Source organism: Macrotis lagotis, chromosome X (genome assembly GCF_037893015.1).
Source record: "Macrotis lagotis isolate mMagLag1 chromosome X, bilby.v1.9.chrom.fasta, whole genome shotgun sequence".
Lineage (NCBI taxonomy): Eukaryota > Metazoa > Chordata > Mammalia > Peramelemorphia > Peramelidae > Macrotis > Macrotis lagotis.
In genome coordinates this window covers 645,475,618-645,547,523 of record NC_133666.1, presented here as the reverse complement: position 1 = coordinate 645,547,523, position 71,906 = coordinate 645,475,618, and the positions used below count along the sequence as shown (strand labels likewise).

The window sequence follows — 71,906 nt, the reverse complement described above, 5'->3', positions numbered from 1 at the left end:
ACTCTCTGCAGCGCCCCCCTCCAGGAAGACTCCCCCAATCTGTACTCCTTGTCAGGCCTGAAGGACATCGGTTACCCCCATCAGAGGTGCCCCTGTACTCCAGCCCTGTTCTCCCATAGCACCAACCACTCCCCACCCCTCCTCTCCCTGTCTCCCTCCCCCATCACATTTCCCTGGTCCTCCATCTCCATCTTCCTCCCCCACCATCCTCTAATCCTTCTGCCCCCATTCCCTTGGCGACCAATTCTCTCTCCCCTGCAGCTTGGCTCAGGCCTTGCCCTTCTCCTTACGTCTCCCCTTCCCCAGTCCCGCAGGGCAGGGGAAAAATCCAGCCCCACTCCCCCAGCCTCAAGCTCACACCCCGAGCCTTGGCAGTTCCTACCTCGTCCCCGAAAAAGGTGGAATGGAGGAAGGAGAGAAACCACAGCAGCCCCATGGAGACCGCATCCTCCGGTGCCTGCCGTGCCCACCCGCCTGCCCGGCCGCCCAGGCGCTCCGCCTCCCCCGCCGCCACTGCAGCCTCTTCCAGTGCAGCCGTGCCTACGCAGGGGCGCCAGAGGGCAGGAGAGAGAGAGAGCAACCAAGCCCCGGAGTGGGCAGGGCAGGGCCAAGCCCAGAAGAAGCCCTCTCTACCTGCCCCCCCCAGGCATCAGCCTGAGCCTGAGCCTGAGGACTGGGCTGCTGCTCTCCTGCTCTCACTCATCCTACCCCTCATCTGTTGGGTTGTCTGTCTCTGGCTGTTCTCAACCTGTCTTCCTCCACTATTCAACCGCCCTGTGCTACATCTTCCCAACCTTGCTTCTGTCTGTGTGTCTGTCTTCCCCTCACTGTCCTGCCCTGCTCCTCTGTGTTGTCTGTCTCTCCTATTCTCTCTTTGCTTTGTTCATCTTCCTCTCCCTCCCTTTCCATCTGACTGTTTTTCCATCCTGCTGCTTTTGCCGTGTCTTCTGATTGCCCCTCTCCTAGACCCTTCTTCCATTCATCTCCCTGGTCCACTCAGAAGCCTTCTGTCCATCCATTCATCAGCTCCCCCACCCCCAGTATCAATCTGTCCTTTTTCTCCCATGAATAATTCTCCTGTCTTCCCTATAGTAGAACTGAGCAAACCCAATTCAGGCTCATGGACTAAGAGATCATAAGTTAAGAAAACAAGGGTAAGACCCTTAATATCATGGCTACAAGGATCCAAAAGTACCTTGCGCCTCTTGGGCCTAGTCACTATCTGTTCTGTCCATTTGTGTTCTCCCTTTCTTCTGAGTGTGGGGAAACAGACACACTAGGAAGAAAGGAATAAGATCAGGCCATAGGCATCAAATAGGAAGAGACTCAGAGAAGCCTCTCCCCATCTAACACCTGCTCTGGATGGAGGCTCAGGCTCTGGATGGGAAGACAAGGGAATAAGGGAGACAGGTAAGCTTCCAAAATCTCCTGGCCCAATGTCTTCTCCAGTAGAGATAAGCCCAGAATCTCAGAGGTAGAAAGGGGTCATCTTGTCCACCGTGTCCTGGAGGAGAAATTCCCATTACTTGCTACCCCTACCCCCCCCACCATGCCCCCCTGCAGTGGTTACCCAGCCCGCACTTGACCAGGGAATAGGTAGCCGCTACATCCCAAGGCCATTTGTCCCGCTGGGGATGGCATTCTTGTAAGAAAGTTCTTAATACTGAGTCAGAATTGAACTTTTCCTACTTTCTTGGGTCAAGTAAAACACCCGCAAGGTCCCTCAGAAATACCGGAATACAGTATCATGACATCTCCTCCATCTCGCCTCTCTTCTCATCTCCAGGCCATATCAGCCTCCCACTCACTCAGTCTCCAAGTACTTATTATGGGAGATACTATGTGGGGTATTAGTGATACAAAGGCAAAAATGAAACAGTCCCTGCCCCCAAGGGGTGTCTATTTGAATTATCAGGGGACAGCATGCATATATGAAATAAGAATGATAATAGTTTGTATTATATAGGGTTTTAAAGTTTACAAATACATATGAGATAGTGGGTAGGAGGGTGAGGAAGCACCCACATACGGAGAGACGCATGTGAAAGATGATCCTTGAGCTGATGTTGGAGGAAACCAGGGAGGAAACTAGGGTAGCCAGGAGGTATGGTAGATAGGATGAAGTTACGAGACTTTGACCACTAGTGCATAGAGTGCTGGGCTTCGAGTCAGGCAGACTCATCATGAATTCAAATCTGGGCTCAGGTACCAGATGCGTGACCCTAGACAAGTCACTTCCATCCTTGCCTCAGTTTCCTCATCTGTCAAATGAGTTGGAGAAGGAAATGGCAAAACCACTCCAATATCTTTGCCTAGAAAACCCCAAATGGGATCAGGAAAAGTCAACTTTAAATGACTGAACAGCAAAATAAAGGAGGCAGAAATGAGAAAGGAGTACATTCCAGGCATAAGAACAGTCCAAATGTGTGGAGCTGGAGGATTGGCTGTGAGGAATATGAGGAAGACTAATTTTGCTAGACCACAGAATTTATGAAAGAGAACAATATATAGTAAGCTGAGGAAGCTTGGATGGAGTTAACTTGTGAAAGGCTTCAAATACCAGAGGGCTTTTGTTTTTGATACTAGAGGAAATAGGGAGCCACTGGAGTTTATTGAGCAGGAGACTGACATCATCAGACCTGTACTTAGGACAATAATTTTGACAACTCTGTGAAGACTGATGGGAGAGAAGAGATACTTTTGAGATAGGGAAAGCAATTAGGAGGCAAAAGTGATGAGGACTTAACTAGGGTGGCTTTGGGAGTGGAGTAAAAGGATGAACATGAAAATTGCAGGAATAGAACCAAAAAGACAACAAATGATTGGAATGGGAAAGGAGCTGGGGGACAATGAAAATGGATCATGGCTCAAAGATTGCAAACTGAGCCACAGGAAGGATAATAATACCCTGAATGGAAATAGGGAAGTTCAGAAGACAGATGGATTTGGACGTGGAGGGTACTGGGGAAGGGGAGAGATAAGTTCTATTTTGAACATGCTGAATTTGTGATCTTTATAGGATATCCAGTTTGAAATACCTAATAGTCAACCAGTGATATAGGACTAGTGTTCAGGAGAAAGACTAGGGCTGGACATATGGATCTGGGAATCATTTACTTAGCAATAACAACTTCCCTTTGTTGTCCTCTGTTACAGAGATCTGTCACCACAAAATGCACCCAAACCTGAAGTTTTCCAACTCTCAAACTGCCAAATGAATATATATATGAATATATATACACATATGCATAAATACTTATATATAAAACAGATTACAACTGTATATATTACCTAACTCTCTGTGTGTATATATGCATAGATATTTCCTTCTTGATACAGAAAGGAGTTTGCAAGTGACTACATTGTTATGAGATTGGAGGAAAGTCTCTTACCCTCTACAAGGCATGATTATGTTTAGAGAAGGAAGGTGGCAGGTGTGGAACCTCAGTTCCAAAATTAATGACTACCTCACCTCCAAGATAATCAGTTCTATTCAATAACCATTTATTAAGCATTTGCTAGGTTCTAGGGATACAAATACAGAAATGATACAGGGTATAGTCAAAAGAATTTCAAAAGGGAGAGACTGGCATTAATTAGGGGGAAGAAAGGTCTCCTTTGGAAGCTGAGACCTAAATTATGCTATGAAGAAAGCTGGGGATTCTATTAGTCAAGAGTAAGAGAGAGAATATTACAGGCTGGAGTACAGCCTGTGTAGACGATAATGCTATTTAATAAATTGAAGGAATCCTCTTTCTTGATAATAGTTACTCATATAACTGTATTAAATCCTCTCATCTGTTAGGATTAAATAAATATAAAATTTAATTCAATAGATTCAATAAAACATCTTTTAAGGACCTATGATGTTTGTCCTTCATTTCTCAAAGAAGACATGAGGGAGGTGAATTGGATTTGAGTGAGGGGGATGCTGTGCTAAGTCACCAGTCTCACTTTTTCCTACAGAGCCAACAATGTGTGGACAACTGGAGATGGTCCTGGATGCAAGGCAATAAGAGTTAAGTGACTTACCCAAGATCACACAGCCAGTAATATCAAATGTCTGAAGCCAGATTCGAATTCCCATCCTCCTGACTCCAAGGCCATTTCTCTATCCACTGGCACTGTGCTAAGTGATGAGGATACAAAAAGGAGGCAAAAGACTCTGTCTTCAGATAGCTTATAATCTAATCTAAAATAAATGAAAAAACAATTTATTAACAATCAATTCAATAATAATATTACTTATGATATTTTAGCTGAGAATGATTACAACTAAAACCACCTTAAACTCTCACTGCATTGGCAGATGACTCCATTTTTGAGAACTCAGTCCCACATCAATTACTCAAGTTACCAATCAAAGTCTCTTCTCCAGAATTATCTTCAAAATCTAAAGTTAACAGTAGCTCCCTCAAGAAAGGACTCTCCATTTTCTTCCTCTCTCTGTATCCTCCAGTTTCTCTTCAGTTAGACAGGAAAGGTGGGCTCATCTTCTCTCAGGCAATTATAGATGGGGAGCATCTTTAAGATAGTTAGGTGATTTGCTCAAGGTCATCCAGGAAGTAAACTCCTTCCTGTCCAAAGCTCCTCAAGGGCACAGCTATCTCACTTTTATACATGTATTCTCAGCATTTAACCAATCCATAGTAAACACTTAATAAAGTTATTTATTCATTTATCATTTATCATTCATTTATCACTGTATTGATATGTTGGTTAGTTTTGCTGAATTGACTTCCCCCCTTCTTTCTTTCTTTCTTTTATCTTTGTTACAGGAGATAGAGCTAGGAAAGTTAAAGGCATAAACCAAGAAGAAAAGATTCATTCCATATTATCTATTAGCAAAACTTCAAGAAAATCACCTATTTACCCCAAACTTTACTGGAATCCCTAAAAGAAATGAAGCAGTATTTTTTTAAAAAATTAATATTCATAACTTAATTGTAAATGGTTTAAATAATACAATAAAATGAAACAATGACAAAATTGTTTTTAAAAAAGATCCACATAATTTACTACTTACAAGAAAAATACTTTAAAAAGAACAGACATACACATAATAAAAATATAGGTCTGAAGCAAAATTTACTATTCATTTGATTACTCTAAAAGAACAGGAATAATCTTCTGATCAATAAAAGTAAAAACAAAATTTCACAACATAGAGAAAAAACAAACTACATGATGATGAAAGGATCCATAGATAATGAACCTCCTAATCTTGTGTTCTTAATGTTTTAGCATCTAACTTATAAAGGGAATATTAATTGAATTACAAGATGTAGACAGTAATACAATTATAAGAGGAAGCTTCAGTATCTCAGTTTAAAAAAAAATCTAACAGAAGCCTAAACAAAAGGGAAAATAAAGAATTGAACTATGGTGGAGAAAAAAGGAATAATTTTTTGGGGGAAAATGATCATCTAAATGAAATGAGTGGGACAGCTAGGTAGCGCAGCAGTCAACAAACAAGTCGCTTAACCTGAAATGAAATGAGAGCTCTAGAGTAAAGAATTGAAAGAAGAGAAAAGAAATTAACACTGGAGGTACAAAACCTTACTTATGACCTTAAGACCCCAGTAGGAATCCAAGACTTTTAGGAATGAATTACTCAGCTGCTCTAAACCCTGGCAGTAAGTTTCCCACATGTCTGCTCTTCTTGGTATTAGTGAAACAAGGATATAAAATACATTTCCCTGCAAAGGTTGGGTTCACAGCCTTTAAAAGGATCAATCATTGATCTGGGATTTGACTTCCCTTCTAATTCTGGTCTCAGGGACTTAGGAAAACCCCAGACCTAAACAGAAGTTCTTATGGTCCCCGGATTTTTGTAGGCTGCCCTTCTTATGTGCACCTGCAGCTTCTCTGTCCTTCCTGCTTGTCTCCAGAATCAGCTCTGGTCCCAAAACATCATAGTCTCAAAAAAGGAGACCTGAACCAGACCTTCTCTGTCTGTCATCTTGCCTGTTCCTTCCCTCTATGTCCTTATAACCCCTGTCTCTCCTTGGGTTTGAGCTCCCAAAGGCCAAGAACTGCAATATTCCTTCTCAGACTCTTCCAATTAGCATCTGATCTTAGCTACTCTTTTTTTTTTTAGTTTTTTTGCAAGGCAATGGGGTTAAGTGCCCTGCCCAAGGTTACACAGGTAATTATTAAGTGTCTGAGGCCGCATTTGAACTCAGGTACTCCTGATTCCAGGGCCAGTGTTCTATCCACTGTGCCACCTAGTCATCCCATGATCTTGGCTACTCTCTAACTTCATAAGGAAACCATTTGATGATCAACTATGATGGACTTTTTCATTTCCAGTAGCACAATAATCAAAGACAATTCTAAAAGACTTGTAATGGGGGCGGCTAGGTGGCTCAGTGGATAGAGCACTGGCCCTGGAGTCAGGAGTACCTGAGTTCAAATCCGGCCTCAGACAATAATCACCTATCTGTGTGGCCTTGGGCAGGCCACTTAACCCCATTGCCTTGCAAAAAAAACCAAAAAAACCTAAAAGACTTGTAATGGAAAATACCATCCATATCCAGAGAGGGAATTGTGAAGTTTAAATGCAGATCAAAGTCTACTATTCTCAATTTTTAAGAATTATCTTCTGTATTATTTTTTTCTCTAATGTTTTTCCCACTTCAATTTGATTCTTCTTTCACAACGTGATTAATATGTATTTATGTTTAACATGGTTATACTGTATAACCTAGGTTAGATTGCTTTTTGTCAGGGGAATTTGGGGTTATTCAAAAGTTCAATGGGCAGTCCTGGAAAGTGCTGAGTTCTCCATCACTAGAAGGCTTCAAGAAGAATATAAATGGATAGCTTCCCTTATTATATTGTAAAAGGGATTCCTGTTCAGGAAATGATTAGATTTTGGAGTCAATTCTTCCTCTAAGATGATGTGAGTCTTTCAAAATTTTTAAAAATGAATGTTAACAGGGTAGCAAGGTGGCACAGTGAATACAGCACAGGCTGATAACTGTGACCTCAGTTACTTACTAGTTTGTATGACCCTGGGTAAATCATTTAATTCTGATAGCCTCCCAAAAAATGAATGCAAAAAAATTTTTAAATGTAATTGGGAAATATGTAATGAAATAAACAAAGATATATTAACAAATAAAAATTATGTTAGTCCTTGATTCTATCATGGATTCCATATAGATCCATATACACCCAGGTTATGTGAACCCAGGTACTCCTGACTCCAAGGCCAGTGCTCTATCCACTGCACCACCTAGCCACCCAACACCCAGGTTATTTGACAGGAAGATCTGGAGTAGTACAGTCATGGTTATCAGACTCTCTGAACATCCCTATTATTGTAAAGGGCACTGCCATCCTTCAGTCTCATAGGCTTGCAACCTCAGGGCCAACCTCAGCTTTTCATTTTCATTCACCTCCCCCCATCCCATTGGTTGACAAATCCTGTTGATTCTACTTTTATGACATCCAATGCATCCTCTTCTCTCCTCTGACACTGCCACCACTTTGGGTCAGGTCCTCCTCACCTTACACCTGGATCATTAAAAAACCTGCTGGTGGGGCTGTCAACCTCAAGCTCTCGCCACTCTATTTCTACTCAGTTGTCAAGTGATCTACCAAAAAGATCTGATCATGTTACTCCTCTATTAAACTCCAGTGGTAAATATAAAATCACATTCTTAGTTTTTCAAGTTCTACTCAACCTGGTTCCTTCCTATCTTTCCAGTCTTTACTCTCATCCATATACTCTATGATCCATTGCCTTTCTTGCTGATCCTCATATATGAACTCATTGATTGTCCCCTATGACTGGAATTCTCTCCCTTTTCATCTTCTAATCTCCACATCTGAAAGATGTCTTCCCAGGTAGCTCCCTCCCCTGTGCCCATCCTCTTAAGATAATAAGGGCAGGGATTCATTTTTTGTTTTTTCTTTATTATCTCCAATATTTATCACAGTATATACAGCAGGCACTAAAAATAAATGTTATTGATGACATCTTAGGATCATCCAAGACAAGTGTGGAATGTCAGGTCACCTAGAGACTGACCACTTTTACTAATGAATTCCATGGCCCACCCTAGCATCTCATCAAACAAAGAAAAACATAAATTGGCCCTAGATGCTGGTTAGGACCCTTCCACTTTCCATGAGGCTGGCAGAGGCAGACCAGTAAAATCTGCACTGGAATCACAGAAGTTCAGATTCCAAAATCACCTCTGAAGTCATCTCCTGCCACTTGGATCAGGAAGGACATCACTGCTATAGCAGGCCAGATGAAAGGTCATCTAGGCACTGACTGAAGACCTCTGGGGAGAGGGAATTCACCCTCCTCCCCAACCAGCCCCTCATTTGTTCTCTTGGCCAGCTCTATGGGTAAGGAAAATTTGCTTTAGGAGGGAAAGGTGGGGCTGGGAAGAGTTCCCTCCATCCCACCCAACTCCAATGAGAAGAGAACAGACCAAAGGCCAAGGTCAGAGATAACCAGGACAGTACAGAAAGTTACAAGCTAAATTTGGTGAATATTTTAAAAGAAAAGCAAGCTAGACATAGCAGACCTTTCCATTTTTGTGCTGAATTCTATCCTAATGTTCTAGAGTATATATGGAAATGCTCTTCTTTGATGTTTGGGGAAATACATATTTAAATAAATAAAATAAAATAAATTTTATATATATATTTTATATATATATAAACCAGAAAGTTTCTGCCAATATCAGACCCAAATCCTCCACCATTACCACCCATTATTCATGATTTTGACCTTAGGAGTCAAATAGGCCAATTCTAATATGCCTTGCTGAGACAGCCTTTCCTTCATATATTTGAAGGCAGGTATGTTACCCAACTGAGTCTTCTCCAGTTCCCTCATAAGATTTTGATGGAATAAGAATGTGAGGCAGCCCCTGATGCAGTAGAGAAAGTGCCTAGAGGGAAGAGAATGGAAATGATCATTCCTTCCATGCTTTAAAAATAAATAAATAAGAAGTAGAAATGGAGGCAGCTAAATTTTGTAGAGGATAGAGAAGTGGACTTGGCATCAGGAAGACTTGAGTTCAAATGCTGCCTAAGATACTTACTAGACTGTGTGACCTTGAAAAAGTTGTTTAATCTCTGCTTACCTCAGTTTCTTCATCTGTAAAATGGGGATAATAACAGCTTCCTTTCCCCAGGCTTGTTATGAGGATCAAATGAGAGAATATTTGTGAAGCACTTTGCAAATCTAAAAATACTAAAGAAATGTGAACTGTGTGATTATCCTGGGCTTGAGGCCCTTTGGCGTCCTGCACATCCTTCTCTGGACACTCTCCAGCTTATCAGTGTACTTGCTAAACTGTGGCGCCCAAAGCTGAATGTAATACCCCAGGTGTGGCTTAACCAGGGCAGACAGAACACAATGGGACTATCACTCTTGAAAGTCCTGCTCCTCTTCAGACTGCCCAAGTTTGCCTTACCTATTTACCTATACCATAGTCATACTATTATAGACTTTTGGTGGGCTTGCAGCCCACTAAGACCCCAAATCTTTTTCAGATTAACTGCTCTTACTTGCCTCCCCCATCTTGTATTTATAAAGTCTATTTTTGAATGCAAATAATATCTTTGAAACTAAACTATCTTTTTTTTCTCCTAATGACCTCCAATTATTTGCGTATCCTGCTTTATCCTGCCTTGCCCAGGTTGATCTAACATAGCATTGGGTTTGATTCCCCAGAAATGGTTAGTCAAGTCTTAACCTTGACCAGGGAGATGATGATGATGGGAGTCTAGCCAAATGTCTTCCTTTGGGACTGTGAATAGATTAGTGCATTTGTACTGTGCTGGCTCATGCTTCTCACTGGATACAAACACACTCTGACATTCACCTCTCCCGTGAACCAGAGCCAATGGTCCTGGGCGGCTCCCTGAAATTTCCTGGGTGTTGATGTCCTCCGTACAAGGGCCCAGGGGGGCCCCTTCAGTACAAATGAAACACGTGGTTTTGAATGTACCTGTAGCCTAATATCCTACTGCAGGCGATGAGGGGTGAACCAGGCAGGTGAAGAACATATTGCCCTAGCCAAGGGAAGATATAAAAAAATAGAATAAAAAGAGCTAGCATGTCTGCAGTGCTTTAAGATGCGCAAAGAACTTCCCAATATTATCTCATTTAATCCTATAACAACCCTCAGAATTAGGTGCAGCTAGGTAGCCCGGTGGACAGCGTATCAGGGCTAGAGTCAGGAAGACTCATCTCCCTGAGTTTAAATCTGGCTTCAAACACTTACTACTGGAGAAGGAAATGACAAACTGCTCCAGTATCTCTGCCAAGAAAACCCCATAAACTGGTGTGCTCTGGTCCACAGAGTCAGAAAAAGTTGGACACAAATGAACAACAAATCTGCTGGGCATTGTCCTAAGCACTAGGAATAAGAATGCATGCAAATAGGACTGCTGGGTGGCATAGTGAATAGAGCACCAGCCCTGGAGTCAGGAGGATCTGAGTTCAAATTTAGTCTCAGACACTTAATAATTCCCTAGCTGTGTGACTTTGGGCAAGCCACTTAACCCTATTGCCTTGCCAAAAGAAAAAGAGAATGCATGCAAAGAAGATAAAACTAATGATGGGGTATGGGGAAACTACATAGAAAGAAAGATGGAAAGGGGGAGGTACCCCTAGAGGGTCATGATGGGGAGACTGTAGGCTGCAGTGTGAGTAGTTCTAAACCTGAAGCCTTCATCTCTAGAGACTTCTCTCCCTCCCAGGGTTCACCTGCATCTTAATGGACCAGACACCAGACTTGGGTATGGGAGAGGGAGCCTTACTTATCTCCAGGCAGCCTTAGAGGTCCCTGCATGATGGATTCCTCCATCAGTCTCCAGACTGATGTCTGGATGGCATACCTCTTAGCTCTAATGTGGCTGCCACCTCGGTCCCTTATATATCAAGGCCTTTAAGTCATTGGTTTTCACAGTAGCTCTTTCCTCCGATGGCATCCTGTAAGGGCTATTCTATCGACTCAGGCTGCTGTCAATCTAGAGGAGAATGAGGCTAGAGGAGAGATGGAGGGCGGTGGGTAGAAAGAGGCTGAGAGTCCAAAGCAGGGGTGGGGTATTCCATGTAGTCCCAGTGCGGACCCAACCCTATACATATCCTTAGGCCGAGAATTTTTCCTGAATGGGTGGGTTTGAGCTAGGTGGGACAATTCCCCTCTCTGGGAATATACTCTTGGCGCTGGAAAGGCTGAGGACAAAGGTGTTATACAGAGAAAAGAGCCCAGGATCCAAGGAAGAAGAGAAATCTGAATTCAAGGCTTGGTTGTGCTCTGGAAAAGCTTCTTAGGACTCTGGGCAACAACAGGACTGAACCAAATGATTTCTGAGGTCCCTTCTAGCTGACAGTCATGATCCCGAAGGACAATTGACAATCCCTGGGATCCAGCCAGGGACTGGCAGGCATGGATGTACAGTGCCATCTGCTGGTCAGAGTGACCCCTACTCCCTATCTCACGCCTCAGTTGGACTTTTTAATACTTTCAAAGCTCCTTTCACCCATCTTTATCTCCCCATTATAAGTATGGGAGAAACTGAAGCCTGAAAAGAGGAAATGACTTTTCCAAGATCATGCAGCAGGTGTGGGACAGGCCCCGGATTCACTGACTCTCAGAATCATTGGGCATTACTCATTTCCTAGAAACACCCTATCCTGAAGAGTGGAATGAAAGAATAGATCACTAAGGTGGGAAAGGACCTTAGGTCAAAGAATATAAAATGTCAGCGTTGAGGTCGAGGGGAGCCTACAATGCAAACTATTTTTAAAATATGTTTTTATTTTATTCAATATTTTCCAATTATAGGTTCAAAAATATTAATTTTTTTTAATTTTGCATTCCAAATTCATTCCCTTCCCACCTTTTGAGAAGGCAAGCAATTTGATATTGATTATACATAACAAGTCATGTGAAACATATTTCCATATTGGTCCTTAAATCTAGGCCATTAGACCTGGCCAGGGCCTTAGGACACAAGATGTTAGCTGGAAAGGAACCTTCATAGAACCTTGAACCTTGGCCTGGAAGGCCAGGATGGGAGTGGGGATGATGAATCAAAACAAAATTTTACAGTAAAAGTTTTTAAGACCTGCCAAAGCTTGAAGATCCATGTACCTCCTCAGTATTCCCCTTCCTGTCTAGGCACCTCCCCATCAGCCTCTCATTCTGAGCTAGGGCTTCTCAGGCATCTGTACCCACCCATCTGTCTAAGACATGGCAGTCCAGAAAGGCCTCAGCTGTCATGTATATCCTGACCAGGGCAGAAGTCGATAGAACTTTCCCCGTCTCACAGCAGAGCACTAATTTCTCCATCAGCTTGATGATGCTCCCTAGGCCAGGAGTCAAGAAGAACTAATTTCAAATCCAACTTCAGACATCTCCCAGATATGCAACTATAGGGAAGTCACTCAGCTTCCTTGCCTCAACTTTCCTGATTGTAAAATGGGAATCATAATCACATTTCCCCCTTGTTAATAAGGATCAAATGAAGCAGTATGGGATGCTTACTAAGTGTTTATTAATTGGTATTGACCTTTCTTTTTTACACCAGAAGGGAATGAAGGGGACAAGGGAGAGGTCAAAGAACTGGGAGTTTTTGGAGGGCACCAGGGAAAGGTTCATAAGGCAAAGTAGCACCAGAGATGATGACTCTCAGCTTCCTTCCAGCCCTACAGCTGTGATGCTAGGAATCCCAATTCTATTCTATCCTAGAGGCTGGGGCGGCTAGGTGGTGCAGTGGATAGAGCACCGGTCCTGGAGTCAGGAGGACCTGAGTTCAAATTCGGCCTCAGACACTTAATAATTACCTGTGTGGCCTTGGGCAAACCACTTAACCCCATTGCCTTGCAAAACAAAAAACAAAACAAAAAAGAGATCATTATCCTAGAGGCCAAGGAAAGCCCTTGATGATTTTTGAGGAGGGGAATGACATGTCCAGGACTAATTTTTTTTTGCATTTTAATATATTTTTATTTATTTTGCTAAATATTTCCATTATATTTTAATTAACATTCATTTTAAATATTTTTGAGTATCAAATTCTGTCTCTCCCACCTACCCTTTGAGATATAGATTGTATATATGAAGTTATGCAAAACATCTCCAAGACAATTTCTTCAGATTATACTGATAATCATGAAAGATATTGGAGAGGAGATACTGAGGACAAATATACCCTAGCAGGCTGTTCTAAATAGTTCAGGCCAGAGGTGAGGAAAATCTGAACTAGGGATTGGACACGTGAGTGGAAAGAAAGAACCAGAAGTGTGTCAGAGGAAGGAGAGGGAAAAGGTAGAGATGACTCTAAGGTCCCAACACTGGGGGATCAGGCAGACCCTTTCATAAACCAAAAGGACAGGTTGATTGTACATGATCTGTACCCTGAAGGGGCAGGACAGTGTCCAGGACAGTGTCTCTAGGAAACACACACACGTGCACACACACACACACACACACACACACACACACACACACACACACACACTCTGGGGCTATGTGCAGGAAGATATCAAGGAAGGCTTCTATAGGAAGTAACCTTTGAAGAGCATCTTACATAGCAAGGAAGGAGGGAGGCACAAGGGCATGGCCCACACTGGGGCAAGGGGAGGAGTCCAGTCTGGAAACTCAGCTGAGCAGATTTAAGGCTGGAAAGCCAGAATGAAGGCAGGCTGGAAATTCACCTGTAGTCATTAGGGAACCATGGAAAGTATTTTGAACATAAGAAGGGGGGCAGCTGGGGTGGATAGAGCACCAGCCCCAGAGTCAAATTTGTGTTCAAATTTGGCCTCATACGCTTAATACTTACTTAGCTGTGTGACCTTGGGCAAATCATTTAACCCCTTGTAAAAACAAAAATAAACCAAAAAACATGACAGAGAGGACTTTTGTCTGAACAGTGACAGGAATCCAGGAGGAAGAATTCATGAGGGAATATGAACCCAGAGTGAGATCAAATAATTTTCTAGATAAATTTAAAAAAGATAATCCATAAAGGAGGGATCCTGAATGGGAGTTTAGAGTCAACATGGTTTGATGGAAAAAGACAAAACAAACACACTGGAGTCAGAAGATCTTAGTTCAAATCCCTGTTCTGCCATTGACTAGTTTTGTGATTTCAGGAAAGTTACTCAACCTCCCTGGGCCTCAGCCTAGCCTATCAATAATAAGGAATTGGAACTAGATGTGATTCTATGAGTGAAGAGAAGAAAGGTAACAGGCCTCCCTCCTGAAACCAGGGCCTCACCTAAAGGTGAGGATGTTAGATGCCTCTTCTTTTCTAAGGAACAAGTAGAATTAAGATTTAGAATCAGAAATTGGAGTTGGCTTTCCACTTGGCATGGAAATTTGTGTGGTGAAAGATGCAAGGCAATGGGGTTAAGTGGCTTGTCCAAGGCCACACAACTAGGTAATTATTAAGTGTCTGAGGTCAAATTTGAACTCAGGTCCTCCTGACTCCAGGGTTGGTGCTCTATCCACTGTGCCACCTAGCTGCCCCTGTGGCTCCCTCCCTCCAATGGAGCCCCCACCCATGGTTCTCCAAAAGTGGTTGACTGGTGGTGTCTCAGAGCAGAACCAGAGCAAGATTCTAATGGATCCTACTCCCATCGAGCCAGCATAGGGCCAAGGCAGTGTCAAACCTACCTCTGAGCAGAGATCCACACCCCCATCCTCAACCTGCTCCTCAGCCAAGGCATAGTACTCTTCTCTATTTTGTAAGCAAGCATCTCTACTATGAGATTATTTCCAGAATAAGTAAACAGACTCAAACTAGGCCCAATTAGCTACATATAGATTAGGTTCAACCTCAGATCACAAAAGCCCTCTCTAGCTTTGCCATCCTTCAACCTCTACAATTTTGCCTCTCCAGGAACTGGCTAAACTGCTTCTCCTACACTGGTATTCCCTAACAGAACTGTGAACAATACTCCACCGAGGGACCCATTTGTTTTACATTTCACATATCTGGGAGCTTTGGCAGCAGTGTATAGGAGCAGACTGGTAGCTCCCAAACTCATATACCACCAGGCCCTTCCTTGAAGACCAGAGTGTAAATAAATCAATTACTGAGATTTAAAATGCATGTGCTTGGGGGAATTTTAGCTCAAAGACAAGTATGAAAATCATCATTCATCCAAATGACAATTGGTTCAGATAACTATATTTGGAGCCCAGGAAGATCCAAGTTCAAATCTGATTTATTATTAGAAGAAGAGTCAACTCACCTCTCTGAACTTCAGTTTACTTATCTGTAAAATGGAGATAATAATGCCTAAATCACCTATGCCAGATAGCTGTGATCAAATGAGATTTTATAGATAGATAGATAGATATAGATATAGATATATAATTTGCAAACATTAAAACATGAATATAAATGATTATAAGCATTAATAACTTACTGTAATTAATCAATATGCATATGTTTTCAGTGCTCACTATGGGCCAGTCAACCAAAAATTGCCTGTAACCCTCATTCCTACCCCAACCAAAGTGAAGCAGACACAGCAAGGAGGTGAACAGAAATAAGGACCATGAGAGGGATAAAAGACACCCCATGAAGAGTCACCGGGACAGGAGAAGAGGTTGTAGTTCCAAAGCTTCTAAGAATTTCTGGGAAGACTGGGCAGAACAGAAGGATGGCTACCTTTTGAAGGGTCCTTGAGTATTCTCTCTAGGCTAGGCTGAAGCTCCAGGTTAGGCAGAAACAGCCAGGACCTCTGTTCCTCTGAGCCCCTTGTTGAAATGAGAATGTTAAAGGAGACTCCTATCCTACAAGACAGGGTTGGAAGCCCCGTCTCTGCAGATCTGTCTCCCTATAAGCACCCACTGAGCTCCTCTGCTAGTCAGAAATACAGAGAAGAGTAGACTAAGCCACACAAGCAACTATAAGGGTAAGTACTAGAAAACCCCAAACCAAGTCTCTGCTCCTCACTTTGTATACGGTGTTCTTAAAACTGCAGATGGCATTTGTCAAACCAACTTTTCCCAGGCCGGTTCTGAGAAGAGTGCTTTGTTCTCCCGTATCTCTTTCAATCTAGCTTTTTAAATACTTGTTTCTTCTCTGTGAAGGCAAGTTCAATGGGGCACAGGAGAGCATAAGAAAACATTGGGTATCTTTTTCAAGGACTGAGGACTCAGTGTGCGTGTCTGTGGGTGGCGGGTTGGTGGGGGGGAACGATCCACTGGTACAGACACGGACGCTAATGGTCAGCTCAATTCTGGTCTGGGATTCAAGAGACTGACCTTGCCAAGTCTGGTTGGGGCAGACTTCTTTTCATTCTAGGCAAAATCTGGTCTCAGAATTGCCCTTGCAATCAAATATGCATTTGGGAGTCTACTCTGGGCAGGTTTTGGCTATACTAAGAGCTCTCGTTTACCTACTACTGGAGGAAACCAACATGCACAGAAGTAAATCTAAAGAGAATACCTATGGGGTGTGCACAAAATAAATTTTGGAAGTCGGGGCAGAGAGCTTTGGGAAGATCAGAAAGAGCATCCCCATGAAAGATGTGACACCTAAGCTGTGCTTGAGGAACAAGTTAGGAATCCTACCAGGTGAAGGGAAGGAAAGGAAGGGGTGGAGAGCAGAAAGAGACAGAGATCAGAGAAGGGATGCCCAGGGCAGGATCCAGTAAGTAGGCCATCATGGCTGCTGGCTGTGTAGCATTCTGAATACTTGTTCCCCAGATTCTTTCTCCAGCTACTTCTCTCTGAGGTTCATTTTAACCATATTTATTAACCAATCCTGATCTGGGAGCTGTTATCTGCTGCCCCGGAACACTGTTTCTCCTTTCCCAGAGTTCAGTGTCTACCTTACAGTGGCTCTAGCTCAACTCCCATCTTCACAAGAAGGAACTTATATACCAGTTGTTCCTTTCAACACCCTTCCCTCTTACAACTTGGTGCAGTAGTATCACACTCAAATAGAAATGAGCCCTGTGAGTCACTACAAATTAACATTATCTGTGTCATTCTGCATTTTTATTTCATTAAAAAGTTCTTGATTACATTTTGATCTTGTTCAGGTTACCCTTGGGAGCTCTGCTAGGTGCCTGCGTGACACCTTGTTTCTACAGGTCTTTGGTTAGTCAGAGACAGCCTCATTCATCCTTGTTCTTGCCATTATCCCCACAAATGCTCTACATCCATGACCATGAGCTCTGAAATTTCCTTTATGGAATCACAATCTCCTATCACTTCATCTCTCCCTAGGCCTTATTCTTCATAACTGTCTTCCTTATCTTCCCCTGGACAATCTCTCCACCCTTATACTCTACCAGGCCATTTCTGCTATCTAGTCCTACTCTGGCTATTGACTTCTTTTCCCAATTGTGACCCTATAGAAAACCAGCTCAACCCTATACTTGCCCTCTCCTCAGGAATCCCTTGTTCCTTCTCAAACTCCAAGTCTGGATTATTTCTACCATCCATGTCCACACAGGCTACTGAGTGGAGGTGAATAGAACTGGCTTGATCCCACTATCCACCATCAGCTATCCCAATCCTTCTCAGGCCTTCCCCTTATCACCACCTTTCTCTCAACATTCATACCATCAAGGACTCTCACTAAACCCTCCCTCTTTGCTACCCCAGTCTCTCGACATCAATCATTCCCTCCTTTCCTCTGGTATCCCATATTCTCCTTGCCAGCTAATACCTCCAAATGCACCCAGGATTCACTTCTACCTATTTTCTCCAACGACTTGCCTCCACAATTGTTTCTTCTTTCTGATCTTCAGTCTACCTATCTATGGTTTCCTTTTTGGTCTTTAATCTACCTATGGTTTCCTTTCTTGCTATTTATAAACAGTCTTCCTCATTCTTTAAAAATCCCACTAGAATTACGTTATATGAATGTGATGGAATACTATTTTTCAGTGAGAAATCATGAGCTGGAGAATGGAGCCAAGACGGTGGTGTGAAGGCAGGATTTCCCAGAGCCTTGCTTCCAAGAAACTCCTCAGACCTTAAAATTATGACTTACTAAAGAAAGACCCAGTGAGGCAATTCTCCAGCCCAAGATGACTTGGAAGATCCATGGGAAGGCTCTGTTCCACCAGGGTTGGAGGGGGTGGCAGTGCAGTCAGGATCATGCCAGTGGGAACAAACAAGCTCCAGCCTTCCAGGAACAACCCACAGGGCACCTGGGTCCCTGGGGGCACCTGAGCGTGTGGCAGCAGAAGCGGTATACAGACTTCCCAACTCAGGGATCACCAAACACAATTTGGAAGATCAGTGGGAAACCTGTGCCAGAGAGAGTGGGGAGCCCAGGCCAGTGTGGCCCTCAGCGTAGCCATGGTTGTCAAGGCAGCCCCTGCCTGGGAAATGAAAGTAGCACTGCAGCCACCTAGCAGGGAGCCGCCCCACAGGTGCTTCCAGAGCACTCAGTCCACAGAAGGTAAGGGGGTGGGGGGGACACTGTCGAGCTCTCTCCTTTGTCCCTGGGACAGGACTTTTGTTCTTTATCTTCATTCAGACACTGGTCACAGACTGGGGCCCCCATTGCCATAGAGCAGGGACCCTCCTCACAGTTTCAGGGCTGAAGGGAGTGCTTGTGGTCATCCACAGACCAGAGCACGGGTAGGAGAGCAGTCAGAACCTCTCATTAGACTGTGAAGGAATGGAGGTCCTTGCAGAGGTGTCACAATAACACTCAAAAGCTTGGGAAGCACCTCAAAACCAGGCCATAGACTAGGGAAATGAGTAAACAGAAAAAAAGGAACCTGACCATACTTTGGTCCATGGAGGATAAAAACACACACTCAGAAGATGACAAAGTCCAAGCTTCTGTATCCAAAGCCTCCAAGAAAAATAGGAGTTGAGCTCAGTCTATAGAAGAGCTCAAAAAAGATTTTGAAAATTAAGTAAGGGAGGTAGAGGAAAAATTGGGAAGAGGAATGAGAGTGAAGCAGGAAAAACATGAAAACCAAGCCAGCAGCTTAATCAAGGAGATACAAAAAATATCAAAGGAAATAATATTTTAAAAACCAGGTTAGGTCAAATGGAAAAAGCAGTCCAAAAAGTTAATGAAAAGAATGCCTTAAAAAAAACAGAATTGGCCAGATGGAAAAGGAGTTAATAAAGCTCTCTGAAGAAAACAACTCCTTCAAATGTAGAATGGAGCTAAGGGAAGCTGATGACATTGTGAAGAATCAAGAAAATAAAACAAAACTAAAAGGATGAAAAACTAGAAGAAAATATGAAATATCTTATTAGAAATACAACTGCCATGGAAAATAGATCCAGGAAAGATAATTTAAAACTTATTGGGGGGCGGCTAGGTGGCGCAGTGGATAAAGCACCAGCTACCTGGGTTCAAATCCCATCTCAGACACTTAATAATTACCTAGCTGTGTGGCCTTGGGCAAGCCACTTAACCCCATTGCCTTACCAAAAAAAAAAAAAAGAAATTGAGGTAATCCACTAATCTCCTCCTGAAAGAGATCCCCCCAAAATAACTCTCAGTGAAATTCCAGAATTCCCAAGTCAAAGAAAAAATATTAGCAGACAGAAACAATTCAAATATCATGGAGGAACAATCAGGATTACACAGGACTTAGCAGCATCCACATTAAGGGCTTGTAGGGCTTTGAATATGATATACCAGAAGGCAAAAGAACTTGGATTACAACCAAGAATAAACTCCCCAGTGAGACTAAACATCCTCTTTCAGTGGAAAAGATGGACTTTCAATGAAAAAGGGACTTTGGAACTTTCCTGTTGAAATGACCAGAGCTGAACAGAAAGTATGACCTCCAAGTACAGGACTCAAGTGAACTATAGAGAGGGTGAACAAGATGGACTAATTATGAGGAACTTAATGATGTTGAACTGTGTGTATTCCTGCATGGGAAGATGATATTAAAGACGGAGTCAATGGGTGAAAAAGGAATGTACTGGGAGAAAGGGAAAGAGGTAGAATGGGCTAAGATATTTCAGGAAGGGGGAAGGTGAAGGGGAATGAGTGAGCTTTTATTCTCATTGAAAATGGCTCAGAGAGGAAACAAATGCACAGTTAATAGGGTATAGAAATCTATTTTACCCTAGAGGAAAAAAAAAGAGAAGGGGATGGGAGAAAGAGAACGGGGAAGGGAAGGGGGAGATGTAGATGTTAGAGAGGGAAGATACTTTTGTTTTTTTTGTAAGTGGTAAGTTTGAGTGGCATGCCTAAGACCACAGGGCCTAGGTGGTTGTTAGATGTCTGGGGCGGGACTTGGGCTTGGGTCCTCCTGGCCCCAGGGCCAGTGCTCTGTCCTCTATTCCACTTGGCTGCCCCATAACACATTTATTTTTTTTGGCAGCAAGACATTGGGGTTAAGTGACTTAACCAAGGTCACACAGGTAATTAATAAGTGTCTGAGGTCACATTTGAACTTGGGTCCTCCTGACTCCAAGGCTGGTACTCTCTCCATTGCGCTAACTAGCTGCCCCCATAATACACTTTTAAGGAGGGACAAAGTGAAAAGAGAGAGTAGAATAAATGGGAGTGGGGAGAAAAAGATGGAGGGAACTACAATTAGTAATAGCAACTGTGGGAAAAATATGGAAGCAACTTCTGATGGACTTATGATAAAAAATGCAATCCATCCCAGAAATAGAAGTGATAGGATCTGAACATAGACTGAAGCACAATTTTTTTTTACTCTCACTTTTCCTGAGGTTTTTCTCTTTTTGTAGGGGGATGGAGGATTGCTTACTCTTACAAAAAAGATTATTTTATTAATGTGCAAATAAGCAAATAAAAATTTAAAAATTAAATCAGAAAAAAAGTGTTACCAAGAACTTATAATAGTCTCTTTCAAAGCAATACTGAAGCTGAGTGAAGTGAGCAGAACCTGGAGAACACTGAATACAGAACAGCAACACTGTGTGATGATCAGTTATGGTGGATGCAACTCGTTTCAGCAGTTCAGTGACCAAGGACAATTATGACTTGTGTTGGAAAAGACATCTACATTCAGAAAAAAGACTGGAATCTGAATGCAGACCAAAGCATACTATTTTCATTTTATAGAACTTGTTTCTCTTTTTTCTTAGTCCCCCCCCCTTTAGTTCAGATTTTTCTTTCACAACATGACTAATATGGAAATGTTAAACATGATTATACATATATAACCTATATCACTTTATATTATGGGAAGGTAGGGGAGGGAAATTTTAAAAATGTGAAACTTTAAAGCTTACAAAATGGTGAAATGTTGAAAACTATCTTTGCAGGTAATTTGAAAAACATTAAAATATCTTTTTTAAATTAAAAAAAAAATCCTATTAGATTCTGCCTTTACTGCTGTCATATTTTGCCCCTCTTAGCTTTCCTGCCTATATTCCTTGAAAATATTGGTACAGGGGGTGGCTAGGTGGCACAATAGATAGAGCAAGGGCCCTGGAGTCAGGAGTACCTGGGTTCAAATCCGGTCTCAGTCACTTAATAATTACCTAGCTGTGTGGCCTTGGGCAAGCCACTTAACTCCACTGCCTTGCAAAAACTAAACAAAATAAAAAATAAAAAAAGTTTGTTGTTCAGTCACATGCAACTCTTTGTGATCTCTTTTTAGGGTTTTCTTTGCAAAGGGGGTGAGGGGAGAACAAGGAGGGTTAAGTGATTCCCAGTCACATAACTGATATCTGAGGTCGCATTTGAACTCAGGTCCTCCTGACTCCAGGGCCATGTTCTATCCACTGCACCACCTAGCTGCCCCACTGCCTTTTTAATTTAAATTTTATTTTCAAAAGAAAATTTAATGGGGGCAGCTAGGTGGCGCAGTTGATTGGGTGCTGGCCCCGGAGTCAGGAGAAACTGAGTTCAAATCTGACCTCAGACACTTAATAACAATAGCCTAGCTGTGTGACCTTGGGCAAGCCACTCTTAACTCAGTCTTAAATAAAAATTTAAAATAAAAATAAACTTGTCTTTTCTCTCTTCCATCTCCCCTCCTCCCCAACTCCCACCCTCCATTGAGAAAGGGAGAAAAACAAAACCAGTATCAAAATACATATAGTAAAGAAAACAAACATAAGGTCTCAATCTGCTGAGTTTATCTAATAGGGTGCAGCTATATGTATCATGGATCCTCTAGAATTGTGATTAATCATCATGTCATACCAGTCCCCAAGCAGCAAATATCACTTGAAATGCCAAATCCAATGACCTCTTCTCAGCATTCCAGACTTCTGAATGCCCTGCCCCTTCTCTTGGTTTTACTGACACTAGTTTCCTGGACTTCCTCTTATCTATTCAGCCACTCTTTCCCAGTCTCCTTTGCTGGATCACTCATAATCTGTATCAAAAAAGTTCATGAGCAAGTTCCAAGGTTCTATTCTGGGGCCCTCTTCTCCAAAAGCTCTCAATTGGTGACCCCATAGCTTCCATTACCACCTTTATGAAGAAGCTAGCGGGAGCAGTGAGAGGCAAGTAGGTACTGAGCCTCTAAGATCAGAGCGCAAATGGGCCAAGTCATTTAACCTGTCTACCTCAGTCGCCTCAATTTTAAGATGGGATAATTTTAGTTTTTTTTAATTTACACATCAGATTTGTTGTGAGAATCAAATGAAAATTTGTGAAGCACTTAGCCCAAGTGACTAGTATACTGTCAACAATTAAAAAATGTTTATGCCTTCCCTTCACTAAACAGGTAAGTCCCAGCTCTACATCTATTCAGCCCTAGGCAACACTAACTACCTAATGAACATCTTACATGAGATGTCCCAGAGGCATGTCAAACTCAACATGTGTGAGAGCATATTTAAACTTTTTCAGTTTAACTAAAGATACCAATAAAGTTCTCTCCAGACTTTTCCCCTTAGTTTTACAAACTGTGCCATCAGATGAAGGGTAATGACTTAACACTGACCTTTTCCAGGGCTTAATCACAAAAGTTGTTATCCTGTAGAAAAGTGACAAAGGCTTGGGGAAGCCTTTGCTAATCAGCAAATGATTGGTTTTAGCATTTTTCCTCAACAGGAGCTTCTCTTTCTTCCACAACCCACCCATCTCACCAGTAGCTAGTGCTGGATCTGAGAAACAAGCTAAATTCAATCCCACAAATATTCTGAATCAGCTGTACTCTTTCCCTACTATTCCCAGAGACAAGGTTTCTGGACACTTGATCCTAACTAATGCTGGGACCAAAAGCGAACTATTCACTGTAGTTTACACCCAAGCGCACTTACCTTCTAGTTAATATTCCCATGGAAGCTCCATTTCTAGCTCTGCTCTCCCCTAAGCAACCCCTCCCCCCTCAAGTCATCAAGCAGATAGTAGGTTGGCAGAATCATAGAAAATCACAGTTCAGCGCCGTGAATTAATGAAGATGAATAATTAACCCAACAGCTGCTATCCTGGGCATCCCCGTGGGGCTGATTAAAGAAGGGGAAATGCTGCCTTCAGCTAGACTAATCTCTAGGGGGCAGGCCTTGAAGCCAACATAGCCTGGGAGATTATACAAACAGAATCAAAGCTGGGAATCTGGGTCACGGACAGAAGAGATGCAATGGGTACTCTGCAGAAACTTCTGATAAAACCCACATCTCAGGGTCAGTCTCCCACCCTACCCAAATCAGACATCAAAAAATACCATTACTTTCACTAAGAACCTTGTTTTTATTGTTAGGATCTGGGTTATTTGAGAGGGATGAAACGAGAGGAGTGGGTAGCTCCAATATCCGGTTGGCCATGTTTCACAGGCTTGTAGGTAATAGAGAATTCACCCAGGTAGTGTCCAATCATCTCGGGCTGCAAAAAACATTTAAGGTTAGAGTTAGAGTCAGAATTTGGAATGTTCATTGTTTATAAGATGCTTGGGAGGAGGGAAGGCATCTTGCTCTTATGAGGCTTTCTTTGCCCATTTCTTCAGTCAAAAAAAAAATCTAATTAAAGACTTTCAGTTGAAGGAAAAGCAAATCCTTTCAATTAATAGCTGAAAAAAACTGGTTCACAAAAGATATGCAAATTGTGTGGCAAGGTCTGGAGAGACCTGGATTTCCATCTGAGAGCTACCATTTGTGACTTAAAGTTATTGAGCCTCTTTCCTCACCTGGAAAAATGCTCTACAAAAGCCAAGTTTTTAGCATTGTGCCAAATCACATGAGAAGCCTGCTTCATTCAAGCCCGGGGCTCAAGTCTAAGAACAAGGACTAAGGATGTAGAACCAGCATCCTCAGTCCCACAATTTATGCTGCAAACAGACAGGAATTTGATCCATTTCCTATTTTCCTCTTCATCATCCCTGTCCCTTCCCCAAACTAGCCCCCAGAGAACAAAGCAAAATCTGAAATCAAGCTTTCCATGGTCAAAGCACTTGGGGATAACCTCAGGTAGTTGATGACCACAGTTGACTGGGGAGGTCCAAACTCACCTCATAAGAACATTAAGGCCCAGAAGCAATAGGGTACAGTAGTTAAAAAGATGGCCTAGATTAAGTCACAGTGCCAGGCACCCAGCAAGTGCTTATTATGCATCAAACCTTGCTAGAGGAAGTGACAGTAAGCTAAGTCACCTGGTCTCATTTGAAAAATGAAGGGAACAGATTCAGTCCCATATCCTTCTGCCTCTAAATCTGATCTGATTTTGGTTACGGTCAGGAGTGAGAATATTTTAGCAACCAAGGTCCTGACTTCTAAAACCTTTTCTCCACCGGTGACATCTTTACTATTTTTGTCATAACCTATTACTGCCCAAAGAACTGGATGGCAGACTCCTGCCAGTTCTTACCTTGATTTCTACCTGATTGAAGGTCTTGCCATTGTAGACACCCACCATACTTCCCACCATCTCTGGCAGGATGATCATGTCTCTAAGGTGGGTCTTCACCACCTCAGGCTTCTCCATTGGGGGTGCTTCTTTCTTTGCTTTCCTCAGGCGCTTGAGGAGGGAATGCTGTTTGCGCCTCAGACCCCGGTTAAGTCGCCTTCGCTGTCGAGCACTGTACAACTGCATGAGCTGTTCACTGTAGGAGGTTCGGAGACAGGTGAGCAGTGAAAGGAAAAATCAATGCTTTAGGGGTGGGAATCTAAGCAGGGTCTACTTTATTTTTAAGTTGGGGGGGCAGCTAGGTGGTACAGTGTAGTGGATAGAGCACCTGAGTTCAAATCTGACAATAATTACCTAGCTGAGTGGCCTTGAACTAGCCACTTAACCCCATTATCTCGCAAAACAAAGGTTCTGAAATTCAAAGAAAAGCACCATCTTTCAGAAAGCTTCTCTCAACTCCCAAGCACCAAGCTTAAATTGAAATCAGCCATGGGAATAAGGATCGAACCAAAGGTTGGATTCTGAATTAAGAAAGAAGCTGATGATATAGAAACATCTTTACTAAATCTCTCCAATCCCCCTCGAATTCGGTAAAAATGTGCTAAGAAAAAGTCAGGGGAGCGTGCTCAGATCATGGATATCGTTTGGTCCAAATTCTACATTATCTCCCGTGAGGACAAGGGGGGGGCACTTTCCCGGGCTCCAGGGCAGACAATGACACTGTGTACTCGGCAAAGGTTCAAAGTGAACTAGATGGGGGGCGGGGGGGGGGGATGGCTGGGCAAGTCCAAGGGGGCTTGTCCGGGGGGACTCGAGGCCTCCAGACCAAATCCCCCTTCCCGCTGGCTTCGGACAAACGCGGTGCCAGCGGAGGGCGGGCTGCGGCTGGGGGCAGAGTTCAGAGGTCAGGCTGCGCCGCTCCGCGCCCGGAGGGGGAGGGGCGGCCTCGGGGGTCCGCATGGGCCCGCCCGGGGCCCGGCCGCTTACTAGGACATGTCCAGCAGCTGGTCGAGGTCCACGCCGCGGTAGGTGAACTTCCGGAAGGTTCGCTTCTTCTTCTGCTCCACTTCCGCCTGCGGAGAGACAAGAAGCCGGGTGGGCCTCCCGCCGGGGGCGGCCGACGAGGCCGGGACGGGGGCGGCCGCGGCCCGACCCTCCGCTCACGCCGCCGCCCCTGCTCCGCGCGAACCCCAAGGCCGCGCTGCGCCCCCCGGGGCCTGGCGCCGAGACCCCCCCCCACCCCCGGCAGCACGCGGGGCCTCCGCCGATATGCGGCGGCCCCGAAGGCCGGGGCGGCTTGCTAGGGGAAACGAAGGCTCCCGGCCCGCCCGGGCCGCCGCCGCTCCGGATGGCGACGGATGCGAAACGGCCGCCCGCCCCGGGCCTTTCGGCGCCAGCACCTACCATCTTGTCTGCTGTCAGGAAAAGACCGCTCCCGATTGCGCAAGCGCAGATATTGCGTGACGCCGGCGCGCTCGCGCACGCAGGCCCCGCCCCTTCCGTTCCGCCTCCCTGAGCCGGAAGCCGCCCTCTACCGGCGAGGAGGGGCGCAGCAGAAGGCTAGCGAGCGATCGGGCCGCACTTCCGGGGCGGGGCTGCCGGTTCGAGTCCCGCCTGGGCGGCCCGCGCTGCCCGCGCTGCCCGCGCCTCCGAGGCCCACCCTCCGGGGACCCGGCCTCCCGGGGCCCGGCCCGGCACCTCGGCTCGAGGCACGTCTAAAGCGGGACTGTAACCTCATCCCTCCGATTCCGCCTTCTGGGTTCCTCTGCTTTCAGGTTCCCTGTTCTTCCCACCCCCAACTTAAGGGGTTTTGTTGTTGTTTTTGCTTTATTTTTGCCAGGCCACGGGGTGAAGTGACTCGCCCACGGCCGCACAGCTGGGCCGTTGGGAGGCGTCTGAGGCCGGATTCGAACTCGGGTCCTGCTGACTCCAGGGCCGGGGCCCGGGCTTTGGCCGGGAACCGCGACCGCTGCTTTGGAGGCCGAGCCGGGCACAGAAGGCGGCTGCCTCGGGCCGGATTTGAATTCAGGGCCTCCGCAGCCCCGACGCGTGGCCAAGGAATGTCCATCCGGGCCTCCAGCGCGTCGTCCTTGGGAGGGGAGCTTGGAAGCCGGGCCTGGGGGGCCTGGGGGGCCTGGGCCGGAAGGGAGGCCCTGGGGGGCGGGGGCTCCGGTGGTCCCTAGTCCTCCAGAGGAGGTTTCTTCTGAACCCACAATTTCGCTTTGGGCCGGGGACCTGGGGTCCTGCCAGGGGGCCCCTGTCCGATCGTCCCCGGGGAGCGGAGGGCAGGAGGGGCCCCGGCTCGGTGGCAGGAGACGGGAGGCCCCCCAGAGCGCCCCTCCGGAGCCCCCTCCTGTCTGCAGGCCGGCCTCCCCCCCCCCCCCGGCCGCTCGTGCCACCTCCGAGCCCAGGACCCAGCTCCGTGCGCTTAGGGGCAGGCAAGGGCCAGGGAGGCTGCCAATCCGGGCCCATTCCCGTTGCCCAGACCGGGAGCTGCTGGCCTGGGCTTCGCCCTCCCCAAGGCGCTGCCTACTCTGACCCGAATCTAGCTGAGCCTCGGATCCTGCGCTCGACATCTGACAACTCTCTACAGGGTGAGGGGAAAAGGTTTCCTGGCATTGTGGAATCCAAGCATTTTCCAAAAATGTGTATGGAAAACTTTCCGTCTTGTGTCCTAAACAGCTGCCCAAGAATGCACATTTATATAGTCCTTTCAAGCATACTCATCTGGAAATCTTAGCACCTGGGTCTCGTTGCCTCTCTTCTTAGGTACTTGTGCCCTCCAGGAGCCTATATCCTACAAGCCCTCCCCCTTCCTCAGCCATCTGGGCTCCTATTTGGTTCTGGATAAACAAATAACTCAGACTACATTGGAAGCTCTACAGGGCCTCAGCATGGTCCGGTTCCATCTAAGAGGGAGAAGCAACTATGGGGTGGGAGGTGATGGGATTGAGTAGATGACTTATGCCAAGGTGCAGTTGCCCATCTCTAAGGAGGAACATGAAAAACCACTACCAAGAGAAGACGGTAGTGGTTACACTCCAGCTTCCCTAAAGTGTCAGAGGAGAAGCTGCAGTCCAGAACCCACATTGGAGGTTCCTTCAAAAAAGCAGTGTTCCCAGTCTGGGCAGAGATGTCTTTTGAGTTTGACATTTTTAATTTAATTTAATTTTTAAACAAATTTCAAGACCCTACCTTGGATTATTACAAAGCTTGTCGTCTAAAATGTGAGCTGCACTTGCATAACTCACTTTTTAGATACTAAACTGTACTAGTATACAAAAAATATATTCATGGGGGTTTTTTTTAGGTTTTTGCAAGGCAAATGGGGTTAAGTGGCTTGCCCAAGGCCACACAGCTAGGTCATTATTAAGTGTCTGAGACAGGATTTGAACCCAGGTACTCCTGACTCCAAGGCCAGTGCTTTATCCACTTATGCCACCTAGCCGCCCCAATTGTTAGAACTTGTTAGAAACTAATTCTAGCAATTAATTTTTCATAGCCTTTTCATATTGTATTTGAGACCAAATTAGTAAAAATGGCCTAAATTCAAAAGGGAGGGGGAAGACAGGGTAGAGGTGGGGCCAAGATTGAGCTCATTTGCTTGCAACATTGGGAGGCTGAAGCCATTCCTACTAGCTGACTGCTTGGATTCTGTTGTCCACACGCTTAAGAAAAGTTGGCTAGGCCTGTACAAGTTTTCTCAAGAATCAGACTTTAGAGCTTGACAAGGATGTGGCAATCATTCAGTGCTGAGATGCTCAGCCTTTTCCATGTCAGGAACCTCTTTGGCAGCAGAGGCCTGCAGATTGCTTTTCATCTGCAGATTGCTTTTCAGAATCAGCTTTCAATGGAGGAAATTGTAAAATTTCAGTTAAGAGGCTAGTGAATGTAATTCCCCCCACCCCCACGCAGGTTCACAAGAACCTAGGGTTAAGCTGCTCGGTACAGCTCAGGCAAGTCGTTTCCATGACTTCACCAAGACTAGAAGCTAGGTTTCCAACTGCTAGTCAACAACTCTTCTATCACAAATAGTTGCTTCCTGACCAGAAAGGTAGTTAAGATTTTGTGGATATCCATCTCTCCCCGTATTCTTAGCTTTCCCAGTCCCAATCAGTAGGGAATAGCATGTCAGCAGGAACTCTTCCTTGGATCTTCCAGCAATGAATGACATTACTTTTCAGAATTCATATATCTTTCCAACCTCTAATGGCATTTGCATCAAAAGATACTTAGAATAAGTGACTTATCTTTCCATTTCCTCTGGAAAGATGAAACAGTGGGCTTAAAAAGGTCATACAATGAGGCAGCTAGGTGAGATAAGCGGTGAAAGCATCAGCTCTTAAGTCAGGAAGATGAGTTCAGATCCAACCTCAAGATGCTTGCTGTGTGACCCTGGGCAAGTCACTTAACTCCAACTGCCTCCAAAAAAAAGGCCACCCACATTACTAAAAATGACAGTGTGGTATAAAGGGGCCATGGAGGGACAAGAGAAACATTAAAAGGCCCTAGAGGAGTATTTACATACCAAATTCATAAAAGTATTATTCTTAGTTCCATGATAAATGGATGTCTTGTCTCTTTCAGTGAGTGCTTAGTAAACATAGTGACTGTAAAACCAAGTAGATTCAGATTGTTTTACCCATTCAACAAATAGGGACCCCCCCCAAAACCTCTGGTGCTTTAGAAAGCATAGGGAAAGATTAGTTTGGGTATTTCTTTTTATTTGGAGGGGGGAGAGTAACAAAGTAGGGAAGGTAGAAGGGGTCAATTTTGACCTGGGTTCCACTAGTGAAGGACGCTTGAAGAAGACTCCTGGTTGGACATTGGTGGTTTTGCCCAGCTGTTTGTTAGTTCACCTGGGTCAGTGCCCTGACTCAGGACCAGTTCTCTATCATTTTTGCTATGGCAGACCATTTCCTTGAGGGACAAAATGCAACCTCAATTCACTTCCAAAGTCCAGGGATCAAAAATTGATAAGATTCGTGAGGTCCACAAACATCAAATTTTTCCATTGCAAAAATGAAGTCCAGTAAGATGCTGCCTTCCCTTAATAATTGCTATTGAAAACAAGTGCACTTGCCACATTTTGGGTATCTTACTGCTATTTTTCTACATAGCAATGAGATCTCCTTTTCCTGAAATCCCAGTAGCCTATTTTACCTGTAGGGTTTGTCGTTTTATCAAAACATTTAGCATATCCCCCTCTACCCCACTCAGACCCCATCTACCATAGGCTTATCACTGACACCAGCCCCAGTGCATTCAACTGCAGTATGGCATCTTTTCCCACCTCCCCTTTAATCCCTGTCAGCTGCCTCATCCATTTTTGAATTTGATTCCAGGCCTGCTTGAGGGCAGATGTGGCTCCAATAAGCTTGGGGTGTTACTAGAATTAGTGCCAGCAAACCTCTGAAGTCCCTGTGAAAATCATCTTAAGAGCTTGCAAGTCATCTGATCCAGCCCCCCTTCATTTTACAAATGACAGGAGGGTTAAATGAATTATCCATGTATACTTGGTGAATTGGTAGAAAAGGCAGGGTAAGAACCCAAGTCTCAAAACTCATTTCACTACCTCATCACTGAGATGACTGTTTTCTGGACATGGAGTTCCTCACAGGATTTTAAGAAAAACCTGATAGCATCATCCCAAGATGCCAAATTAGTTCCAAATTCAACAAAACCAAGTAATTCACTCTTTCTCCTTTTGATGAACTGGGATTGGTCAACTGAACACAAAAGCTATATGGTATGCCCCTCTGCTGGTTAGGCATCTTCTTAACAGTTTTATGAAGTTGGTGAAATGCAGATGAAACTGTGAGTTGTGTACAGCAAACTGCTGTCAGGCTATGAAATATTCAGAGAAATCTGAATGCTGTATGCTGGACTCAAGAAATAACCATTTCTTCCCCCCAGCCCTCCTAAGCAGCCAAGACCGAGATCATATCCCCAAATTCCCAACACCCCTGGACCCACACACCCCACCCAAACTTTACCTAATGCTATGGGTGTTCCTATGATCTTGCCAGGCACAGAGTTGGAAGGAATCTTTGTGGTCTAGTTTTTAAGTCCACTTATTTTATAGGTGAGGAAATGGGTGCCCAGGGAAGGGGAAAGGAGCCTACCTCAAAATCAGATGACCCAAGAAACCAAAGTTGAGAAGACTCTAATGGATAACCCCCAAATACCAAAGCCTTCAGGATTCTACAACTAAGTTCAAAGGAGAAGTCAACTTTCAAAGGACCATTTTTCTTTTCAAAGTGCTATTCAAAACAACTTGCAGAATCTATAAATCATTACTTGGACACAAGAAGATATCTTGCACCAAATTACGCTGTTTAAGGAGTCTTTGTGAGGCAGGATATAATTGAGGATTTGATTTAGACAAAAAGCCCAAGATTGCAATCCTCTGAAATCCAGAGTGACTGTGGAAAAGTCACTAAACTTCCCTAGGCCTCACTCAGTTTCCTCACATGTAAAATGAAGGGGTTGGACAGACAAATAGGACAGTTTTTAAAGTATGATGTTGAATTTATTATATACTTTTAAAAAACTCCAATAACAACCGTGAGCTGTATATAATGGAAATTCACAGCTTCACATAATGTTCTTTTTTTCCTACTTGGTAGATTGATTTTTTTTTTTATTTTTGGTATTTGTTAAGATTGAGAATTTTTAAAAATAAGTAAGATTTAAAATGAGAGGATTGGACTAGATGACCTTTAAGGTCCCTTCCAGCTCTAATCTATGATCCTATGGCCCAAGTTCCAGCTGACAATAACTAGCCATAAGACCCTGGAAAAGTTATTTAACCAGAATCTCAATCCTCATCTGCAAAATGGGCTATTAACTTGTATCACCTACCTCATGAGACCAAATTTGAGGAAAGCACTTTATAAAATCTTAAAGCATTATGGAAATGTAAATTATTATTATTACTTGTGCATTTAATCTCCAACAGGCACCAAAATAGCAGAAACAAATCAAGATTAGACAATCCACCATGGGTGGGTGTGTTGAGACAACACCACTAGGGGAGGAGGGCAGGGGGAAAAAATGGAATACAAACTTGTGTTTCTAATCCAAATGTACTTTTCTTTATTCAAACCAGGGGTAATCACTGGTCACAGTGCAAAATGCACCAGAACTTTCCGCCTGAGGAAAATCTAGGTCTCACCAAGGCCTCCATGACCCCCCAATGAGATCCACAAACTGGATTTAAAAGTTTTGAAGCACAGATCTAAAAGCCTGTGCTCTTCCTAAGTGACCCTGTGCGCATCAACACACCTGCAATGCTACCACAGTTAGTCAGGTGGCAAAAGCAAAACCACAACCAAAATCAGTAGATTTCTTCTTTGAACTCCCAGAGTTTCTGGACCAACTGCCCCAACCCCCAAAGCCAGGAGTAAGGGCTTTAAAACTGACCCTCACTTCCACCAGTACTAACGGAAACCCTGTATTAAATTAAAAAATAAGCCAGCATACATAGTAGAAAATTTCTCTTAAAAATTTCACAATCTGTAAATGTATATTTTTTCTTTAAACATAAAAGTTTACAATATACGGTAAAACAAAAGGCTCAGGAAGAATCATTTAAAAAAAAAAGAAAAAAGGAAAGAAAAAAAGAAACCTGAAGTTCTGAATTAAAGCTGAAGACTTTTTTTAAAACCCTGTAGTTTGAACCAGTGACGTTTTGTTTTATTTGTGCTGATGGGCTAGAGAAAGGAATATATTTAAAAACTGCAGTCCAAACACCCACAGCTTTGCCTTCAAAAGCCATTAGCCCCCTCCCCACCTCCCCACCCACCCCCCAAATGGTTTATTAAGTTGTTCTCCATCAAGTATGTGATTGTCACAAGTTCACAAGTTTGGAATTCCCGGTTTCAGCTGGTACCAGATATCCCATTGTGGACAGAATTCCCTGATTTCTAGCCCAGGCTAGCGTCTATAAGGGTGAAATCCTTGCACGTTATGGTTCTGTCCTCGTCCAAAACCACTTCCTCCTGCAGGTGGGCCACCTGATCCGGGCACTGAGGGTCCTCCGTAGGAGGGGGGTTGCTGGCTGGGATCTGAGAAACCCTGTCCAAAGCCACTCAAGTCCTGTCCGTAACCTGCTGAAAAAGGAAAGAGAATTACAATGAGTTTTGATCAAAATACTGACTTGAACTCAAGACAGGGACATTGACAAGACCACAATTATAGCAAAGATATTTCCCACTCCCCCAAGCCACTCCCCCTCAAAATGGGTCACTCTGGGGAAAAATAATTTGATTGCCTTCAAATATAATTCTCAATCATCAAAGTAGACAGGTGACTTAAGCGGGAGATGGAAACCCTTATATTTTTAGATGGCAATACTAAGAGGTCAAATTCAAATTATTGGCTTATGCTGCTAGAGGCCTAAGTGGTAAAGTAAGCTAATGTCAAGGCAGTTAACCACTAGAAGCTGAAAATGTCACAAATCCCTTATCCCCCTTGCCTAGTCATACCAGCAGAAAGGACAGACAGACATCAAGACTTACCTCCCCTTTATCCCATTCGTTCTTAGTGCCGACCCCCTCCCACTAATAACAGGGACAAATTCTTGGAGGCTTAAGTTGCGTCACCTTGTCCCTTGGGTCAAACAGGGACCCAGGGTTTCAGTTCCCATTGCCAGCCTGGCACCCAGAATTAATATATTCAATTCTCTGGATAAGAGCAAACTGTTCTATGCCTCCTTTAGAAGCAGACATGGCAAACAGAAAGATCTGGTTGGGGATCTACTTTCTCATCCCTTTTATCAGCTTCAATAACCACATCCAATTCCAGCCAAGTCACCAAAGCAATGGGAATGTGAGAAGTATGGGAGAGTCAACACACTTCCACATGCAACCACTGGCAGGGAGATAAGCAAAAGGAATAGTCCTCAATGTCTGTCTTTAAAACTATCCCCTGGTAATGCCTGAGAAGTTGCTCAAAGTGGATCGTGGATAGATTTGCTCAAGCACAGAAAGGAAAATTCACTTCAGAGAACTTGATGTAACCAAGACACCTTCTCCAAGCCCAATTCTTCCTCCCGCTCCTTCAAAAAGGTCATGTGGAGTGGTTTCTACTGACAAGGAATGAGGTCCAACAGGTTTCTAAAAAGCAGGATGAAGAGATGAGTGGTAGTGTAGTAAAGTGAGAAGAGGACTGAAAACTAGGAGTCAGTTTCCAGTCCTGGATTTCCCACGGTGTGACCTGGGGCACATCACAACTTCTCTCAGCCTGTTTTCTCATCTGTAAAATGTGAAAAAGACTACTGCAATACCTACTCCACAAGGGTATTGTGAGGATCAAATAAGCACTCTCTAACCACGAAGTGCTATAACCACAAATGTATCATATAAAATATATTTTTTTCACTTTGGATAGAAGAGTTTTAAGTGTTCTCTGATGTCATGCCAAAGTTGGATTTTTTTAAACATAATTTGTAGGAATATTAAAATATCTACCTGGGCAATTAGTTCCTGTGACTAGGAGATGTAAAAATGCCAATTAACGACAGGACTCACTGTTGTTGTTTTTTTAATCCTGACACCACTAAGTTTTATTCAATCATAATATGGTGCCAAAACACTATTTTTGGATCTGAAAGGTTACAATTGATTTCCATTGTGAGAACAAATCGTGGCATATTGCTGCTTCTAGTTTTGCTAGTCTTCTAAGATTTATCTCTAATGACAAAGGTCAATGTATTTGTTACAAGTTGCTTAGGGATGTGACCCCCTTGAGCTACTTAACTCAGCCATTTTTAATGCGAAGGTCAGTCATCCACCACAAATATACTTTGAATCACCAATGTGGTTGGGTGGTGAAGTTCAAGAGTTTTAAAAAGAGAGAAAGAGAGAGAGAGAGAGAGAGAGATAGAAAACCTTTCTCTAGCACTGCATCTTGGAAATAGAGAGCAGCTCTGGGCCTGTGGACAACATGCTCTAATCAGAGCTCACAACTGACCTGAATAGTCTTACCCAATTCCTTTCCTGTAAATTCTCTCATACATAGGTAGTGATCAACTACTCTGTTCCAGACCCTTAGGTGGGCAACTTCCTACTTCAAAAAATTACCCATATCCAAAGCAAACAAGTCCAATGGGCCCACAGTAGAGGGGAATAATAAATCAGTTGCGATTTAGTTCAGTTGGCAGAGGTCCGATGAAAACTAGTAGGGCAATGACTTGGTTAATGAACAATGGGATCAGGGTTATTGGACATTCAAGCTCTTTGTGCTTTAGGGTGGTGGTAGTTTTGTTGTGCATAGCTTCAAACCAAACCAACACAAACAAACAAAAAAAAAAAAAAACCAGCTGGGGCCAGCTGACAATAATAGCCAGTAAAGATCCTCAAACCAGCAAAAGCAAACATTTCAGAGCTGTACCGCTAATTTCCACCCCCACCCAAAATGAAAACAAAGGTAGGAGAGAGACCCTGTTAAGAAACATTTCCCAAGTGCAGATACAGTAAGAGCATTGGTTATAAATAGGCTCCACCTACCTAGGATATATCACTGCTCAGCCTGACCATAAGAGTGTAAACAAAGTATTGGCCCGAAGCCTGAAGGGTCTTGAGAATAGGTACCCAGCCCTAGTAAGAAATGAGGAGACCAGGGTGACTAACCCCAAGACAGCCTTGTACAGATAGTAACTTTTTTTTAGGGTGGGGAAGACAAATACACCATGGCTTACTGTTACTCTACACCCAAAGGTTTACATATTTTTTTCACCAGTGCTTTAAGGTGTGGTAAATAAAGTCTACACAAATGCAAAATAATGATATAGTTCAATGCCTTTAAAATTTAGCAATGCTTTTTGTTTTTTTCCTAGGCATTTTGCTTTAACTATGAATGAAACAAACACATGCAGGGTTGGTAAACTGCCTTTGTGGCAGTAATCCAGTGAATGAGACTGCAAAGGGCATGCATGGGATAGAAAGGGTGTTTCTATTGCCTAGATATTTTCATCTTTAAAGACTGCATGAAAAACCAGCTCTAGCAATAATAAAAGGGATAAAAACTCTCAGCTTTTGGAAATTCCACGCTAAGGTGAATACTAGGGGCCCTGTGGTATCCAGCAGAGGTTTTCAGACAATTTGCTGTCAGACATGGAACTTCAGGTCCCAAATCTAATGGCACTCTAGTCACCTCCCCCCATAACCCCCCCTTTGCTAACTCTTCCCAAAGACTGAACAAAAGGCAGTATGTGGCATTTCATCCATATTTCCCAAGAAAAGCCTGACGGAACTAGAAAAATAGGTTCCTTCAGGGATACCTTCATAAATTATAGCACTGTTATCAATCAGTACCACCTTTCTGAATAAATGGAGAGCCAGGCCTAACTTCTTAAGTGTTAAACTCATCTTAAGAGCAGATAAGGCCAATTTACTTTCTAGGCAGGAAAAAGAAGGGGAAGTCAGTTTCTAGGGGCAAGACAATCTGCTGACAGATTAAAAGATGGTCCCTATGTTATTGTAAAGAGCACCAAATGGCCAAGTTGGGAAACCTGGGCTCTAATCCTAGCTACCCTTCCTTTGCCACGGGCCTGGGCAAGTCACTGAAGTTCTCTCCATCTTGACAGCCTCAACTTTAAAAGACCACTGCATCAGGTGAGCCTTCTAAGGTCCCTTTTTCTATAATGCCAATTCTTTCATACACTGCCCTCCCCGCCTTGAATCTTACTTTCAGTGAAATCCTGAGGCTCAGATTCACTGTCTACACCACAGGAATCACTAACAAGTGCTGGCTTCACTCTATGAACACAGACGTGGTGCCCCCTTACCCTGGGGGACTTTGGGGAAAGATGTTGATGATGTTGTCATTCTCTCCAGAACAGCAACTTAAAGTACTTCAGGTCAGCCTCAGCTACCAACTAGAGAAGCTACTTAAAGCATGGTAGCAAGGGTTATCCTGACTTCATCCGGTCCCTGAGTCATTCAGCCTCCCGATCCCCCCACTGCTGAGGCCAGCATCTGACACTTCAAAACAAAGGCAGCAGGCAGGCCCCTGAAGTCAAGTTCATCACGCAATGCTGCACGGCTGAGATCAGGAAAGAAACTGAAGCCCTGGAGCATGAAATCTCACCCTCCACACTGTCTTCCTGGGGCTTTCAGCATCACATGATGAAATTTCACCTCGACCCTGCTAACTCTCCTTGACCACTCACAGCTTCCAGTTCCACAAACTGACAATACCCTGAAGGATTTGTTGTGGAACTGACTGCTTTTCCATTGCAAGTGCCCTTGTATTCTTGCCCTTATGAGACTGAGCACAAAAAGTAAAATAAGCTAAAAGTTTTGCTGTAACCTTCAGTCCCTATTATTCTTCTCCAATTCCCCCACTCCATCTTTTTTTCCTAGTGAGCAGCCTGAAGCTCCCAATCTCCTAAAATCCTACAAGAAGCTTCTTTCCAGGTCTCCCTTGTTTCCCCCCATCTCCCATTTCAGATGCACCTTTAAGGTGAGGCACCCTCAACTGGTCTGGGCTGAGGCTCTTTGGGTCAACTCATCAGGAAAAAAAAAAACCCATCTCACTGCCAAGGCAAGGACAATACTCTGCTAACTTCTAAATTAAATACAGTTGGGAAATTAGAATGAAAGGGAAGAAGATACACAACTAGTCAGTGCACACATTCCTGTCCTTCACCGTCATGAGCAACCCCCTACTGGCTGTCCAGGTGTCCAGGGAGCCAGAAAACTTAGCATTAGCTCAGAAAACAAGTACAGGCAGAATGCTGTGTATGAGAACCCTGAAAGGCTGTAGTTAGGTTTTAGTTAGTTTTTAAATCATGATGCACTTACACTTGGCTTATGTGGACCATTCTGGAAACCCCAACATGTGCACCCAACACAATAACACTACAGGAAAAGCACGGGATTGAGGGGAGAAGCGCAATTCCTAACAACTCACCATACTGACTATAAGGGAAATCGGGCTGGGCCGCTGGGGGTTTGCTCATGTCCTGAGCTGCCTGAGATGGTGGTGGTGGGAAAGCTAGCGGCGCTGCCCCAGGAGTGGCAGGTGGAGGAGGCACTCCTGGAGGGGCAAATTGATCAGGTGGAGGTGGTGGAGGTCCATAACCAAAACCTGAAAAGAAAAAGAAGAAAAAAAAAAGAACAGAAAATATAGAACTGACAGAGAACAAAAGACAAGCAGTTCTGATTTCTCAAGTCATCAAAAATGATCTTTTAAGGCAGTGAAAGAATGGAAAGTACATTAGACTTAGATCCAGGAGTTCCAATCCTGATTCTACCATGTCCCCTTCTCTGGCCCTCAGTTTCCTTACCTGTAATATGGAAATGATGAAAACATTTGTATTACATACCTCTGGGGTTTTCAGGAAAGTGCTACTATCATCTTGGTTAGATTTCCATATGCAAAATATGTTTGCTCTTAGTCTACTAGAGGTTAAAGGAGAAGCCCATTAGTCTGAAGCTGCCTTTAAAAAATGATATTTATGTTGCTGGGATTTACAAGGTGTGCCTCAGAAAAGCAAGAACAAGTTATGACAACTGACTGACACTCAGGCTAGGACTCAAGGGCACCCAAACAGTCTTGACAGAAGAATGGCAAATCAACACTTCTACAGACACACATCACAGCCCTCCCCAAATGACCGGTGCACTTCAGTTCTAAGAGTTCACATCTCCTAACCTGAAATTCAAGGCGTCTAAATGGACTAACCATATGGTTCTCTGAATAGGCCAGATTAAATCACTCTTGAAAACACAACCCTTAATTATATCCTGACAACCAACCACAAAATTCACTCATTCTTTTTAGACCTCTAGTCTACAAATACTTTTGTCTGTCCTTATTCATACATGGCTCAAAAGACTTGGAGAAAGACAATGCAAAACCTCAAGGATGCAGTTTTTTTTTTTGTTTTTTTTTTTGCAAGGCAAATGGGGTTAAGTAGTTTATGGCTAGGTAATTATTAAGTGTCTGAGACCAGATTTGAACCTGGGTACTCCTGACTCCAGGGCTGGTGCTTTATCCACTATGCCACCTAGCCGCCCCAAGGATGCACTGAAGACTGAAACCCCTGTCTCACACTAAACAGTCTCAAGGGCTGCTCACCTAGATGACTACTCTGACTTTAAGTCACCATCTGCTACCTGGCCTATAGATGAAGCCCGACCAGCTGACTGGGCCTTGCCAGGGCTTGTGACTCCACTGACACAGGCTTCAAAAGAAGTAACATTTGTGTACCACACCACAAGGTGCTTGAGTAAGATTTTTAGGAAAGGATTATAAACAAAATTAAAACTTTGCAGTTGTCAATTAGCAGAAGGGAGGGAGGGAAGAAGAGAAGGAAGGAAGGAAGGTAGGTAGGTAGGTAGGTAGGAAGGTTATTCATTAAATTGTTTTTAACTGAACTCACTGGTTATCTGGGGTCAGTCACCAGCCAGACAATGTAATTTCCTTACTAAGAACTCTACCAGGCAATATCAGTCAATAGATACACTATGGTTTCTTTAATACATGTTTACAACAAAGTTCTGAGCTAAAAATTTAAACAAAAAGGCAAAACCATTTCAAAATAGACTAGTTTTACTCAACAGTTCATAAATTTTAGGCAATTTGTCAAATATGAATTCTGTGAAAATACTGAAAACTGGGAAAAGCATCAGTACAAATACTATTTGGTTCCATTGTTCTGTTCTAGTTCAAAGAAGTAACATACTAGAAAAATCAAGGCATTAAAGAAAAATCTCTTACAAAAAAACAAGAATTTGCCTAGATTATAGCTTTTCTTAGGGGAATCGTGGGGGAAAATAAAGGTATATCTAAATAGAAAAAAGTTAAACTGCTTGTTTTTTTAACTTAAAACCTCAATGTTCTGCAGAACTACTGATGGCTGGAAAGCAATCCTGGTAATCCAGGACCTTATTATTCCACATACCTTCTTGCCTCTACTTTCCCTCAATGCATTCCATCTTTCAGACTGAGATATGATCAGATCATTCCTCATAGTGGCTCTCCTCTTGAGAAATGTCCAATTCCTCCTTTTTTTTTGTTTGGTGTACAAAGTCCAGGATTCAAAGGACACCCTATTTTACTTTTTTTTAATCTTTCTTCAAGGAATTCTTGGTTCCAGTCAAATTCAGCCACTCTACCTCCCATGAGTTTTTCTCTGCCCTTTTACCACCATCCATGCCTAGGTTTTTACTATTCTTCATGCTCTCCCCCCCACCTTTATTGCCAATTACAATCCTATTCAGCTTTAAATATTTCTTTCCAAGAGACCTGACCCCCCTATTACCAATTAGCTTATAATAATGACCTTCATTTTAAAATTCCCCACACCCACTCTGTCCCCTCTGATGCATTACTTTATGTTGCACATCACTATTATCATCATCAATATTGATAAATTACTCCTTATTTGACTGTAAGCTCTTTCAAGGATTGTGTCTTATCTGGATTTCATTTAAGAACCAAGTTCAACATCGAGGACATAGGGACATTCTAACATAATCAGTTATTATGAAAGATCTGAATCCAAACTTTTCCCCTTCTGATGCTAAAGAAGACTTACTGAACTGAGGAGGGGTACCATACCCCTGTGGGAAGCCCTGGGGAGGGGGAAACCCTCCTGGAGGCGTGGATACGATGTATGAGGTAAAAGGAGGAGGTGGAGGTGGAGCTCCCCTTCCTGCAGGAGGTGGTCCATATCCACCTGGAAAAGCAAAGAAAACGCAAGGTAAACAAGGGGTAGGAGAAAAAATGTGCCAAATTGTACCCATCACCAACCTACATGGGCTTAAACAGTCATCTTGTTTGACCTTTCCAGAGAAGGGAAAGGACACTAGACTCCTTAAGATGTAGCTCCAGCTCTTATTAACAATCACATTTAATTCTAAGCAACTCTACCTGTCTGGGTTTGTCTCTTCATTCCCTTTCTGTAAAATGACCCACTTCTTCAGGGCACTCAGCCAACTCAAGTCTTTCAAGACAATGGGTCAACTGAGTAAGAAGAACTCACTCTCACTAGAGTGGAGGCTATGCTATGAACCTATCCAGTGGCCTTCCACAGGCTTTATCATCTCTCAGAATCTTAGTTTCCAAATCTGTCCCATGAGCTCAAAGGTGCCTTCCTCTCAGCTCTAACATACATTATCATTACAAGACCCCAAAGGAACTCATCTTTAGATCTCACCTTATAAACAAAAGAGCAACAGCACTGTATTCTGCACTTTTTTCATGTGGTATCATGCATTAGTTAGCCATATTATTATTGTATCTCTTACAATTATAATATTCATGTTCACTTATTTTAGGGTGTTTTTTTTTTGGCAAGGCAATGGGGTTAAGTGGCTTGCCCAAGGCCACACAGCTAGGTAATTATTAAGTGTCTGAGACCGGATTTGAATCCAGGTACTCCTGACTCCAGGGCCAGTGCTTTATCCACTGTGCCACCTAGCCGCCACCAATGTTCACTTATTTTAAAAAAAACATTCTTCTCTGACTTCACAAACAAGCATTCTTTTCTCATGTCATACTGTACACATTATGAAAACTTTTTCACATAGATGTTTAGTATATGCTCATTGATGGATCAAATGATTGTGAAATCAACATCCTTCCAAGTAATCTGTAGTCATAAAGCAGTTCTGACATTGGAAACCACATCTTTAAGTAATATTTCATTCTGCCAGATTATGAATGGCTTTTTCCCTAAGCTACCTTTAAAAATACAGATATCTGGAAGGCTGAATTGCCACTAATTCTGTAACCCCTTTGTTTAAAAAAAGGCTACTTACCAATAGCCTGTCCTGCTGGTACCCACATTCCTAAAACAAGGAAACAAAAAAAAAATGATTGATAACAAATCCTAGAAGAGCCTTTAGTGCCATTCAGAAGGTGAATCAAATTCAAATTCTATCTAACGTTGAAAGTAAGCTTCCAAACCAAAAAAAAAAAAAAAAAAATTACATGTCCAGGATTGAATTATAAGCACTTCAAATAACTAAAAAAATCCTGTACTCATCACTCAGAGATTTCAGGAGTATTGGGAGTATAAGGAAGTTCTACTACATCCTATTTAGGTTTTTTGTTTTGCTTTGTAATCACTCCCTTTCCCAGCCCTAAGTTTTCTGTGTGGCTTGGATAATAGGGAAAAGACTCTACTTTTCTTCCCAGTTACAGGTTAAGAGATGGTTTATGTATCTACCTGGGTGCAACAAAACAGCTAAAAGCAAGGAACAGATGTTTGTTAACTACAGACAGATGAAGCTATCTTAGGTTGGGCAGCAGGACAGGCAGAGGGATTTAGCCAACAAAGTGCTAGACAGAGGTTCAGAGGACCAGGATTCAAATTCTAACTCGTCACTAGCCCTATTTGACCAAGAGTAAGTCACCTGACCTCCTGAGCATTAATTTCCTTATCTATGATGTTAGTAAGGTGTACTCCTTTCCTCATTGCCTGTTACAAAGGTAGGATTTTGAACACTACAAAACATTATTTATGTAATAAATACTTATTCCAAAAAAGCAGAGAGCATGAATGCCATGTTCCCTTATTATGTTTAAAATTGTGTCTGCAAGTCAACAATGGATGAGAAAAAGAGAATTAACTGGTCCCTTTGAGCATTATCAAGGAGATCACAACAACGAAGAAGGGCTTGTAAACACCCCACCCCTATCCCTCAATGGAAGGTTTATTCTGCAGAAAAATGTGACACCTTTACCTGGTAGGAATAATTGTACATATAAGTCCAAATCTTATAAAATGTTGACTGTCTAAGAGAAATACGAACTTTTTGCTATAAAGCCTGAAAAACAGAGGTGGCATAAACCCAACTGGGGCCTTCTAGAGTATAAGCTCCCCCCCCCCCCAATGTCTAGTGTCCATCTGGTTATTTGATCTGAGCAGGTGGCCTTGTTAGTTCAAGTAGTAAAAAACAGGAAGGTAGTTTTCACTAAAAAGATTTACTTTGAAAACAGAACTGGTGACTCAGGTTAAGGACTGGAAATGCTTTCATGTTTGGGCTCTCACCTGCCCCTTATTCTCACTAAAGCAATTTATTCTACCCTATCTAATTGTAGATTTCCTTCCTGGGGTACAACACCAGGACCTGACTAAGGCTGGAGGTGAGCAGAATGAGTTATAAGGATTATCTTGGTGTGGTTTTGGATCAAACTGACCATTTGAATTTGAGGCAATTTCTAAAGAATTTTTAAAAACCTAAAAGCCAAAAACCTCAGAATTTTTAAGATGTGATCTGTCCACAATTCATATGTAGATGAAGACTGTTTCTGTCATGTGTCTAAAAATAGCAACAATTCACTGAAGAATTCAAATGTGGAAGAAGGGTTGGGTGAGTATGTGATAACCATATTAAAAGCTCCTACTTTTAAATCTCCCCATCATGGAGCACATGCTCATCAGGATGCCTGATAAAAAGTCAGATCTCTAGACTAATGGTGTCCAATTCAAATAGTATTGAACTGGGGGAGGTAGGGAGGGGAGGGGGAGAGAAGTAGGAAGAGAGAACACTCAAGTTTGACCTGTCTTCAGAAAACTGGTCCCTTATAACTGCTTAATTACTTGTGCACTTTTAATGGGGCTTAGATGAGGATAACAATACCTTGTGGACCATATCCCTGTTGCCAGGTAGGAGGGGGCTGACCTGCCCAACCATTGGCAGCATTTGGCATGAGCCTACTTCCCCACTGGCTGGCACCCGGCTGTCCTGGAACTTGGCTTTTGCTATCTCGAGGTTCTGCACGTTTTACCTCCACCTAAACAAACAGAATACTAATTTAAGAAAGTTGTTGTGGGTTAATACACCCCCCTTCCCTTTATATACACCCTTAGTTACACTTACAACTACACTTAGCACCTTATGACTTAAATCTAAATACTTAATTATAAAACTTATTTAGGCCAGTAAATTGTTTTGTTTTGCTTTTTTTTTTTAATGTTTCTCAGGTACAATAGATGCAATTGTAAGACACAGCCAAGTCCTACACATGAATATAAGTATTTAGAGCTAAGAGAATCCTTAAATCTTATTTCCAGTATAATAAAAGGCCATTGGCTTTCCTACTTTAAAGCAGCAGTACCCTCTTTCAATAGTCTCTCACATGAAAATGTGCTCAGAAATCTTAAGTATGGCCTTTTAAAAAGCCATCCATTAATGTTCATTTTCAGATAAACCATCTTAGTGAGAAGGGTCACCTTCTCGCTTAGAGAGCTCTTTCCTGAATGAGGGTACTCATGCTTTAACCATTATTGACACTGGTTGTTGCATTTCAAAGCTAAGCTAAGCTTAAAAAGCCCACCCAGTCTGCCTGCAATTTCAGCTCTGCTCATACCTGAGAAACACAAGTCTGGTTTTGTTTGGTTCGTTTATATTTTGTTTTGTTTTTAAACTTAGGTTTTAATTTTGTTTAAATGTCTAATGGAAGATAAAGACTTACCTTCCCCAGGCTAAGGCTTAAAGAATCTCAATTAACTCAAAATAATGTCAGAGGGAATGGATGTGATAAGAGAATCAATCTTACATTACATCTAACAAAAAAGTAAACAGACATGCAAATAAATGGACAGTGGAATCAGTAAGCAAAATCTTCATACTGTGTTAGATCAGTAGCCCAGACCCCCCAAGTTTAGAATGCTCACTAAGCCACAACACTTTATTGTCAATAATAAAACTGAGTGGCTTGGGACAGCTGGGGAGAAAGGAACCTGACCTACTTCTGCTAAGCTGTACATCCAAAATCAAGCCCTCTCCTCATAACAATAATCTCCCCCCAAAACCTCACCCCAAATTGAATTTTTTAATTCAATGAACCTCTCTGCATTCGTGTCTTCAGAATTCTTTTATTTATGATAAATTTTAATGGAGGCCAGTATACAAAGGAAACAAATCTGAATCATCAATGGGGGCTTCGCAATACTGCAGGAAGGCAGGCATTATGTATTCAGAATTCTATCTGCTTTGCCTTACAGGCCCAGCACAGGGACAAAGGTTTAGTACTCCATGCCTTTCTGCTGATGCCCCAAGGACATTATACATGATGGTAACAAAATCTCTGTGAGCTGAAAGGATCTGCTATATAGCAGAACCTGGGGACTTTTTCAAAGAACTCAAATTAATGAGCCTTCACACACTTTTCCTTAGGGGAATTTGGTTCCTGCTTACAAAGCAAAGTAGTTCTTGTAATTTAAAATTTTTTACCCTTAATGATGGAACATATAGATGCAGAGTCACCCCAGCAATACATTTTTAATCACCAAATGGGACTTTGGGCATTTTAAAAGCTTAATATAACCACTAAATAACCAATGTTAAGAATGGGAAGGCAAGCATCCCATTTGTCTAGATAGTTTGAATTTGACCTATGTGTAAACAGGATTTGTATTGTTTTAGATTTCCAGCACAAGAGCTGGACTCCTTAAGCAATAAATGTTTGTCCTTTTTCAGATTACCTATGCCTAAGCTACGTGTTTGAGTGAAATAACTTAAAAACTTAATCTCATTTAGTATCAAGCTTTCTCAAAAAAAAAAATTACTGTTTAGTATCAGCAGAGGGGCCTACTGGGATCTTAATAGTAGACACTAGCTAATCTATTAATTCAGCAAAATACCTTCTGCTCCATATATAAAGATTACACTTTTTTCCAAATCATAAATGTTCAATACATGTCACAGTACCTTAAAATACTGAACGCAGACTCCTTTGAACTTGTGTTCATAATTGTCATGCATCCTTGCAATCTGTATGCTAATTTTAAACTTAAAAGCTTCAATGAATGTCAGTACAAGATATATTTTTTCCTGTTTTAGGTAGGTTGAAATAGACTTCATTAAACTTTGACAAATTCTAAACCACCTATATATAAAAATAATCACACAGAAACTGAACTGTATAGAGAAATTTAAATTTTTAACACCATTTTTTTTTGAGGGGACTAGTGGGTTGATGACATTAACTACCACCATCAAAAATTTTTAACCAGCCAAATATTTAAATCAGCCAAAGAAATGTCTGTGAGACTATAAAGACAGAATAAATGTTCTGCATTCAAATTGAGTTAAAACAACATTTCATGGCTCTGAGTTACAACCAGAATAGAAATACAGGAAACTATTTGGCACTGGCACTGAAATGGCCTACACCCTAATACACTAATAGGGATTTTTTTTAAGGTGGAGCAAACAACAAATTCAAATCCTATGATACCTGGTATCAATAAGGAATGCAATATCCCAGTTATTCATTTTAGAGCTCCTTTTGTAGAAATCATAAGGATCCAAGTAAAATGAAGATCTGGGTACCAATTTTGTACAGATCCTCAAATAGGCTCATCTATGGATGATGTTAAGTCTTCACAGTGGAACAGAATAATCAAGGGGCTAGGGAGGGGCAGACCTTCAACTTCCTATTACTACCTTTACATAATGGCAACACAGTATGAAGATATAACAACCAGAGGTCACTTAACTGCATTGTGGTTAAATACTATAATAAAGTCTGTGGGTTTGTACTGAAGTTTCACAGTAAGTGACCCAATTTAAAAAAACCAATCCTTCATGATGTTTCATTATTGCTTTCCTTTTCAATTATAACTTGGGATTCTTAAAGGCTTATTTCTACTTCCTTATAGATCAAGTGCTACATAATTTGAATATGAAATCCACATCTGAAGGAGTGGTATCTTAAACCGAACCTTAGACAACACAGAGAGTTCACTGGAAGCCAGACTGAAAACACAGACTCAGACTAAACACCTTTCCCTCCTGCTGAATTTCCCACTCTTTCATTTTTTTTTTTGTTTTAGACATTACACATCCTAGGGACCACCTAGCCAAAGGATCACATCTTAGGGAAAGTTGTGCCAAAACTTCCTAAATAACATATCTACTGGAATAGTGTCCCTCAACTTTGTTTCTGCCAAAAAAATCTCCTTAACTCAAGTTCCCTAATCTTTTCCTTCCTGTAAAAAAACCCCATCAACTCTATACTTAAGTTACCAGTGAAATCCCCAGTTGCCCAAGACTTGGTTTGGTCTTAAGGTAAAATAAAACTACAACTACACACTTTTTTGCCCATGATGTCGTGAAAATGCATGTTGACAGCCTGGTCCACTGATTGTTCGTCCTCGAAAGTAATAAATCCAAAACCTAGCCAACGACGAAGAGTGAATCAAGGTAGCAGGGTGTTGTGACACAAAACAGGATGATGAACAGTATTAGGGGCGGACCAAGGGATCAAACAAGGGTTTCAGATAAGCTAGGTATGTTTATAAAGTTCAGAAATTATAGCAGCCACCTGAAAAAAAATAGCAAGGGCATGGTGGCTAAGAGGGCCCAAGATTCTCAGCTAACCACATGCATTTGCAAAATAAAACATATAGGTCTTGGGTTCATATCACTGGCTTAATACTGTTTTTACATAGTTGGGGAGCAGACTAAATTGGAAAAAACTGGTCATGGATAAAAGGCAGCACTTTTTTTCTGAATAACATCATAAATTAAAATCTTAGGAGTCCTCACTTTGCTATAGAAACTAGTCTAAAAACAAAGAGCAAAACCTATAAAGCAACTATGATGAAAATTAGCCAATCCAAATTAAAATGGGAAAAAAAAATAGTAGCTAGGTGGTACAGTGCACTGAGCTCTGTCCCTGGAATCAGAAAAACCCGAGTTCAAATTTGATGACAGATATTAAATAATTACCTAGCTCTGTGACCTCAGACAAGTCACTTAACCCTATTGCCTTGCCAAAAAAAAAAAAGTCAGTGGCCAAAACATGGGAATATGTAAATCATAAAGGGATCAAAACTTGAAGTCTTTTCTATCTCTTTACTGAATGCATCAGATGACATTTAATATGGGTTTGTTTTTGGGAAGCACAAAGATCTAGATTTAGAGCCAGAAGAGCTCTGGTCTACTCATTAATCTACCCTGCCCCCCCCCATTTTACAGATGAGGAAACAACTTACAAGGTTACAAAGGTAGTTAAATACAGAACTAGAACTTGAACCCAGAACTTCTGACTCCAAACCCAGTGTTCCTTCCACTATAGCCACTGCCTCCCAAACAAAAACCAAGCTGCAAATGGAATAAAAAAAAAAATCAACACATTTGTCTATCAACTATCTTGCAAGGGCCTTTGGACCATGACAAAAAGAAAATAAAATGGGAATGTGTATTCTGGGTGTGTGTTTGCTTTTCTGAAACCCAGTATTTTCCACCTTGGCTTGCATTTTGCTTTGCAGCTAGTGCTGACAGCAGCCATATATATATATAGATATATTGCTCTAAAGCGTTAAACAGAAACACAGTATCTATAAACAGTTAGTGCCTCACTAAGCTTCCCCAACTTGGTTGGGGAAGCCCAAGGAGGCCTATCAAAAGAGGTTATATATAAAATACACAAAGATACAGGCCAAAATGGATTCCAGCAGGTCAAATTCTGCTGTCAGCAGCAAGAGCAAGAGGCATCATCAAAATTTTAAAAATTAAATAAAAATCAAATAAAAAGAAAAACTTGAGCATTTCCCAAACACAAGAGTCTGGTGGTATAAACGAAGTTTGGTTGGTCTGTGATGAGAGCGACCATCCAATGGAAAGCAGCATTTCATCACAATGTATTTGTCTGTAGTGAACTGGGAAGCTTAGCAGCACTGCCAAGAAGACCCTCTCAAGTCTCTGCAGGGATCCTGGATCAGTTTAATATCACAGATTCCCCTCTAGATGCCAAGAGGAGAACAGAAGGGAGCACCCGCCACCTCCAGAGATGGTCCACTGACTCTGTTCACAAAAGAAAGACTGCAAGGAGACAGATGCCAAAGAACTTGGAAGAAAGATGAAATTCTCAAAGAATTCAGTAGGGCACCAAAAGGACCAAAGATAATAAGGCTATATACATACATATACATATACACACACACACACACACACATATATATATATATGTGTGTATATATTTCTTTTGCTTGTTTTGCTTATGGATTCTTTTGGAGGAGGGAGAGAGAAAGAAAGAATGGCAGGTATATGTTTACAACACACCTCCTGCTGGCTGAGAAAGCAGGAGTGAAAGCAGGAAAAACATAACTTCTCTGGAAAGCAGTTTAGAGTATATTTAAGAAGGGGCTTAAGACAAACTCAGGCCCTCGAGGATTGGTAGAATTTATGTGCAGTCAATAGCAAAGGTCTAAACACAGTGAAGGGGAAAGGCTGAAATTATAGATTACCAGGATCACTTCATAAATGGTGCCTCAAGTCCAGATTACTTCAGGGAGTAAACAAAAGTAGATGAGGGGAAGCCGAGACTGAAGTTACCTGGGACTTCAGGATATTTTTAATGAAATACCACTGGTAAGACAACAGGCATGAAAGGGATGGGGGAGAAGGCTAAGGAAGCTGAGTTGACAAAGATTACCAGCAAAGTACAGTTGGGAATGGCTTTAGGATCAATTTGATTTACAATTTTCATATATATATATATACATATATACATATATATATATCTATATCAATCAGCAATATGACCGTATAACTGAAGGGATGAAATCTGAGGTTCAAAATGATGAAGGTAGCAAATACAAAGGAGGAAGGCAAAAGTTTTAACTGATATGCAAAGGACAAGGAAAACTGTAAGGTAACTGAAGAAGGTAATTCAGAGTAGAAATGAAGGTTAGATAACAAGGTTAGGAACTGGAAAAGGGAAAATACTCAAACAGCATTATACTATGAACAATGAGACAGGGAAGTTCTAGCAGGAATAAATGCATCTACTGAATACAAACTACAGAAATTTTGTTTGTTGTTTGTTTGAAATAGCATTAATGCATTACATGCAGAACATTGTGTACAAGTAGAGTTTTATTGTATCACAGAAATTCAGAAACAATGCAAAAAGTTAGAAAAATCAGAAGTTTGTTCCCTAGGGTCCTTTGCTCTTTCTAAAGAAAGGAGGACTTGACTGTCAAGTCATTTTTCTCTACCTTACTTTTTGGATGGGGCCAGACACAGAAGGACACACAAAACCACGCACCCACAGGCAGACAAACATACCTACACACACAGAGGAACAGTCAGGCACCCACCCACGCACGCACCCACCCACCCACCCACCCACACACACACACCCTCAGTTATAAGGATGTTATTAAGCTGGGCAATTGGCTTCTGTATTGGGGAGAGGGAACTCAAATGTCAGAGACCTGAAATGGATACCATGGGCCTATTGTTACTTTAATTTGCCTAAGCTAGATAAACTACCTGCCTATTCATCCATACTGTAATGTGTTCTCTATTCACTTCTGGTGACTGCTAACCAGTATTACCAAGTCTCAAAATCCTTCAACTTCTACTCCTAGGCACTGCTGCCTAATGCTATAACTAACAGGCATCTATCTATCCCACCTTTTACTGACTGCCCCATTACTTATTTTATAGTTTCCAGGTCCCAATCAACTTGTTAACTAGACATTATCATGACAGAAGGCAAGAATTATAAGAATAAAGGGACCTGAGTAGTGATCTGAAAACAGTGAACTCACCTCACTCTTGTTTATGTTTATTCTTTGCAAAGTTTTAAGTGGATGAGCTAGTCAGAGAGAGCAGAACTTCAGATATCCCTTTTGCTAAGCTACTGCAAGATCAAGGTAAATATTTTGAACAAATATTAAGTGATGGAGCAATATGGTTAAAAATAGTATTTTCTCAAACTCCAGGAATGTTTTAACCAAATATATAGCTTCAATTCTTTTTAAATGGGCAGCAGCAATAAGAAGTGGCAAATTTCAGATTCTGGAGGTTCCTAGAACAGATTTTCTAAAGAATTCATCTTTCAATAAGATTACATCACCAACGAAGAAGCTGAACAGAAAAATCTATTGAAACTTCGTTTACACCCCAATGCAGACAAAGCCCGTCCCTCCTCTGACTGTGGAACTGGCCTGTACCTGTGTGATATAATTTAACACCTAGGGAAGAGAAATCTAAAGAGATATCGTTAATCACAGTCAAACAATTCACAGAAAGAAAAGAAAAAAACAACTTACTTAACATTACTGTACTTTTACTATGAAACACTTGAATACGTTTCTAAGGATGTATGTCTAAATTAAAAATAAAACTAAGACTTAACAGCTTAATAAATATGAAGTGAAGAATACATTACATAATAATGGAGTCAGAGGAGAAATGAAAGTTCAAATGGCAAACTATTCTCCAGCATGTATGGAACATGCTACAGGGCAGTTGGTGCAACTAAGCTTAATGCAATCATAAAATATTGCCTCAAATAAATATTCTGCAGATGGTGGATGAAGTGAATGACATGGCAATTATTTCAGACAGACCAAAACTTAACAGACTGGTTCACACAGCCTGTCCAAAAATGATCCACTAACCAAAAACAAGGTGGGGGTTTTGAGAAGGGGAAGGGTGAGGAAAAGACTGTATGGGGGAAATAGTAACAATTACCCCAACCACCCCCATAATAAAAAAAACTGAAAACCATGACACAGAAACTATGTCTTTGCCATCCCAACTCCACAAATCAATTTTGGAGGTGTGCTTTTGGGCAACTATTAAAAGTATCTCTGCACCAGCCTCATGTTAAAACCATTAAACAACCCTCCCAAAGGGGGAAGGGGGGGAAAAAAGAGCATGGTATGTATTTGTTTCCATTTCAAGCAGATCATATACCAAGGGGGATCAGGGGTAGGGAATAGATAAGTGGGGTAGAGGTGGGGAAAGAACCAAGCTGACAGCATGAAATCACACTTCCAAGTACATTCATGTTGACTTCAAACAGGAGACAGATCTGAAGCAGGATCAGTTCACCACAGTTAAAATACCTACAAATCTTTCTACATACATTTAAAAACAGAAATCATGTTGAAATTCTTGACAGTTTTTAAAACTTCAATTCAAACTAGCGAAAAAAGGAAAAAAAAAGAAAAGAAAAAGGAATGCATAATGTCTGACCTTAAAAAGCACAAACACACGTAATGGATTTGTACATGAAAGACCTACATTTTTAATATTTGTCTCAAAATCTTTGAGGCAATGTTTAAAAAAAAAAATCTAGCTAATTTTTTCTTTGGATGGTATAAAATAGTTTGCCATCTGAGCAAAAGGAGAAGATGAAGAAGTTTCAAGGACAAACAAGATCAGCCTTTACCTCGAGGCCTCTGCTTCTCTGCGTCATAGATCATGACAACTTCAGTGACCTGAAAGAGAAAGGAAATTCCACTAACGATGTTGTGTAGGGAGGGTGGGCTGATTACAGGAAGGCAGTAGAGCTCAGGTAAGGGCACAGATACATCAATATTAGACAAGTACCTGGGGATGACTTACAATTTCACAGCTAAAACACAAAACATGGCTACTTGGGGGTCACTTGGCCATGAGAAAGTTCAACATGCTCCCAAAATGAGGGGAGTCTATGAAATAAATACACCCATGATGCATCTCCTGGGTCAACACAGGAATGCAGAGATTGCTCTATGAGAAGCATTCTGTCATTGTGAGCATATCTTAAAAAAGATACCTCAACAGCTTTCTCAGTCATGCACCACCTAAAATCACTAAGGGGCGGAGGTGCCCATGGGTTCTGAAAACTAGATAAGCTTGTGAGTTTCAACCTTGCATTATTAGAAAGGCAAATTGGCCAATTTGAGTTTCACCTCAAATTACTATACTCTGCTCAAGTTCCAAAGAAGCAGCAAGAGGGCTAAAAAGGAAGCAAGAAGCACTCAGGTTTTGTTCTCCTATCTGTTAATATCTAACTATTGGTCCTAGAAAGTTTATCAGAGATATTCAGATGCTTTGTGCTACAAGAGACCTTGAAGAAGTACATGCATATAGCTCTAAACACTACAATCTGCTGCCTCTCAAGCACTTATGGAAAACTGATCTACTTAGAAACTAAGAACAGGCAAAGTTCCCTTATAGAAATCCAAATAAAATAACATTCAAGTTCAGTGGCATTAGTTATTGTTCAGTGTGTGTGTGTGTGTGTGTGTGTGTGTGTGTGTGTGTGTATATATATAAATAACTCATTTCACAAAGTCCACAAAACATCTTCCAAGTTCTCAGAAATGTGCTGCAGCTTGGTTTAGACTTCGCCTAAGAGCTTCCTTTCCTCATTATAAAGAACTGGTTCAAACACCAAAGGCCAACTCTTGGAAGTCAAAAGAATAAAATTTTTGAAAACAGGCATAGCCCTGTCTAATGTTATTAATTAGTTCTGCAAAAACAAAATGTTAGGTGAAAAGTTACAGGCTGTAGTTGATGCTCTAATTAGACCATCTGTTTGTATGTTGGGCAACCATCCAAATAATATTACAAGGAGATTTTGTGACATTATAACAGCTGAAATGGGTATGCCTGTACCATCTACTACAGCAAAGTCATTAAAATCAAAGAAATCATTAAGAAAGAGTCTGCAACCTGAATTTCCCACTTGCCAACTACAAGATGTTAGTTAGAGACTTAGGGTAAACCTAAACCATTAAAGCACTGTTTTCAAATAGATCCAGAAAATCAGCACACTAAGAATGGGTGCAGAGAACAATGATGTCTGGTTTATTCATTTCATTTATTCAAGGATGGGGGGGAGGGGGGAATTGAGAAGTGAGTAAAAATAAAATAAAATGGAAAATGTTTGAGCCAATAACTATTACCAATTAAAGAGGTGTCTGACTGTCCAAAATTACAACTAGAGCCATGATTTTCTGTCTGTGGGCAAAGAGAAATATAATACCTTAATCCAATTAAACCAACTAAAATAAGGGACAAGGTCTTCTATAACAAGCCAATACCTGCTGTCATGATAAATGACTCACCACTCCAAATTTCTTGAAGTATTCCCTGAGCTCCGTCTCGCCGCAATTGTGAGGGATCCCACCAACAAAAATTTTATTTGATTTATTGTTATCACTCCTGGGACCTTTCTGCTGTATCAAGAAGGAAAAATTGATTAGTTCATATTGGAAATTCTTCACAATCCCCTTACCTCAGCTATGTTATTACATAAAAGTTCTTCATTTGTACTTTATCAGCTCTAAATAGTTTAGGATTCTAAATTATCGTATTTTCTTTCCCTGCCAAATCATCTGGGTAAAGGGGATGCATAGATCCTTTCCATATCTCTAACAGATTAGCTTCTAGTCTCTACTTGAAAACCCCTAATAACAGGGTAACGGGTTAGGCAATGTCCCTCTGAACTTTCAAACCCCATTTTCAGCATGTTAGATATTTTGTCAAAATCAATATGTAAAGGAAAGTAAAAATAATGAAATCTACTAACTTAAAATTATGTGAATAGGGCTCAGTGAGGTGAATAAAAGACAAAAGATTTGAGCCACTTCAAATAACAAAATATCTTTTGTACAACAATACCAAAATTATTTCACAGAAAAAAGATCTGAAGGTGGTAAGTTTGACAAAGTAGTTTTGACATAAACCTACAATTATCAAGAGAAATGCTCAAAGGGCTTTATGTATAATCTCCATCTAATTAGTTCAAAATATACCTTCTAAGTTGTCTTGACAATCTATGTTTTAACTAATGATGGCTTATTTAACAGAACAAGAAAGGATTAAACTAGTTGTATAAGAAATATACAAAATTATTTCCTTTAAATATAAACCTTCTACCTAGGCTCAAGGTAAATGTCATCAAAGGTAGTACTGCCTCAAAATAACAAGTCAAAAATTTAAAATTATTACTCTCATCCTTAGTGGCTAGTTTTGTTTTTAATTTTTATTTATTTAAGGAAATGGGGTTAAGTGACTGGCACAAGGTCACAGAGCTAGGCAAATTATTAAATGTCTGAGGCTGCATTTGAACTCAGGTCCTCTTGACTCCAGAGCTGGTCCTCTATCCACTACTCCACCTAACTGGCCCAGTGGCTATCTTTTAAGGAAAATCAAAACTAATTTCTTTAATCACTTCAGAAAATCATTAAGTTAAAAGTTTGCTGTCTGTGCTTATTATGTAATTTAAAGGTCATCACATAAGGCCCATCTAATTTTCCCTGCTCTACTGAAAAGAGCAACTTAAGCTGCTCAGTTTGTTTTCCACGAATGGTTTTGCTTTCATTCTTCTGCAGCAGTGGCCCAAGGAGATAGGTATCTAGTTTATACACTGTCTTATAGTCTGCCTCTAAAAAAAAAAAAAAAAGAGGGGGGAATATGTTTAAACCAAAACCATGATCACTCTATTTTCAACAGTGATAGCTTGCAACAAAGCAAGCTAAGAGTTCTAAGAGTTCAACAAGTTCAACAACAATTGCTTATGACATATAAATGAATTTATATAAATTAATAGCATAAAGGAAAGGAAACATTAGATCATTAAAAACTGGAAGAGAAGAGTCTACATTTAATTGGAGGTCATGGGATTAAAGAGCTAAAAGGGACCTCTCTCAAAATCACCAGTCCATCTCTCATTTCATAGAGAAGACATTGACTTCAAAGTGGTTAACTGATTTGCCCTAGAAAGCAGATGGCAGGATAGGGATTTGAACCACGGCTTATTACCGTAAATCCAGTTTTCTTTCCATTACACCATACTGCCTCAGAAATACTGGTATACAAAATCATGAACCTAATCCCCCTAATGGCCCATTAATGGTCTTGCCTTCTAAATTATGACAAAAGCTTGATGAACAGACCCAGAAAAAAAATTATCATCCAAGAACCAGCTTGATTAAGGACAGAGGCTCATTACCCCCACAAAGGCCACAACAACACATTAATAAAGGCATAAAGGTTTGTGATTTATTTTAAAAGGAGAACTCAGACTGGAGAAAAAGCATCTGTCTGAAGCTGGCCTCAGACACTTAATAACTGCCTAGCTGTGTAACCTTGGGCAAGTCACTTAACCCCAGTACCCTAAATAAATAAAATAAAAAACCAAACAAACAACCATGTAAGAGCAACACAAATTGAGTGTTTCCTTCTCTGAACTGGTATCCCGAGTACCTAGCATAGAGCCTGGCAAGGAACAGGCATTTAATAACTACCTAGCGAAGAGATATCCCTAACAAATTCAGGCTTTGTGCTAGAAGAACTCAGTGTAAAATTTTAGCTCACCTGTGAGAGAGTTAGGCAGGCATCAATAGTCTCGCTTTATTGATATGAAAACAGACAAATCAAATGAAACCAAGACTCAAAGCTATATCTTCCAATTCCTAGCCCACTTTTCTTTCCGTAAGTTCACAAAGTCTGCTACTAATACTCAAATACATTTAAAAAATATCAAGCTTACAAATGGAAATGTATTACAGCAAAATAGTCAACCTTAAGATGGGCTTACTAGACACAGATGACAGGTAACTAACTTCACTCAAAAAATGGTATTAAAAATACTACCCATCTTTATAAAGCAGTATTATCCTAAAACTCAAGATATTCTTTCCACCTATTTACCAATGTCCCAAAAAAGCTAACAGTTTCTTGGCCAGTATAACTGAGTCCCTGAACACTTAAAAACAGCTTTCCAAGAAAATAAATCAAATGGTAAAACAGAAAGCTCAGATATATTTCTTATTAAACTTTGATGTCTTCTATCCTGGAATAGAATTAAAAGTTAAGTTTCAGGGAAAAAAAAAGTCAAACTGGATAGGTCTGCAAAAGGTTAAGACTGAGAACAATTCTCAGAAAAAAAAAATGGAATGGCTTTGAATAAACTTTTAATTATATAAACATCAAATTGGAGGGCCTTCCTTTTATTCTGCTATTATCATTCATCACATCTTTTATGTATAAGTTGAACTGAATTAATTTCTCCAAATTCTTTCTAGTTTTACCAACATATCTTTATTCCCTGTTGACCCGCCTTACTTTCCCTACCCAACTTTCCTTTGGTTGTGTTTGGCTGCCTTCCCTCCAAATTCTTCTTTCAAGATTCATCAATATATCTCTACTCCCCTTTGCCCCTACCCCACCTTCATTTCCCTTACCCATCCTTCCTTTGGTCGTGTTCTTTCTGGCTGCATTCCCCGAGGTGTGCATGGCTTTGGGTCAATCTGTAGGAAGTTTCAAACCAGCTAGTTGTGAATATGCAGACTATTTTCTCTACAAAACAAGATGTTAGCAACAGCAGCCAGTGGCAAATTACCAGACCTCACTGGGTCAATTTACCATATAACATTATTATAATAACTGATGAGAACTAAATCTCATTTTTTTAAACTTAATCCCAATTTTTAAAAGAAAAAATTGCAGCATAAAAAAATACAGCTTCCCCTTACAAAATTAACCCTAAGAAATAACTCAAAGCAAACAAAAAAGAAAACTTACATTGCGGCCATCTAATGTATGCGGTCTGCTGGCCAGCACTGTTCCCACACAATTGGGATCTTTAAATTTGACAAACCCAAAGCCTCGAGACTGGTTGGTTGTTTTATCTTTCATAATAACACAATCTACAACTTCTCCATACTGGGAAAAGTAGCTGCGCAGCGTTTCTAGTCAGAAATTAAAAACAAAAACAAAAAACATAACTAGTGTTAAACATTTATTCTCAGAGGTTACCTGAAAAAAAAAACAACACAGAGCTTTCCATAGTTTAGCGACCTAAATTTTTCCATAACATCTGTAATTGCATGATAACCTAGAACTCTTTTTCTTGGTTATTTCTGCTGTTTGGATTTGGTGGTTTGGGTTTTTTTTTTTTGGGGGGGAATAAATAAAAAGGTATAAGATAAACAGATAGTAAGTATCTTATCTATCAATCACAATAATTCCAAGAGAGAATAAGAACACTTATTTGGGACATTCGGAAAATCAACATAAAGTGAAATATTTAACAATACAACCTGTCCAAATATTGACCAATGAATACAGCATTTGCTTTTGCATCTCATATAGTTAACAACTGTTGTGCCTTTATAAACCTAGCATGAACTTTTAAAATATCAGCTAGGAACATGAAGCCCAATAACTCCCTTTTATCTTTGATAAAAGTGTCAGCATAGTATTCTTGCCAATCCCTTACCCTTCAACCATAAGTACACTTCCAAGGAATCTCTAGTATTTTAACTTACTAAAGATGTGTATTTTTCAAAAAACAAAATCTGAGAAACAGAAGTAAATATAAAGGAGTCAACGTCATAAAATCTGCGACCTACCTTGAGTTGTGCTCCAGTCAAGGCCACCCACGAAGAGCTTCCTGCAATTCACATAATAGAGCATTATGGTTAAAAATGAAAATCTCTACGGTCAAACAATTAAAAACACTTAAATTGATAATACTTCAATGAGATATATGCCACTTATGGTAGTGGGGGTACAAATTAGCATATTTACCATGTATCTTTTAGGATAGTAGAGAAGTTTCTAAGGCATCAATCACTATTATGAGCCTATTCCTGTTTTCATCTAAGAAGCACCCTCAAGAAATTAATGTACTTATACACATTAATATTTGAGGGTTTATACTACATTTCTATGAAAGCACACATATAAACAACTTGTTTCATCTGTATGAAGAAACCTCAAACTTTTGTTAAAAAGTTATCTACTATGTACCAGTGTTCTGTCCATATATAAAATCTAGCAAACATGTTCATTACTTCTTTCTCAAAACAAAGTTGTACAAAGTAATCCTGGATTAAGTTCTATATGGAGGCAATGTGTGAAAATCAATATTTGGAAATGAGAGAACCTGATAAAAAAAAATATTAGCTTTTCCACACCAAGGTTACCCTACAGGCAAGTTACCTCACTTGAGAAGGCCTTATTTCTGTATTTGCAGATTAAAGGGGGTTGGTAATGATTAACTGGTCTATAAGGGTCTTTTCTTCTTTAAATCTAAAATTATTTCTCCCAAAGACTTCAAAAATAACTATTCAAACTCAAAGTAAAAATCTCTCCCTATGCTAATAATTCATCAATTCTTTTAAGTTCTTATTTGCGTGAGAATGGTTACAAAGCATTTTCCTCAAAACTCTGTGTAGTTTAAAAGTATAAAGATTATTAGATTTATTTTACAGATAAGAAAACAAATTAAGAGAATAAATGACTTGCTCTGGATCATCTGAGTTCAAATCCTGTCTCTGATACTTATTACATGTATAAGTAAGTCAAGTAACAATACTTCTGAACTTAAATTTCCTCATCTGTAAAAATGAGGGGATTAAGGCTAGTTTCTCTGAGGTCCTTTCTCAATCCAGGATCCTATGATCCACTAAACTAGTTAGTCCTTGATCCATCAGATTTCCTTGACATAAATTCTGCACTTTTACCATCAAACTATATTCTACTACACTGATGACTCAGCATAATTGTTCCAGAGATAGAAAACCTAGTTCTTCCCTCAATATATTGGTTTGAATAACAATATTTGAATAACAATTTGAATAACAATACTCTCAAGTAAAGGTCAGACCACCAAATGGGATCTGGTTAAGGAAAAAATATACCCTGAAAAAGAACATCAATTACACATTATAGTCAGATAAAAATATTATCTACTTACAACTTATACCAATACTAACTATGACCTTGGAAACATGACAGCTCTTCTAGACTTCAGTATCCTCATCTATAAATGGAAAGTTGCTAGCCTGGCTGACTATTGTTAGGATTAAAGGGGTTTTTTTTTAAAATGCTCTAAAAACTACTAGTGTATTGTTATAATATTAATGTCCCCACCTTAATCAAGACTCCCTAAAGAAAACTCTTTCACAATACCTACAGCATCAGGGTACACACTAGATGTCTGAACTGATCATTTAAGACCCATTTAACTCTTTTCTTTGGAAATAAGTACAATCCAATAGATGAAATGGGACCAGTAGAGAATACTGGGAATTAGCATGGGAGAATTATATAATAATAACCCACTTCTAGATGGGTAAACGAAAGACACTTAGAAAGTTTTAAGTATCAGCGTTCCATCAGCAATGATGTAGACTATTAAAAAAAACTTTAATAAACAGGTATTTTGCCTAAAGTGGAAGTTCACTAACACCTCGCCTGATTAAAGATCTTGCAAGATAACTGTCGACCCCATTAACTCTACTCAATCTTATTACTGTACAGGGCCCAATAAACTGGCAGGTTGCAATTAAGAGAAATCCCTTTGCAAAAATGAATGGAATAGCACAATTTTCAGGTGCTCTTTTTTACTGCAGTTTACATTTTCTCATCCTCTAAGGAGAGGTATTTAAGTTGGCATGTGAGAGACAATTCTTCTGCTGTTAATACTGATACCTAGCTTTGTTTAGTAATACACTCAATGGGGGAGAAAGTGACAAGGATGTCTCCACAGTTCACATGACAAGACCTCCTTCCATCTTCCTATTGTGGAGTCAAAGGCTTCTGAGAAAAACATGGGACAAGAAGACATAATGGTGCTCCAAGACAGACCTCATTAACTTAAAAATCACCAAACTCTCATCTATACTATTTCTAAATTAGGTCAGAGAATGCTGAGTTAAGATTCACTTTCTCCCCATTTACCAATTACCCAAAAGATGGCATCTATTTTCAGGAAGAGTATCCATTCGTCTTCCAGTTCCCCACTGTAGACTGCTGTGACACCATTAAAGCAATAGCCATTTATACTACAATCATGGAATCCTCTATGTGGAGCTTTAAAATCCAAGTTTACTTTATTCAGAAAATTATAGGGAGAAAAAGTTTGCATAATTTCAGAAGAGCTAGTATTTATACTTAAAGATGTTTCCAGAAACAAAATCTTTAAAACATATTTAGAAAAAATATTTATAACACCTCAATTTACTTTGAAAAATACCATCTTCTACTAAATATTACATCTAACAAAAACAGTAACATAATAAAACAGGTGTTGCCCCTCTACATAGAAGTTTGGCCAGTTAAAATTCCAAACATCAATATTTAAATTTTCAAATGAGGGTGCCAATGCAATGTTATAACTTTAATTTTGATTTTGGTTTTCCAGGGGTGGCTAGGTGGCACAGCGGATAGAGCACTGGTCTTGGAGTCAGGAGTACCCGAGTTCAAATCTGCCCTCAGATACTTAATAATTAATTACCTAGCCCTGTGGCCTTGGGCAAGCCACTTTAACCCCATTGCCTTGCCAAAAAAAAAAATACTAATCTGATTTTGGTTTTCCAGAAAGTAGGTCCTATCATGCATGTTCACTCAAAGGATACTGTTTACAGAAAGAAATATGATCATTCTCAAGTCATCAAAATTGTGAACTTGTTCTAAGATTTTTAAGTTCTTGTGAATCAGGAAAACCTTGCTAAATGGCATTTGACCTACTAAAAATAACTTACATATAATGTAGTATTTTATAATTTACAAAATACCTTTCTTGTAACTGTTCCCAGAAGGACAAGTATTATTAGCTCACATTTTTTTATGAGCCTATTCAGAAAGGGATGAAATGAGCTTCAATTAAGAAGACTTCTGACTTCAAGTTCAGTGTTCATCTATTACATTTACCCTAGTCTCTTTAGTGTACTACAAAACAAAGCTTTGGGGAATTATTTCTAACCCCTACAGGGATCCTCCCCCCAGGAGAACTAAAAGATCACTTAAAGATTCAGATAACCATCTCATTTTATAGATAAGAGGACCAAAGACAAGAAAACTCAAGAAGAGATGTAAACAAGATCATGCAGATAAGGAATGTCAAGACTGGGAACTCAGATCTCCTTATTTCAAAGCAGCTGCTTTCCATTATCCCAAGGTATTGCCACACTTTATATGTGGACCAGAGCCACAAAAATCACTTCTAGATCTGAGAGGTAGAAATCTCAATTACATGCCCAAAATTAAAATGTTCAGTATTAAAAAATTCTACTAAATCTTATCAGTTCATTGAGCAAACAATAATTGCCTTTACATTAATTAAACACTGTCACTGCAGAGACAGGTCTAATTAGTTTAAAATACAATAAAAAGCTATCTAAATATAAGAATATATAGATTAAGGGCATCACCAAAGGGTGATATTGGCAGGTATATTTTCAAGGATCCACTGGATAAAGAGCACCAACAATTACATGAGGGAGTTCCCAGACACACAATGAGAAATGAGACACTTCAGTTCTGAGCTAGGCTTCTCTTCTGGAAAATGAGGATAATAATTCCTGCCCAGCCACATAGGGATTTAAGGTGTAAATCAAAGAATATAAAGAAAAACTATTCAAAAGATGTCAATTCCAAGAAAGATCCCTAAAAAAGGTGAGTCCTCTAGTTAGTCATGTAAGTCACAACTATACCAAGTCCAAAACTGGGTGAGAGGGGATGGAGCACTAGGTCTGGAGTCAGGAAGGCATGAGTGCAAATCCAGCCTCAGAGCAATCCTTAAGTCACTTGACATATCTGCCTCCATTTCCTCAACTGTAAAACAGGAATAATAATAATAATAATAATAGTAGCATCTACCTTGCAGGATGAAATGAAGCACAAGGTCTGATACATTCTAGGCACAATAAAAATATTATTCCCTTCCCCTAATTATAATTCAGTGCAGTAGATAGAGCACCAGTCCTGGAGTCTGGAGGGACAGAATTCTATTTTTTCTTTAAGGTTTTTGCAAGGCAAAAGGGGTTAAGTGGCTTGCCCAAGGCCACACAGCTAGGTAATTATTAAGTGTCTTGAGGCGGGATTTGAACTCAGACACTCCTGACTCTGGGGCCAGTGCTTTATCCACTATGGCCCTTTATCCACTTCAGCCTGTGAAAGAATTCTAATCTAGTCTCAGACACTTGGCACTTACTAGCTATGTGACCTTGGGCAAGTCATTTAACCCTGACTTCCTCACATCTGGGGCCATTTCCAGGTTTCCTGAACCATATTCGACCTCTGGACCCCAACAGCTCCAAAGGAGAAAGTAAAGCTGGCAACTTTAACATAGCACATCTGTTCAGGAGCATGGCATGACACCACCTCCCTGATGTCATGGTCTTCTTTGAGAATGAAGGACAAACATCATCAAGTAAATGTAGGACACCTGACTGATATAAAATGACTGGATTAAAATATTTGCAAAAGAAAATATTGTGAAATGTTAGATACTGGTAGGGCTCTAAAAAAGTAGAAACATGAATGTACTATTGGCAGAAGGGGTCCAACCATTCTGAGAAACAATAAATGAAAAATCACTACTGTCTTCATACTCTTCAGCCCAACAATGTCACTGCAGGCACATACAGGCCCCAAAGACACAAGACACAAAAGCAAAGAAAACCTTGGAGGTGGCCAGTGGTATCCTGAGCCTGAATTCAGTTAGGCCTGAGTTCAAAATTGGCCTCAGACACTTTTTTTAACTGGGTAACTGTGTAAATCACTTATCTGTCTCCTCACCTGAAAAATGGGGATAATAATAACATCAATCTTGAAAGGTGGTTGTAAGGATTAAATAAGATATTTTTATGAGATAAAAGTGCTTAGCACAGGGTCTAACCCAAGGGGGACACTGTATAAATGTTTATCCCAAGGGGCGGCTAGGTGGTGTAGTGGATAAAGCACAGGCCCCGGAGTCATGAGTGCCTGGGTTCAAATGTGGTCTCAGACACTTCATAATTACCTAGCTGTGTGGCCTTGGGCAAGCCACTTAACCCTGTTTGCCTTGCAAAAAAAAAAAATGCTTATCCCTTCATTCCTCTGGGTTTTAAAAAACTGAAAGAAAAACCAAGGATGCCTATCAATTGGGAATAGCTAAATGAATTCATGGTATGGTTCACTAATGGAGCAATACTGTATTTTACAAACTACAAATATGAAGAATCCAGAGAAACACTAAGTTTCTACCCAACAGAAAAGAAAGCAGAAGCCATCTGAACAATGTACACAATAAACATAATGTAAAGTCCTGATTTGTTTTTTGCTGAATGAATTGTGTAGAATTGACTTGACTTTGGAAGGCAGAAAAATAAGCAGATCTACCTCCCTTTAACAAAGATAGCAGATTGCAAATATGCAATGAGATATATTCTGTCCCACCATGGCCATCACTGGAAAAAGTCTGGCCACCTGAAGTTTATTCCTTTGATTCAGATAATCAGAATACATGATGTTCTCCAAAGTATAGAAACCCAGAATTGGAGGGATCCAGTTTCATAAAATGCCAGAGCTGGAAGTCATTTTGCAGATGAGTACAACAGATACCTAGAAGGGAAAATAGTTTCCCTAAAGTCAGTGAAATAGCAGGATTAGAACCCCTGTCTAAGGCCAGTTCTTGCTTTTCCACAAAACCACTGGAGATGATTTAGTCTAACCTAAAGCAAAAATTCACTGACAAGAAGGATATTAATTCTGCCTAAACCCCAATGATTAAACCCCAAAATAAAAAAATTTAAATTTCACAAACAATTTCTCATCCCAAAGTCATACCAGGCAATATGAATAAATAATTTACAACACAGGTAAAAAAAAAAAAGAACAGGCCCAATATACATTGAGGCATGATCCATGTGTTCATAACCCTTAAGATTTTTTTTAGACCTACCTTGCCAAGTTATTTCAATTTCAAAACCAGTCTTTTTTTAAATTTGAAAACACAAATATCAATTTTATCAGTGACAAAGGATAAGTTCTAAAAGTCAATTGGAATAAAACTACCAAAGAATTTGAAAAATGAACCAGAATCACAGCAAGGTATTTTACTTTTATCCCCAGTGACTGCTTGGAACATCCTAACTCCCCCCACCAAAAATATCAAAACACGAGTCCAGACCTAGAATGAGAACATTTCTTTTCCAGTTAAAAAACATCCTTAGGAGGAACCTAGGTTGGTGTTTTCCATTTTTTGTCTTTGATCTATAAGGTTTTACAAGCGCTTACTAGAAGGTTGAAGTTTTGTTTCTAACATTTCAAGAAATGGACTTTTGCCACTAATCTTAAGAAAGCAAATTGTATTCTAATGTTTGCACTTAATATTTTTCTAACATTGTTTAATAGAATCAGACTTTTAAGAGCAAGCCTGTAAAACAGATAGGTAAAACTAACCAAAGAACTTTGAAGACTAAAAAAGCAACTAAAAAATCATGTAATTCTTTCCGATTTTAAATATGGGAAAACTGAGACCCAAAAAAGGAAAATTGACAAGACTTTGGTCCCAAACAGAAAATCCCAACCATATCCTAGTTCAGTACTCTTTCTATTGCAATTTCCAGATTTTCAAGTTAACTTCACTATTCAATTATATCTATAGTGTTAATTTATTTCTCCCCTCTTTAAGGTTTAGATTTAGGATCTTTAGACTGATACAACCTTCCTGTCTTCTAGTGAACCATACAAAAATGCTACTTTTATCTTCCCTTCAATTAAACCTTCTACTTCCTGATCTTCAATTTGTTCTTGGAATTCACTCCAAATTCCTTAATACTTAGGGATTCAAGTTGATCCAATGGGAACTCAGTTGCCCAATAAAATCCTCAATAACTGGGGCAGCTAGGTGGCGCAATGGATAGAGCCCAGGCCCTGGAGTCAGGAGTGTCTTGAGTTCAAATGCGACCTCAGACACTTCATAATTACCTAGCTGTGTGGCCTTGGGCAAGCCACTTAACCGCATTTGCCTTGCAAAAACCTTAAAAAAAAAAAATCTCAATAGCTGCCTCTCTCAAGCTCTATGTTAATAAGGCATGACCTGAAGACCTTTCTTTGGGCCTAGAGTCAGAAGATGTGAACCAAGCTCAGGCCCAGTCCCTTAGCTAAGCATGTGACCTGAACAAAACGAAGTGACCTCACTGAGCCTCAATTTCCTCATCTGTTAAATGGGGGTAGAAATATTCATCCTATCTTTGAAATCTTAAAGTTTAAAAATTGGACAGGCCCTGTGAAGCACATTTAATCTACTACCCTTTTTTTCCCCTGCAAAAAAGGAAACTGAGGTCCTGCAACCAAAGTGACTTTTAAAAAGTGACATAATTTTATTTAATGGCTCTAATATTCTACTTCCTACTCCCATACACAAGGATGTCATAATTGCATTTTTCTGCCCTTATCAAGCTCCTAGACAGCCTTCCTCTCCTAGTTTGTTCCAAATTAAAGATGGAGCTGAAGGTAATTCCATCTGTGAATCTATGTCTCAGACACATGCCTCTAATTAACACATTTAAACAACGTGGCATCTCTTCCAAAAAATAATAAAGATATTAATAAGGAGATTTAATAACAATCCTTGGAATATGTTCCATTAGGGGCAGCTGGGTGGCAGAGTAGATACAGCACCAGCCCTGGAGACACTTAATAATTACCTAGCTATGTGACCTTGGTCAAGTCACTTAACCCCACTGTCTTGGCAAAAAAAAAGAGAATATCTTCCATTTAAAAAAAAAGAATCCAACTATTCACAGCTCCTTTAATTAACCCAAATGGGCAGGGAGCACCACCTTTCAGATGTCTGAAATCTTTTAGTTTTTGCAAGGCAATGGGGTTAAGTGGCTTGCCCAAGGCCACACAACTATGTCATTATTAAGTGTCTGAGTCCCGATTTGAACCCAGGTACTCCTGACTCCAGGGCCAGTGCTCTATCCACTGCACCACCTAGCCACCCCTAGTACATGAAATTCTGAAAGGATAATGAAATAAGTTAATCTATTCAAAACAGTGGTAATTCAAGATTCCTTTTATTTTCTTTCAAAACAAGCCCAATATTTAGCCTTTGAACAATACATTCCATAAAACAATTTGATAAATGATTCCAACCATTTCCAATTCTCTGCACTAAAATTAGTAAAGATAGCTCATTTCTATAGCACTTTTAGATTTGAAAGACACTTTTCCTCACAACAAACCTGTGGCCTCATCTACATTTTGGAACTGAGGCTCCTATAAATGTTTTGTTCGGCATCACACAGCTAACCAGTTGGGGGGGGGGGGGTCACCCAGGTCTCCTGACTCCCAAGTCAAGTGCTTTTTCCACTAAATCAAGGAATAGTATTCAGAATACTTACCTCACAGAGTTGTTATAAGGAAGAGACTTTGGAAATTCAAAGCACTACGAAAATAATTATTAAAAAAACAAGAACACTAATAATATTTTCAGGCAAATTCAGATGATGCAAAAATGTCCAATTTCACTTGAAGAACCAGTGTAATGGTTTTTAAACTAGAACTATTAATTCTCACAGGTCTCTAAGGCCAGAACTCAGAAAAAACTAGGGCATTACTAATCTGGTTAGTAGCACTAATATGCCAGTACACACATTGGAGTTATTTTTCAAAAAGGAGAAATAGTCAATGCATATTCTCATTCACTGAAAGGAGAGAATAGAAATATAAAGCAGAGAAAATGTAACTTTCTTGACTTCAAATACTACCAATGTAGACTTCATAAGACAGGGAAAGTTATCAAGAATAATTAAAACCAATTAAGTTCTGAAACTTGATTATCTGTTTAAACATGAAAAAGTTAAACACATGACTTTGATCCCAACATTAAAAATACTCCCACACTCGAATTGTCCAAGCTGACTTCATAAGAAATTTCAAGAGCACAGTCATTAGCATATTTTTGAAGGAGTACAAAGGTTTTTGAGAGGTAATATAGTATTGTGCAAAGGACTCAAGACTTGAAATCAAAAGACCTGAGTTGTTCTCATTCCAGTTCTAATTTAACTACTCTTAAGGCTTTGGGCAAGTCAATGAACACTACTGAGCTCTTTGTCCATAAATGAAAAGTTAATAAATGTACAACTTTTAAAGAGTGGTTTTGAAGGGAAAAAAAATTCCATCAACATTCTCCCTAATTCATGTTGGTTCAAGTTAGCTAAAAGAAATGAGCTATAAGAGCACAAACAACTTACAATCTCTTAGTGTTTATAAGATGGCATGAGAAGGTATGCTGTAAGTGTTGAGTACCAGCTTCAAAGACTGACATATCTGAGTTCAAGTCCCACCTGAGACTACTACCAGCTGTGTGAACTTGGGCAGTTCCCCTCTCTCAATGCTCAGACAAGATGGTGATCTGTTTACATGGAGTTTATTTCCCCACAGAGGAGTTTCCCTATACCAATGAAACCACAGCTCCAACCCCTGCCCCATCTCTAAAATGGGATACTTTCAGGGTTGATGAAAAAAAGTACTTTATAAACATTCAAATACATGAGTTACTAGTGAAAAGTCCAACCACTGTGTGAAAATTGCACTGAAATAAAAAGGGGCAAGACCCCTGATCTATTTTATCATCTAGTGAATGAGACTGGATTATATAATCCCTCATAATCACAGGAGTAGCTACCAATATTAATGTGTGTTGGCTTTACCAATGTTTACATAGCATCAGCTCATCTGAGCTTCACCCATGTCTGTGATCCAAAACTTAGGGATCTCCATTTAATGACCAGGAAACTAAAGTTTAAAAAAGTGTGAGGAATTATCCTTACTGCAAATAATATTTCTACTGTAGCACTTTCAAATCTGTTGAGCATTTTTACCTGGATTCTCTCACCTGAATCTCACAAAACTCTGCTGAGCAGGTTTAAAAGACAGGAATAATATTATGCTTCCCATTTTGCAAATGGGAAAATTTAGTTTCAAAGAGATTAAATACCTTGGTCATGGTCACCCAGCTAATAAAAGTAACATCATTCAATCCCAGAGTTCAAATTCATACTTTTTTCCCTATTGAATTACATGTTTTTTTATGTAACTAAAATCTCTAGTTCAAAAATGCTATTATTCAGATGAGAAGCAGTATAAATGGTTTTTAGACACCAAAGTCAGTAAAATCTGACCTGCCACTCCATAGGTGGATCACCATGGGTCAAGTTTAACCTTGCCAAATCTGTTTTTTCAATATTAGTACATTATGGCCCCTACTTCAAGTATGAATATATAGGTGTTTTGAGGATGTATGAAGTGTTTTGAAAACTTCAGATCACTGTTAGTTAGAAAAAAACACAAAAACCTCGTAGGGATCTTGTAAAAATCAGGTTAAGATATGGCCAGTTTCTAAAAGCCTCCAGCACATTGAGGAAACCTTGATAGAAAAATATAAGAAAGACAAAGACAATCATTCAACAGAAGGCGGTCTGAAGGTACTGCCTTAATAATTTGTATCATCTTATCCAGTGGTGCTGGGAACCAGAGCATAAAGACCAAAGATTTTTTGGAGAACTTTCTAACGTTCATTTTTAGGTTTCTATTTTACCCATCAAAACAGTTTTAGCATTTCAAGTGGTTATGAACTTCTTGTTAACAGTTTTTATATGCAGGTGACCCTGTCAGGCATCTTCTCTCATTCACCAATACTAAACATCACAAGAAGGTGCAATTCAATATTGTACTTACCACAGAGAGCTACTGAGAGACTTAAGCAATGTCTGTAAATTGTTTTGACAATATTTCATAATGCTAAGGCTAGCCCAATTCTCTCAAGGTTTTCTGTCAGAGTTTTTCACTATTCAGTAATGGGAGAGAACAGTTATTAGTCAGACACCTAACAACATACCCCTTTTATTTACTTACTGTATTAAGCAAATAAAACTAGTGTTTACTCTTTGGCCTTAAGAAATTCAAAAGGCCCCTTCTGAAATGAAGACAAGAAAATCTGGCCACTTCATCATGCCAGATAGGAATGCTTTTAAAGCTCTTTCCAATTCAAAGAAGTTAGCTATTTTGGAGACTGGATACCCCGGATACCCAAAGTTTTTTCTTTGCTAATTAAATCTACCTTTTCTTATTTAGAATTAAATTTTCTCAATCTACTGTGACAACTTATTTTCAATTCATTAAAATGAGTAGGAAATGGAATTAAGGTAGGAGGAAAACTTTCTTCTCCCAAGTTTGCATAGCAATTCTTGAATAAAAACTTTCTGAACTTGATCACAGTCCCAAAACACGTTTCTTTTTCCCTTGGGGAGGAGAGGAAAATTTGAGCAACATAGCTCTAGATCTTTTATAAATGGGTCAGAAAGAGGGAGGAATTATAAACAAAGATGCTTGCTGGTTCTCCCACTCTGCCCCCCCCCAAGCTTAACCGAAACGAATTAAGTTACCAGCTTTCAAACATCCAGCAAAATAAGAGAAATCAAAGTAGTTTGAAATGGGAAAGGCACGGGGAAGAAATGCGAGGTGTGTGGTTTCCAACAGATTCTGTGGGTAGAGCCAGAGTCCAGAGAGAGCTCTCAGCCTGCCCCGCGCTAAGTCAGGGCTTCTTCCGCCTCCCCACGTGGGCTCCCTGGCACGGCAGCCTGCACTTCCTCCTAGCCTACACCAATGGGATCTTAGGGCTCAACTAGGGGGCGAGCCCCGTTTCCTCGGGGGTCTCAATCTGCTTCTTAATGTTTTCACCCAACTCGGGAAGGAAAGGAGTCCAGTTCCAGTTCCGCGGGAGCAGCCCTAGGGAGGGCAGCAAAGGAAACATCGGTTGGAAGAAAGAGGGAACCAAGTTCCCCGGCCCTCGCACGCCTTCTGCTCCCCAACTCCGCCAAATCCAAGTTGGCCCCCTAAACTAGGAGGCAGAGGAGGGGCGGCCCCCCGCCCGCCCCCCAGCCCTCGCCAAGTTGGGGAAACAGCCTCCCCGAGCCCGCCTCAACTGCCCCCCATCTCCACAGCCCACAAAAGGGCCCCCCGCCTCCGGCACGCCGAGGCGGGTGGGCTGGAAAAGCCAGCGCCCCGCTCACCCCCAAATCAGGGGGGACCGCCCCGGCATCCGGGCGCCGGGGCAGGTGCGGGGAGCGGCTTCGCCCTTCCCAACGGCCTCCCTCCCGGCACCCCAAGCCAGTGGCGGCGCCCCCCGCCCGCGCCGGGTTCCCGGGGGCGGCCCGGGCCGGGGTGGGGGCGGGGAGGCCGCTCCGGGGGGCTGCCCCGGCCCCCGCCGTGACCTTGAGGCGGGCCCGCGCGGGGGCCGGGGCGGGCGGGGAGGGGGAGGCCCGGGGCGAGGCCCGCGGCCGGCGGGGAGGGGGAGGCCCGCGGCCGGCGGGGAGGCGGAGGCCCGCGGCCGGCGGGGCTTCCGGGCCCCCTCAGGGCCGGGGCGGGAGAGGGAGGAGGGAGGCCTGCGCCGGGCCTCTTACCCGATCTCATCGGCCCCCGAGTTGTTCATGGCGGCGGCGCTGCTCCGCGTCCCCCCCCGGGCCTGGGCCTCGCTCCCTCCTCCGGAAGGTCACACGCTCCCGGCGCCCTCTCCACAGCCCCAGCCCGGATCTGCGCAACGGCGGCGGCGGCGACGGCGACGGCGGCGGCGGCGGCGGCAGCGGCAGCTCCTCCCGCCTCCTCCCCTCAGCGCCAACGGTCACCGCGCGCCCCCGCGCCGTGCCGCCCCCTTCGCCGGCGCTGCGCCCGTGCGCGCTCCCGCACGGGACGCCGGGGGCGGGGCCGGGGCACGTCGTGCGTCCCCTGCACGCTCCTCCCCCCTCCTGCCGGTCACTCCCGCCTTCTCTGCTTATCTCCCTTTCTCTTTGCTTCTTCTGCCTTTATGTCTCCTCTTTGCCCTCCTTTGGGAGTCAGCTCTAAAGGTGGGAGGGCCGCAGCCCGAATTCCATATCTCCCGGGCCTCAGTTTCTTCATCTGTAAAATGAAGTGGTTGAACCGAATGGCCCTCCCGTCTTTCTCTCCCTTTCCTTTCACTCTCCACTTTCTCCTCTTCTTCTCTATCGCCTCCCCCTCATCTTTTCTTTTTCTCCCTCCACTTCTTTGCCTTTTCTCCTCTTTTCTCACTCTCCTTCCTCCGGGCCATCCAGACAGACCTCCGTGTGATCACGAGTGACCTCTGCTTGAAGACCTCCGGCGATGGAGAACGTGACTGATCCTCTTTACCCTGACATCAAGGCACAGAAAGCAGCTAACCCCTGTTCTCTTCTCCCAGTACCCCCACCCTTGGCCATCCTGGTTGCCCTTATGTCTGGATGTAATATCCTTTTTTACTAAAAGCACTACTGAGAATGGGTCGCCATACTCCACATGAATGACTCAAGGCAAATGGGATCACCACTGCCCTCATTTCGGATGCCAACCTAATGGGGCCATAACATTAAATTAGCTTCTTGCAGTGCACTGCAGACCACCACCCCTCCAGGTTATTTTTCTTCTCTTGTTATCTGCTGATCATAGATTTAGAACAAGGAGTCATTTTATGGATGAGGAAACTGAGGATCAAAGAATAGTTCAAGTCTACACAGGCCTAGAGCCCGTCTTTCATTCCCCTGTACCCTTTTTTCTTTATTTTCCTGTTCTCTTCTCTACCCAGCTCAGTTTCTGACC

General features: G+C 41.4%; 3 protein-coding genes across 9 annotated transcripts in view; all 3 read right to left on the bottom strand.

Annotated features, from left to right (window-relative positions):
- APC2 (APC regulator of WNT signaling pathway 2) overlaps positions 1-491 on the bottom strand; it is a 47,534-nt gene extending 47,043 nt beyond the window's left edge. The window contains exon 1 of the mRNA XM_074204576.1: positions 383-491. Within this exon, the coding sequence (XP_074060677.1) occupies positions 383-436 (54 nt within the window). The 5' untranslated portion in view covers positions 437-491. The remainder of the gene's footprint in view (positions 1-382) is intronic.
- A 23,108-nt stretch (positions 492-23,599) lies between these two features.
- On the bottom strand, positions 23,600-26,252 carry RPS15 (ribosomal protein S15). Its single transcript, XM_074204574.1, has 4 exons — positions 26,173-26,252; positions 25,756-25,841; positions 24,730-24,964; positions 23,600-23,751 (listed from the first exon to the last, which is right to left on the bottom strand). The coding sequence occupies exons 1-4, from the start codon at positions 26,173-26,175 to the stop codon at positions 23,638-23,640; spliced, it is 438 nt and encodes a 145-aa protein (XP_074060675.1). The 5' UTR covers positions 26,176-26,252; the 3' UTR covers positions 23,600-23,637.
- Positions 26,253-32,441: 6,189 nt separating this feature from the next.
- Positions 32,442-70,990, bottom strand: DAZAP1 (DAZ associated protein 1). 7 transcript variants are annotated; one of them, XM_074204572.1, is made up of 13 exons: positions 70,721-70,990; positions 57,890-57,930; positions 57,060-57,226; positions 56,720-56,785; positions 53,597-53,707; positions 51,931-51,979; positions 46,831-46,913; positions 43,371-43,524; positions 41,544-41,573; positions 40,319-40,459; positions 37,687-37,863; positions 35,280-35,369; positions 32,792-32,879 (listed from the first exon to the last, which is right to left on the bottom strand). In XM_074204572.1, the coding sequence occupies exons 1-12, from the start codon at positions 70,747-70,749 to the stop codon at positions 35,290-35,292; spliced, it is 1,128 nt and encodes a 375-aa protein (XP_074060673.1). In that variant the 5' UTR covers positions 70,750-70,990; the 3' UTR covers positions 32,792-32,879; positions 35,280-35,289. The 7 variants fall into 7 exon arrangements, with proteins under 7 accessions (XP_074060671.1, XP_074060668.1, XP_074060669.1 ...); XM_074204571.1 differs by having other exon boundaries at positions 32,796-32,882; XM_074204570.1 differs by lacking the exon at positions 35,280-35,369 and having other exon boundaries at positions 32,442-32,879; positions 53,597-53,704.
- Between the last annotated feature and the right edge of the window lie 916 nt (positions 70,991-71,906).

What these genes read in the sequence shown, in the direction of transcription:
- RPS15 (XM_074204574.1), bottom strand. An exon ending in CAGCTGCTGGACATGTCCTA is followed by an intron (nt 24,965 to 25,755) that starts GTAAGCGGCCGG and finishes AACCTCCTACAG; the next exon opens with TGAACAGCTCATGCAGTTGT. An exon ending in TCAATCAGGTAGAAATCAAG is followed by an intron (nt 23,752 to 24,729) that starts GTAAGAACTGGC and finishes TGTTTTTTGCAG; the next exon opens with CCCGAGATGATTGGACACTA.
- DAZAP1 (XM_074204567.1), bottom strand. Translation starts at nt 70,749, where the DNA reads ATGAACAACTCGGGGGCCGATGAGATCGG. An exon ending in ATACATTAGATGGCCGCAAT is followed by an intron (nt 56,786 to 57,059) that starts GTAAGTTTTCTT and finishes AACTTCCTACAG; the next exon opens with ATTGACCCAAAGCCATGCAC. An exon ending in CACGACCAAAGGAAGGATGG is followed by an intron (nt 53,708 to 56,719) that starts GTAAGGGAAATG and finishes TTCTTGATACAG; the next exon opens with CAGAAAGGTCCCAGGAGTGA.